General features: G+C 44.8%; 1 protein-coding gene across 1 annotated transcript; it reads left to right on the forward strand.

The window, feature by feature from the left end:
* Positions 1-8,879: 8,879 nt before the first annotated feature.
* On the forward strand, positions 8,880-56,145 carry LOC140493619 (uncharacterized). The gene is made up of 5 exons (XM_072592256.1): positions 8,880-8,972; positions 13,247-13,280; positions 49,283-49,540; positions 53,087-53,209; positions 54,356-56,145. The coding sequence occupies exons 3-5, from the start codon at positions 49,321-49,323 to the stop codon at positions 55,687-55,689; spliced, it is 1,677 nt and encodes a 558-aa protein (XP_072448357.1). The 5' UTR covers positions 8,880-8,972; positions 13,247-13,280; positions 49,283-49,320; the 3' UTR covers positions 55,690-56,145.
* The last annotated feature ends 15,944 nt before the right edge of the window (positions 56,146-72,089 follow it).

Raw genomic sequence — 72,089 nt, forward strand, 5'->3', positions numbered from 1 at the left:
TTTGGAAGGTAAATTAATTCAAAAATATTCAACAAGGGGCCAAATAATCGTTGAATTCGGCAACTATTTTGAAAACTATAGCCTCAAAAATGAGTATTGATGAAATTATTGACTTACTGTCTAATATGTTCATGAACTTTCTTTATCCACTATTTTAGGAAAGGTGGTTATTTATGTTCAAAAGAGAAATTGTGGAGAAACATGTTTGTCTCTCTTTCTATTATGTCATTTTCTGTGTTACAACATAATATTTTTAAGGACTGGCGTGTTAAGATTTTGGCTAAAACTAACATTTTCCATTCTTCTTCTTAGTATATACATGCTGTCAGGGAGTTTCATGTGGAGTTGTTGGAGGAACTCCTTCATAATCCTGGGGCAAATAAGACAACCTGCAGATAAGACTAAATCACTTGATTTCTTTGACAGGAAGTAAGCAAATCAATTTTAAAACTATTGACTAAAGTTCAGTGGATTAAAATTGTGTGGTCACAGTGCTTGGCCATTTTCACACATAGCAGCTGGCTAATTATAACATGCAGTCACAAGAGACCACATTTGAGTCTGATGTTACACATTGATTCTAAATAAAGTGACTATGAGCAGTTTGGAGAATTGCATCCTGTTGACCTCTGCAGTGCACACAACCTGGAATAGTAATTAATTGAACTACTTTTCTTCTAGGATGAGAATTCCCTTTAAAAGTAAAAAAAAACCCACCGATAACATGGCCTGAGATCAAAATGCAATAAGTTAGATTCCTGGTCTGTGGTGAGCTGACCTTATTGCAATTGGTAGTGAAGAACTAGAATTGTACCCTGGAAGATCTCACCCATGATGTGCATATTTTCAGCAGTTGTTGTATACCTGTGTAGATATCAGCTGAAAACAGGTTGAAACTCAGTTGTGATGTTATGGGGAAGTAACTGGAGAGCAACAAATGCCAAAGTTATATTTTTCAACAATAATATGTTCTCCAGGAGAGGAAGAAGATGGAGGTGATGAGATTTACAACTCGAAATGTTAAACAAATTTGGGAAGATTGGAAGGAGGTGAATTAAACAGTAATTCTCTTTACTTTTGCAAAAAGAAGTTCTGCTGTGTTGAGAGTTGTTGGAATGAATTATTTTAATTTAGTTAATTTGACTGAAAACAAAAGATTCATTTTTGGCAAAGGAAAGGCTTTTTGGCCCCTCAAGTGCATGTTGACTTTCCATTCAGCAATTCAGTCAGTCCCAATCCCAGGTTCAGTTCCTGTAATTCTGAAATTTATTGCCTTTGGGGGCCTGCCCAGTTTCCTTTTGAAGATTTTTGACTGTTTCTGCTTCCATCACCTTCATGAGCAGTGAGTCATAGAATCATACTGATGTACAGCACAGAAACAAACCCTTTGGTCCAACCTGTCCATGCTGACCAGATATCCCAACCCAATCTAGTCCCGCCTGCCAGCATCCGTCTTATATCCCTCCAAACCCTTCCTATTCATATACCCATCCAGATGCCTTTTAAATGTTGCAATTGTACCAGCCTCCACCACTTCCTCTGGTAGCTCATTCCATACATGCACCAGCCTCTGTGTTTAAAAAGTTGCCCCTCAGGTCTCTTTTATCAGTGAATTCCAGGAGATGTCATTGAAATAATCCCATACTAACATGAATTTATATAGATGATAAACAGTGTAGCTTGCAGGAAGTTTGTTTAAATTATGATTTATGAAAATGGTATTAAAAATTTTCCTCATCATTGAAAATACAAATTTGTGCTCAGCACTTGGGACCTTATACTTTGGCTTTGTGTCTGGTATTCTGAGAAACTGTAACTAAATTTTAAAAATGTTCTCTAATTAACTATTCAGCATTTCAGACAACAATTTTTATGCAGAAAACAGGGTATCATTGCAAGATGTGATCACACCTGAGTGATATAAAACTTTGAGGTTGCACAATGATAATAACCACCCTCCTTTAAAGGTTTAAGATCCTTCAAAATGCCAATTTAAATGTTTTCTGAAATTTCCTTTGTCTTGTTCTCCTGAGCTGAATAGTTTGAGGATGGACATTTTTGTCAGTGAGAACTGATACCAAATCTAATGTGTCCAATGTACAATTTCAGCTGCAAACTACCAGAGCAGAAAATGTGAACTCAATCAATCAAAATGAGAAAGAAGCACAAAGATTCCAGGTCCCATTTGCTTCAATAGATTGATCTTTCACTTTTGTTTCGTTGAAACTAAATTTGTACATCTTTTAAAATAAATTTTATTTCCATAGTTATTTTTAACATGCTTTGAGTATTTAACTTCTGTCTGAGCTCCATAAAACCTTGATTCAAATCCATTTTCAAGGCTGTAATATCTTTGGATTCAAAGTTAACATTAATAAATTACACCTTAATCAAACTAACACAGGTAATCACAAATGTTCTGTTGCAAAACAAAAGATGCTTTTACAATGATCTCTGCCCAAACCCTCACCAACTTAAAGCACCAGTTTCCTCTGCTAACAACCTCAATGGTTATGCTATAACTAGCAGTTGTTAAGTGTGGGTCAAATTGACTGCCCACGTTTCAATTATCGCAGTTTTCAACCAAAATTGGCTTTTGTCATTTGGTAAATAGCCACTACTGACCTAACTCTGGCCACTTTTTACTATTTTTGAAAAACACATTTTCCTTGCCAGAGAGGATATATTGGATATATGTTGCCTTACTGTCACCAATGCTGCTGGATGAACAGCGTAATTACAAACCTAAATAGGACTGCTTTCCTTTGCAACATCTCTATCCACCAGGACTTCCAGGTCCCTGTTTGATAATGTGCCCCTTCTCAAGCATTTTCATAAAACAACATTAACCAAGATGGGTACCTTTTGGAATATGGGTGCCCACATGGGTGCACAGTGGCCTTTTAAATAGGGCACAGGCCATTGTCTTTCAGCAGATATCCCACTCAGTGGCAAGTTCTGGGAACTGCATCTTGTAAGATGGGGATGGAAATTAGATGAGGGATACCATGGGGTGGTATAGGTAATTAATGAGGTTTGCTATAATACGATGAGAATAATTACTGGACTTGTGGTGAGAATTTCTCCAAATAACTCAATAAACTCACACTTAAGTGAAAAAAAACATAAGATGGCAACAATGTTAATAGGGCTGGACTATGACACATTGTTTTGGATATAATGCGTCATAAGTTCTTGAGTTTTTTTTCCAACATTCACAATCAGATTTTTGAGAAAATAATTGCTGAAGATATACATGTCAAACATGTACTTGGACTAACAGCAGGGGTTATTTTGAAGCTTTCAGTCAATCAAATAAGAGTTAAATGACATTCCAGAGCAATGCAAAAAGTAGTTGTTTGTTCACCCACTGTTACAGTACATGCTCTTTTAATCACCAGTTCATGTGGTGCTAGGCTGTGAAAGTCTGATGAAAGCTTCATCTATTTGTCATGCTGCAATTAATCTGACTAGCACTTTGTACAACGCAGAGGCTGTAATTTCATCATCTTTTAGTCTAAAACAGGGTATAGATAGGCTAGTTCTTTTAACTGTGAACACAAACTGAAAGCACCCATTCTGTGCACAGTCAGGGTTATCAGAAGCTTGCGTGCCTATGACACTGTAAGCATTGTTCCACTGGGTGTGTAATTAGTGCTGTATGTTCTTGCCAACAGTCAACAAAAATCAATATCTCTGGGTCCTGCTGAACCAATATCTTAAGACTGAACTGTTATGAGCAAATTCTGGCTTGTATCATGAACAAAAATATTTATCATCCTGTCATAGTGCATTGATTTATAATCCTGCACAAGGCTTAAAAATAAAAATCCACAAACTCTCAATTATATTCTTAAAGCACACACGTGTTTTACCTGTACAGTTTATTTCAATTGCTTGTAAATGATTGTTTAATAACCTGAAGATTCACCACTGACTGGGTGCAAATGAGTACTGAAATTGCTTGTTTGTAGTTTTCATTCCCCCATGACATTTTGCAGGTTAGATTCTACATTGGTTACTGTCAAACTGTCATTGGGGCCTTGCTTGGATGAGAGTTCTTTACAGTGGGACTCAATGATTAGTTAGAATGCTGTTTTCTTCTAGGATTAGGATTGTTGTAATTTGGTTCACCATGACAGCTCTTTGTAGTGAAATAAATGCAGAAAGTGACAGAATGGTTGGCATTTTGATGGGAGCAATGAAATCATGATATTAGGCTAGTATGCCACACGGGCAGAGGTTAGAAGGCAGAGAGCAATCTTACAGTATCTTTGGGGATGATTAAATGAACAGTTTGCAGATATGATAGTCAGTCACTTAAAAGATGAGGCTGGACAGAGGTTCTTGTCAGACGAAGCTGGCACCTTATTTTACAGGTAACCATTAATACTTTCCAAGGTAGCAGCTTGGATTACTGTGGGAGTCCTGGAAGTCAGAGCAATGACATAGGACAAAGCAAGTTTGGTGCCCATTTTCACTGAAGGTGCTCCACCAAGGGAAGTCCTTTTCCCTTAGAAGAAGGGAATAGGGAGAAAACAGAGGAGTTGAGTATAATATGGCTGTAGTGTTGAACAATGTGTTCTGCCAAGGTGGGTCAAATGCATAATACTAAGCTTGTAGCCTTAAATATCATTAAAGACAAGTGTGAAATTAGGAAACAGTTGCCCAACCATTTGGCAGAAATATCTAGGCTACCCTTGGCTGTCACATGCAACAGTGTCTTTTATCTGTAGAATACCAATCATTTGGAGTAAGCTGAATGGCGTATGCAGGAGGGATCTCTGTGGTACCACAACGGACACTTAGAATGGCCTACATATAGATAAAGCAAGTGTCTTTTAGCTGTGTAATGATCTACTTTGTAGAAGAGAGGGAATACAAAAGAGAGATCAAGAACTGGTGATGGCATGTCATTCATGATAATCCCCAGCTCTGGCATGTCCATGATGGCATTGTCTGTTGAAAGTGTGCAGACCCACATAGCGTCTGGATATCAAAGCTACAGCTCAGCGAGCAAACCTACACCCTAAACCCACATAGCGTCGTAGAGTCATGGTGACATACTGCATGGAAACAGACCCTTTGGTCCAACTTGTCTGTGCTGACCAGATATCCTAAATTAATCTAGTTCCACTTGCCAGCATTTGGCCCATATCCCCCTAAACCCGCCCTATTCATATACCCATCCAGATTCCTTTTAAATGTTGTATTTGTACCAGCCTTCATCATTTCCTCTGGCAGCTTATTCCACATACACATTCACCCTCTGCGTGAAAACGTTGCCCCTTAGATCTCTTCTCGCCCTAAGTCTATGCCCTCTAGTTCTGGACTCTCCCACCCCAGGAACATACCTTGTCTATTTACCCTATCCATGCTCCAAATGATTTTATAAACCTCTATAACGTCACCCCTGAGCCTCCGATGCTCCGAGGAAAACCACCCCAGCATGTTCAGCCTCTCCCTATAGCTCAAGAAGAACCTTGTCCAGCAAGCTGGCAGTGGATGCTGGAGATGTGCACCGACCTGTATTCATCACTTCCTCCATGAGCCTGTGAAGCATTGTCTGGGAGAAAGGGATACAAACCACTATTTGATGCTTAATCTCCCAAAGCATGCAGGGAGGGACAAGTATGCTCATAAAGGAAAGAAGGGAAGATGCCTGAAATATCTGTGGCTACGATACAGGTACTGCTGGTCTGGGCAGTAGGTTCCTATATCGATGGATGGTGAAATGAGAACTTCAAAAGCCACAATTGCAGAGAAGGCTCCTGCAGTTATGCAGAAGACCAGCAATATGCCATGGTGCTCATGACCTTGGGCAACTGGAGGATGACTGCTATAATCATTATTAGCCAAAGAACAGAAAGATTAGCAGCCTGTGTTCACCCCAGCTGACAACAGAGTAGCACCATGTAGGAGCACTCACAGGCACATGGGGAAATTCCATCTGGTTGCTGTTCGGTTTCACAGGTTGGTATTGTATGTCAGGGCTGTTCATTTATCTTCAATGAATTCTGATGTGCTGCACCACAAATAAAAACATTTATGTATACATAAGCTTTTAGGTTATTTACAGATTAATAGATATTGCCAGGTATTTAGGAGGTACCACAGCAAATGAGGTAATTTCTTTCCTTACGTATGTTTGTCATGAGATGGCAGCTCCAAAGAAATTGTGAGGTATTCAAGGAAAGCAATTTAGATGATTTATTTGATTTATTGAATGGGAAAGCTCATAATGAATACATCTAGATAAGTGAGCTATGAATCTTTCTGTGCCCCACATCTTGTTGTTTCTTGCCTAAAATCCCCAGAGCTGTCTTCATATTGTGTCTGATCACCATCGCTCTTATATTCTAAATCCTCATTGTTCAAAATATCTCTCCTCAGCAGTAGCAGATTGTTCATAGTGTGATGAAAGATGTCTGATTAATATCTGTAAGCAAAAATATTAATTTGGGGGTTTGGAATTTCAAAGTACTTACAAATGAGTTTTTGTTAAAGGGTTTTAAAAATAAGTAAGTCTGACAGTCTTTTTGGACATGACCCAATCCAGTATGTGTCAGAGCAGGGATCCCTGTAGCGTAAATGGAAAAATATTTTTTATTGACATGTGATACAACAGATGGGATAAACATCAAAGGCCATGAGTTTAGTTTTGATTCACAATAATCAAGGATTGAGTTTAGTTTAGAAAAGCCAGAGATCAAAGGCTTTAAGTGCAGTTTGTTTTGCCTGAAGTTCCAAGATTCTTTCCAACTGTGTTCTAGATAGCTTTATTTTGTTTGATTTTTGTTTTTCCTTTTCTCTTTTGTGTAATAACCTTCTGTTCTGTTGTTAAAGAAAATCTGCAGCCTTGTGTAAATATGCTTCATTAAATGATCACCATGTTAACTAAAATCTGAAAAGTCATCTGTCCAAATTTATTCCTGGGATTTGGCTTGTCCAATAGTAATAACAGCTGGGATCATAACAACAGCACATCATGTCACCATGATATGAGACCCTTGCTAGCACTTTATGAAGGGCTACACTGGATCTGTCCAATCTTGATGTCACACATGTTCTTCCAAACCAGCTATCGTATCTCTCCTCTGCATGTGTGTTTCAGATTTGCACAGGCATAAGTACCAACTTTTCAGTGGCTAACCCTTGTCACTAACTATCTGTGTTTGAAGGCATGCAGCTGCTGGAGTGGACCCTGGGAAGGTCTTAGACTGCCTTGCCATGTAGCATTTTTGACAGGTTCCTGGAAATTGTCTTTCTCAGGAGGTCTTTGCAATAGTGGCAGACCTGTTATACATGTAAGCAAGTGAAATCCATTCTCATTGACAAAATTTGTGGCCTACCTTGTGGGAAACTTGATGACCACATGTGCAGTTGATGATATCTTGAAGAGCATCCTACCCAGACTCACCCAGTCATTCTCGTAACTCTGCATTTATCAAGACCAATCACCTAGCCTGCACATAAAAGGACATTAAAAAAAAATCACCTGACCGATTCCTGACATGGACCTTAAGGAGCTTTGGTCCATGTTCTCCAAAGTTTAGAAGAAAGAGCTTAACAGGGCAGGAAATATGTTTCTTTAGTTGGGGAGCCCAGAACTAGGAGTAGGGAATGCTGTGATTAGAACTAAGTGGAGAAGAAATTTCTTTGACCAAAAAGTTACAGATCTTTAGAATTCTGTATGACTGAAAACTGTGTTTGCTCAATCACTTGGTACATTTGAGATAAAGATTGGTGGTTTTCTGGATACTAGGGCAATCGCGATATGGATATAGTGCATGAAGGTAGAGCTGAGATATAAAATCATGAATGATCTTATGAATGAACTATGAATCAAGCCAAAAGGACCATCTGTGCTTTTGTATTCTTTTTACTTAATTTATATATAATGTTTCCAATATACTTCTGAAAATCTTAAACCCTTAAGAATAGGAAACCTGAATTCAATCCACTGCAAATGTGCCTACTGACTATGGGTAGGATCAGAGGGACTGAGTGGGTTACCTACCTGAGAAGTGGGTTAGTAATTTTAATGTTAATGAGGCTTCATACCACTGATTTAGTCAGCTACCTTGATTTAATAGCTGCAGGTAGGGATTATCACAACTTGAGAAATACAGAAACTAAAGAAAGAAGCAATAATAAGTGGTTTTCTACCACTGTCTAAAGACCAAAAGTGTTCCCAAAAACATGGTCAACTTGACACCATCTCCCAAAGTCAATGCATTGTGAATTATCTCTCTTCTCCTGCATGCTGAGCACCCTTTTCATATCATTGGATGTGCACCCACCACCACTTTTGTGGTCTGGCAACAAATCCAGCTGCTCTTACAAAGCCCTACAGCAGCCAGGTTCTTATATCCCACTGCAGTCCCTTTCTCTCCTTTGGGAGCTTTTGACTCTAGGTCTTCCAACCAACCAACCTCCAACCAACCAATCACCAACCAGACTGGTAAATTGCTGGTTAAAATTCAGAGGAAATAAATTCAAATTTAGCAAGGATCTCCACAATAACCACATTTCCAGTTTTTTTTTAACCCTACAAAATTATCATTCCAGCTTCCTCACAAATATCAGGGTCAGAGATTTTCCTTTTGGTTCTGGGCAGAAAAATGAACTGCAAAAATCAAGCCTGTGATATCTATTTTCCAGAAGTGGGGATGACCATTTAAAATGGCCAGTTTATTGCTGTATCAGAAATTACCTCTCTAAGTGAAATTGGTCCTTGAAGCATTAACATTTAAAACGTGTCCCATTGCAAACTTTAAAAGGAGCTGGTTATTTCAAGTTAAACACCTGTAAAAATTTTAACTTCCTGACTGTTTCAAGGAATCCATTTGATCGTCAGAGGAAACTAGACTTTGAGACTGAGCAAACTGTATGACAGAGGATTTTGCCTGAGGAATTCAGTTCCACGCCTCCGCTGCGTGATTCCACATTCAGGTATAAGATGCTCTGTGGTATGTATTGTCCAAATAAAGTTTCAATTCAAACCTTGCTGGAATGAATTCCAAGGTTTGCTTTGTGTTTGTTGTGTAGTTCTGTTCCTCTGTAAAAAATAAATTCTGTTTATGAATAAATTCAAGTATGTGTCTTAGACTGAACAATGTGTTGTGGTGAGTGGCGTATTTTGCTTTTCACACAGATAGAAGAATAGTAGGAAGTACACAAATATATTGAGTCACACCACTATGAAAGGACCATTGTTAGTCCCTTGGGATTCTGTCTGATAGCATTAAATCCTAAGTTTATGGAAACTGCCTTTTAGCAGTGTAATTAATTCAAATTGATAAATACATTTTAATTCAAGATTATTGTTAAATTTGATCTAAACTGAATGTTCCAGATCCCTTCAAAACAATTGATATGTGTCTATATGTGTCCTATTCACCTCAAACTTGAAAGGTGCATATGTTAACTTCATTTATACTGGGGACCCATAACTTGACTCCAAAAGAGGTGGTGTTTTACAACTTTAATCATCTGCTTAAAGAAGTCACCAAGGTGAGGGAAGGTCACTAGACAATTGCTTATATACTATGTTAACCATTTTCTGAAAAAGTAAGCAGAGACATCTAATACAAGATCAAATCATCTGGAATATTGGTAATATATATTAAAAAAAAGCTTCAGATATGGAGAGAATTTGTGCTATGTTTCATTTGTAGTACAATTACGATAAGACCCAGTGTACTGTGCTATTTTGCCCTTTTTTAAATGATCTTGGTCAGGCCTTAATTAGAATGCAATTTCCAGTTTTGACCTTTACACATGATAGGTTATGGTTAGAAGACTTGGAAAAGGTGTACAGGTGGGGCCACTAGACTAATTGTCCATTTAAAGCATTTTGGTAATCAAATAGATCAGAGCTGATATTCTGTCATTTTAGAGGAGCATGGAGTAGTGTCTGAGTTGATCACATTTATAAGATAATAAAGAGATCAAAGTGATGTGTAACCATTTTTCAATTGGTGGAACAAAGCAGTAAAGATCATTTTTGATGGAATTATGAGACATAAAAGGGGTCCAGGAACTGAAAGGAAATATGGTGCCACTGTTTAAGAAGGGCGGTAAAGACAAGCCAGGGAACTATAGACCGGTGAGCCTGACCTCGGTGGTGGGCAGGTTGTTGGAGGGAATCCTGAGGGACAGGATGTATATGTATTTGGAAAGGCAAGGACTGATTCGGGATAGTCAGCATGGCTTAGTGTATGGGAAATCATGTCTCACAAACTTGATTGAGTTTTTCGAAGAAGTAACAAAGAAGACTGATGTGGACAGAGCAGTAGATGTGATCTACGTGGACTTCAGTAAGGCGTTCGACAAGGTTCCCCGTGGGAGACTGATTAGCAAGCTTAGATCTTATGGAATACAGGGAGAACTAGCCATTTAGATACAGAACTGGCTCAAAGGTAGAAGACAGAGGGTGGTGGTAGAGGGTTGATTTTCAAACTGGAGGCCTGTGACCAGTGGAGTGCCACAATAATCAGTGCTGGGCCCTTTCTTTTTGTCATTTACATAAATAATTTGATGCGAGCAAAAGAGGTAGAGTTAGTAAGTTTGCAGATGACACCAAAATTGGAGGTGTGGTGGACAGCGAAGAGGGTTACCTCAGATTATAACAGGATCTGGACCAGATGGGCCAAGAAGTGGCAGATGGAGTTTAATTCAGATAAATGCGAGGTGCTGCATTTTGGGAAAGCAAATCTTAGCAGGACTGATACACTTAATGGTAAGGTCCTATGGAGTGTTTCTGAACAAAGAGACCTTGGGGTGCAGGTTCATAGCTCCTTGAAAGTGGAGTCGCAGGTAGATAGGATAGTGAAGAAGACGTTTGATATGCTTTCCTTTGTGGTCAGAGTATTGAGTACAGGGGTTGGGAGGTCATGTTGCGGCTGTGTGGGACATTGGTTAGGCCACTGTTGGAATATTGCGTGCAATTTTGTTTTCCTTCCTATTAGAAAGATGTTGTGAAACTTGAAAGGGTTCAGAAAAGATTGACAAGGACGTTGCCAGGGTTGGAGGGTCTGAGCTACAGAGAGAGGCTGAACAGGCTAGCGCTGTTTTCCCTGGAGCGTCGGAGGTTGAGGGGTGACCTTATAGAGGTTTACAAAGTTATGAGGGGCATGGATAGGATAAATAGACAAAGTCTTTTCCCTGGGGTTGGGGAGTCCAGAACTAGAGGGCATAGGTCTAGGGTGAGAGGGGAAAGATATAAAAGAGACCTAAGGGGCAACTTTTTCATGCAGAGGGTAGTACATGTATGGAATGAGCTGCCAGAGGATGTGGTGGAGGCTGATGCAATTGCAATATTTAAGAGGCATTTGGATGAGTATATGAATAGGAAGTCATGATTTGGAGATGCCAGTATTGGACTGGGGTGCACAAAGTTAAAAATCACACAACACCAGGTTATAGTCCAACAGGTTTAATTGGAAGCACACTAGCTTTCGGAGGGCTCGATCTTAACACAGAATTTATAGCAAAAATTTGCAGTGTGATATAACTGAAATTATACATTGAAAAATTGATTGTCTGTTAAGCCTTTCACCTGTTAGAATACAGTGATAGTTTCACTTCTTTCATGTGTAAATCACAAAACCCTTTTTTTTTGAAAAGTTGCATTCTCGGGTTAGCTGTTAACAATGGTAATAGCTAGACAATATGTTGAAGGTGTTAGCCCCCTGTGTTCTCTGTCTATGCCATGATTTTTAGATTGATTGTAATCTAAAAAGTGAGATAACAGAGTTTTACATAAATTCATGCAGTTTTTGAGCTCAGAGTTCTACATGAATGTATGCAGTTTTTGAGCAAAGTGCAACGTAACTCTGTAAGTACAAATTCACCCCACAACATATATATGTGCATGTGGGTCTTTGTCTGTCTGTGTGTGTCTGTCTGTCTGGGGTGGGGGTTGAGTGTGAGAAAGTGTGTGTGTGTGTGGTGAGTGTCTTAAGTCTATAAGGGGGTGCATGTGTGAGTGTGGGAGTGTGTGTGTCTATAAGGGTGTGTGTGGGTGTCTGTATGTACGTGAGAGTGCGTGTGTGTAGGAATATCTGTGTGTGTGTATAGTGCAATGGTGTCACCTGAAATGTGACATGAACCCAAGGTCCCAGTTGAGGCCCTCCCTATGGGTACCGAAGTTAGCTATCAGCCTCAGCTCAGCCACTTTCCTCTGCTGCCTATCCCGAAGTCCACCTTGGAGGATAGTCACCCGAAGGTCCGAGGCTGAATGTCCTGGACCACTGAAGTGTTCCCCAACTGGGAGGGAACCCTCCTGTATAACCTGGTGTTGTGTGATTTTTAACTATGAATAGGAAGGGTTTGGAGGGATATGGGCCAGGTGCTGGCAGGTGGGACTAGATTGGGTTGGGATATCTGGTCGGCATGGACGGGTTGGACCGAAGGGCCTGTTTCCATGCTGTACATCTCTATGACTCTAAAAAAATACTTTACACACAGGGAACCAGGAAAGAAGAAATGAAGTATAAATCGCCAATCAAAATCAACTATTTCCATTGTAATCCAGATAGAGCAGAACAATAATCGGAACTCCATGTGTTGTCGCAGACTTACATATGTCATTGCATTGTTTAAATCACTTTATTTTTAAAAGCAAGTTATCTTAAGTGACCAATTGTTCAAAAATGATCCCCTATTTTGAACATGGTTTTAAAGTTTGAGATAAATAAAAGACATCTAAGAATCGATAAAGAGAGAGGTCTGATAATTAACCACTCCAGTTTACTCAAACCTCATTGGAAAGGACCCTTTAAAGAAAGGGATTTATCAACAGATTTTAAATTAAACGGATTTAAAAAATTTTTTTTGTGAAATTATTTTGCAGGAGGAGACCATGCAGTGGTAGCTTGACCCACTTAATGAAATTGCTACAGATTGTGTTGATTTGTTCCAATGGAATTAGTCAGGAAGACCATTAATTACAATTGTAAGTTGTTTAAGATGTAGGCTAGATGTCAGGAAGTAGTTCTTTCCTCATAGAGTAGGGTAGATCTGGAAAAGATTGTCGGCTCATACAGCAGTCACAATTCACTCAATTCCATCAAGCAAGAGCTGGATTTGTTTCTAGAGCGGGATAGGGATCTCCTAATAAAAAGGGTAGGTACTGAATAAAATTGTCAGCTCTTGAGTGATTTGCCAGATATTTCAATTGCCTAAAATTTTCCAGAATACTTTTCCTCAAAAATTGACTCACGTTTTTATCTTCTCCCAGGAGATTTCACATTGTTCCAGGTGGAGAAGAGGGGGTGAGTAATGTATAACAAATATATGGGTCAGGTTAGATGGACCAGAGAATCTTATTCTGCCCATCACTGTTTCTGTAATGGAATTTGTTACATTGGTATCTGTGTTTTAGTTCTGGTTAACCATCACATGATTGGCACTCTGCTTCCCAAATCACAGAACTTCCCTTACAATTGGATCCAGATCAGTTTGGTTCCAGTGCACATCCAGAAGCAGCTAAAAGAGTTGAAACTTTTCAATGGAGTCTGTAATCTTTTATTTATTTAACTACATGCCATGACACAATGATAACATCATGAGCATGTATCTTCAAAGTATGCTGGCATACTGCTCTTAAAGGAATACTGATAGAATGACTGTGAGACTTAGCACAGCAAATGGGTCCCTTGCCTCATATTGTGATGAGCTATTATTTCAGGATCTCTGGGATATCTATGACATGGAAAATGCTGAGTTTTAGATATTAAAAATGAATCCGTCATTTGTAGTTTAATTGGTCAAGATTAATTTTTACCATTCTTCAAAGTTATTCTGGGTCAGATTGTGTGTTACATAGAACATAGAAGGGCCTGTACAGCACAGTACAGGCCCATTGGCCCAAGGTGTTGTGCCAAGGATAATCCTAATCTAAAATAAAATAACCTAACCTACACTCCCCGCAATTCACTGCTGTCCATGTGCATGTCCAGCAGTTGCGTAAATGTCCCTAATGACTCTGCTTTCACCACTACAGCTGGCAACGCATTCCATGCATTCACAACTCTCTGCATAAAGAACCTACCTCTGATGTCTCCTCTATACCTTGCTCCTAACACCTTAAAGCTATGACCCCTCGTGGCAATCAGTCCTGCCCTGGGGAAAGATCTCTGGCTATCGACTTTATACATGCCTCTCATTGCCTTGTCCACCTCAATCATGTCACCTCTCTTCCTCCTTCTCTCCAGAGAGAAAAGTCCGAGCTCAGTCAATCTCTCCTCGTAAGACAAGCCCTCCAATCCAGGCAGCATCCTGGTAAACCTTCTTTGCACCCTCTCCAAAGCCTCAGTATCTTTCCTATAATAGGGCAACCAGAACTAGATGCAATATTCCAAGTGTGGTCTCAGCAGGGTTTTGTAGAGCTGTAGCAAAACCTCATGGCTCTTAAACTTGATCCCCCTGTTGATGAAAGCCAGAGCACCATATGCTTTCTTAACAACCCTATCCACTTTGGTGGCAACTTTGAGGGATCTGTGCACTTGAACACCAAGATCACGCTGTTCCTCCACAGTAACAAGAACCCTGTCTTTAATCCTATATTCAGCATTCGAGTTCGACCTTCTGAAATGCATCACTTCGCATTTATCCAGGTTGAACTCCATCTGCCATTTCTCAGCTCAGCTCAGCTCTGCATCCTGTCTATGTCGCGCTGCAGCCTGCAATAGCTCTTGGTACTATCAACGGCACCTTCAACCTTTGTGTCATCGGCAAACTTACTAAACCACCCCTCAACCTCCTAGTCCAAGTTATTTATAAAAACCACAAAGAGCAGAAGCCCAAGAACAGAGTCCTGCAAGACGCCAATTACCACTGATCTCTAGGCAGAATACTTCCCATCTACAACCACTCTCTGCCTTCTGTCAGCCAACCAATTCTGAATCCAGACAGCTAAATCTCCCTGTATCCCATACTTCCTGACTTCATGAATGAGCCTACCATGGGGAACCTTATCAAATGCTTTGCTGAAGTCCATATGTATCACGTCCACTGCTCGACCTTCGTCACCCTTTCTCGTCACCTCCTCAAAGAACTCAACACGTTTTGTGAGACATGACCTGCCTCTCATATAGCCATGCTGACTGCTCTTAATCTGGCTATGCTTTTACAAATAGTCATAAATCACATCCCTTAGATATCTTTCCAAAACCTTGCTGACCACAGACATAAGACTGACTGGTCTGTAATTGCCAACGATTTCCCTACTGCCCTTCTTGACAAGAGGAACACCATTCACCTCCCTTCAATCCTCCGGTACGACTCCCGTGGAGAGTGAGGAAGCAAAGAACTTCGTCAGGGCTTAGCAACCTTCTTTCTCACTTCCTGGAACAACCGAGGATAAATCTGGTCTGGCCCTGGGGTCTTATCAATCTTAACATTTGCCAAAACTTGCTGCATATAACTTCATCAATCTCGTTCTGTTCAAGCCTGTTTCCCCACTCCACAAAGTTCTCACTCACAACATGATTCCTTTCCTTTGTGAAAACTGAAACAAAAGACTCATTTATGGATTCCCATATCTGCTCAGACTCTATGCACAAGTTCGCTACGCTATCTCTGATCAGCCCTACCTTCTCCCTGATCATTCTCTTATTCCTTACTTATGAGTATAATGCCTTTGGGTTCTTCTTTATCCTTCCTGCCAAGCCTTTTTTGTGCCCCCTTCTGGCTCCCCTTAGTCTATTTTTGAGCTCCTTCCTAGAAAGCCTGTAATCCTCTAAAGCTGTGCTAGACCGTTGCTTCCTCTACCTTATGTAAGCTGCCTTTTTCCTTTTGACGAGAAGCTCCTCTGTTCTTGTCTTCCAAGGGTCCTTAATCTTACCCCTTCTTGCCTGTCTCAGAGGAACAAATTTATGCATCACATGCAACAACTACCCCTTCAATAGTCTCCATATGTCCGTTGTGCCCTTTCTGTGGAACAATTGCTCCTAATCTGTACTTCCCAACTCCTACCTGATAACATCATAATTTCCTTTTCCCCAATTAACTATTTTCCCATGGTAACTGTTCCTTTCCCTCTCCAAGGCTATGGTAAATGTGAGGCAGTTGTGATCACTGTCACCAACGTATTCTCCCATCGCAAGATCTGATACCTGTCCTGGCTAATTGCCGAGCACCAAAGCCAAATGGACTCTCCCCTCTTCGGCTTGTCTACATACTGAGTAAGGAAACCCTCCTGAACACACCTGACAAAAACGGCTCCATCCAAACCATCTGCACTAAGGAGGTTCCAGTCGATATTGGGAAGGTTGAAATCACCCATAACAACAACCCTGCTACATCTGCACTTTTCCAAAATCTGCCGGCCTATGAGTTCTTCGATCTCTCTACTGCTATTAGGGGGTCTGTAGAAAACCCCCAATGCGGTGGCTGCTCCCTTGCTGTTCCTGACTTCCACCCATACTGACTCAGTAGACAAACCCTCCTTGACAGCCTTCATTCCTGTAGTTGTGATGCACTCTCTGATAAGCAATGCTATGCCCCCCTTCTCTTTTTCTCCGCTCCCTGTTCTTTTTAAATGCTCTAAACCCTGGGACATCTAGCAACCATTCCTGCCGCTGTGAAACCCACGTCTCCGTTATGGCCACAACAAAATACATTAGTTTAGTTTTTTAAAACGTCAATAGGAATGTGTTCTTCTTGATTTCTGTGACAGGTGAATTCACCCATCACTATGTGTTCCTCATATGACCTATTTGTGCAAAATGTCATCCATTTCACTTTCTATTTAATTTAATCCTAAATGACAAATAATTGAGGGTCAGACATACAAAAGATAATCTTTCAATATTTTCGTTAGTCGCCTTCATCAAATAGCATGATTTGATAATTTCATAAGAGATGGGCGTTGTCAGCAAGACCAGCATTTATTGCCTGGTCTTAATTACCCTTGAGAAGATCGGTAGTGAGCAAGCTCCTTGAATACAACTGAATGGCTTGTTTTTGACCATTTTTAAGGGCAGCTAAGAGTGAATATAAAGGCCAGAACAGGTGAGAACAGTACATTTGCTTTCCTTAGCTCAGTAGTGAACCAAAGCTTTTTGTATGGCAATCCAGTAACTCATGGTCACCATTACTGCTACCTTTTACTGTGCTTTATTTGATGAATTGGAACTAAATTCCTCAGCTGACATGGTGGCATTTGAACTCAAGGTACAGATTATCAGCCCAGGCCGCTGAATGAATTCAGTTGCATTACCGTTATATCAGCATACCCCTATGAGATGGAATTTTATTTTTTCCTGTATGTTTTAGAGATACTTGTCATTATGCTTATGCCATAATAAATGTAACATTGGACTAGTTGCTCTGATTTCAACACACACTGATGGGTATGGTCTGCAAAACTAATAACTCAGAGGATCTAAATTTTAAAATTGTCTAACAGCAGTTACCTTCCATTTGACAATTCTTTTGAAGTAGGTTAGCTGACCTGCTGGTATACTTTATTTATCTTTTCCATCTCTCTTCTTTCTATTTCCCACTACTCCCTTGTTACCCGCTAATGAAGAGTTGGATAAACCTGACTAGAGATTGCTGTTTTCACTGATTGAGAGGATCCAATGTCACTAAAATAGACCACTATAGAGCTGGAGATGCCTACTCCTAATTGGTTTTGAAGTGAAAGGCTTGAGAGCTTGGGACCATCTGGCTAGAGGCAGGCATTCATTAATCAATGTTGCACACAAAGCTATTTGTTTGAAAAAATATGAATTATCTAACTATTATTTATATGAAACTGCATATTTTATTATGTTTTGTGCCTTTCTAACTTTGCAAGCTTGGAGGAAAAGGTTTAATTAAATTTAACCTTTTTAAGAAAATGAAATCCCATCATTTTCAAATTTCTGTAATTATCCTTCAAGGTGTTATGTTACACAGAATTCAATCTGAAACACAAAGTTGCACTTAAAACCTGCAATTTCTTGATAAAAATAAGCTGCATTACATTTAAGGTTGATCTTGACATGAGCCTTTATCCTTTATATCCTGTCTTAAAAACAGTAAATGTGTTGTTGTGCTTATACTTAGGTTTTTGGTACAATTGGGAAGGGGGAGAACAGGAGAGTAATTAGTGCAAGGAAATTCAATCGTGAAAGGAAAAGACAGCAGATTCTGTGGTCACGAGCAAGACTCCTGGATGGTACGTTGCCTCCCGGGTGCCAGGATCAGGGATGTCTTGGATCAGGCTTGCAGGATTCTTAAGGGGGTGGGTGAGCAGCGGGAAGTCGTGGTACACATCGGTACCAATGACTTAGGTAGGGAAAGGGATGAGGACCTGAAAAGAGAACATAGGGATTTTGGTTGGAAGCTAAAAGGCAGGATGAGCAGAGTAGTAGTCTCAGTATTGCTACCAGTGCCACGTGGTAGTGAGGCTAGTAATAGAGAGCAAGTGTAGATGAACATGTGGCTGCAGGGCTGGTGTAGGAGGAAGGGATTCAGATATATGGATCATTGGGATACCTTCTGGGGAAGGTGCAACCTGTACAAGAAGGATGGGTTGCACCTGAACTGGAGGGCACCAATATCTTGGGTGGGAGGTTTGCTAGATCTCTTCGGGAGGGTTTAAACGAGATTGACAGGGGTTGGGAACCGGAGCTATGAATCAGGTGATTGAGTAGCTAGTGAACAGCCAGATACAGCACATAGAAAGTCTGTGAGGAGGGATAGGGCAAAGTTGCAGTCAGTGTGATGAGTTGAAGTGTGTTTATTTTAGTGCAAGAAGTATCAGGAATCAGGGTAATGAGCTTAGAGTATGGATCAGTACTTGGAACAATGATATTGTGGCCATTACAGAGAGTTGGGTCTCACAGGGGAAGGAATGGTTGTTGGATGTTCCAGGGTTTAGATGTTTCAAAAAGAATAGGGAGGGGGGGGGTAAAAGAGGTGGAGGAGTGGCATTGCTAATCAGGGATAGTATCACAGCTGCAGAAAGGGAGCACGTCAAAGAGAGTTGTTTACAGAGTCAGTATGGAGTCAGAGACAGGAAAGCAGCAGTGACTTTATTGGAGTTTTCTCCAGACCACCCTCAGCACTTGCAACAGAGATACGGAGGAGCAAATTGGGCGGCAGGTTTTGGAAAGATGCAGAAGTAACAGGGTTGTTGACATGGGTGACTTTAACTTCCCTAATATTGATTGGAACCTCATGAGTTCAAATAGTTTGGATGGAGCAGTTTTTGTCAGGTATGCCCAGGAAAGGCTCCTTATTCAATATGTAGATAGGCCAACTAGAAGGGAGGCCATATTGGATTTGGTGTTTGGAAACGGACTACACCAGGTATCAGATCTCTCAGTGGGAGAACATTTCAGTGATAGTAATCACAATTCCCTGACCTTTACTATAACCATGGAGAGGGATAGGAGCAAATGGTATGGGAAAGTATTTAATTGGGGAAGGGGGAATTACAATGCTGTTAGGCAGGAAATTAAATTGCTAATAGATGTTCTCAGGGAAATGCATGACAGAAATGTGGAGATTGTTTTGGAAGCACCTGCTGATAGTGCTGAATAGGTTTGTCCCACTGAGGCAAGGAAGGGTGAGTAGGGTGAAGGAACCTTGGGTGACAAGGGATGTGGAACATCTAGTCAAGAGGAAGAAGGAAGACTACTTAAGGTTGAGGAGGAAAGGATCAGACAGGGCTTTAGAGGGTTACAAGGCAGCCAGGAAGGAGCTGAAGAATGGACTTAGGAGAGCTAGAAGGGGGACATGAAAAAGCTTCAGCGGGTAGGATTAATGAAAACCCTAAGGCATTCTACACTTATGTAAGGAACAAGAAGATGGCCAGAGTGAGAGTAGGGCTGATCAGGGATAGTAGAGTCTGGAGTTGGAAGAGGTTGGGGACATCCTTAATGAATATTTTGCTTTAGTATTCACTACTGAGAGGGACCTTGACATTTCTGACGACAGTGTGAAACAGACTGATATGCTTGTACAGGTGGATGCTGAAAAATTTGAAAATCATAAGGATAAATAAATCCCCCGGGCCAGACATATGTACCCTAGGTTACGACCGGAAGCGAGTCAAGAGATTGCTGCACCTTTGGCGATGATCTTTGCATCCTTACTGTCTGCTGGAGTAGTACCAGATGATTGGAAGGTGGCAAATGTTATTCCCTTATTCAAAAAAGGGATAGGGATAACCCTGGGAATTACAGATCAGTCAGTCTCATGTCTATGGTCGGTGAAGTATTGGAGAGGATTCTGAGAGACAGGATTAATGATTACTTGGAAAACCATAGTTTAATTAGAGAAAGTAAGTGTGGCTTAGTGAGGGACAGGTCATGGCTCACAAACCTTATTGAACTCTTTGAGGATGTGACAAAATACATCGTTGAAGGTAGAGCTGTGGATGTGGTGTACATGGATTTTAGCAAGCGTTTGATAAGGTTCCCCATGGTAGGCTCATTCAGAAAGTAAGAAGGTATGGGATACAGGGAACTCTGGCTGTCTGGATCCAGAATTTGCTGCCCATAGAAGAGTGGTTAGTGGTTGATGGCAAGTATTCAGCCTGGAGCTCGGTGACCAGTGGTGTTCCACAGGGATTGGTTCTGGGACCTCTGCTCTTTGTGATTTTTATAAATGACTTGGATAAGGAGGTGGAAGGGTGGGTCAGTAAGTTTGCCAATGACACAAAGGTTGGTGGAGTTGTGGATAGTGTGGAGGGCTGTTGTAGGTTGCAACAGGACATTAACAGGATGCAGAACTGGGCTGATAAGTGGTAGATGGAGTTCAACCTGGAAAAGTGTGAAGTGATTCACTTTGGAAGGTGGAATTTGAATGCAGAATTACAGGATTAAAGGCAGGATTTTTAGCAGTGTGGAGGAACAGAGGGATTCTGCAGTTCATGTCCATAGATCCCTCAAAGTTGGCACCCAAGTTGACCAGGTTGACAAGGCGTATAGTGTGTTGGCTTTCATTAGCAGTGGGATTAAAGTTTAAGAGCTGTGAAGTTATGCTACAGCTCTCAGAGACCTGGTTAGACCACACTTGGGATATTGTGTTCAGTTCTGGTTGCATCATCATAGGAAGCTTTAGAGACAGTGCAGAGGAGATTTACCAGGATGCTGGCTGGACTGGCGGGCATGTCTTATGAAGAAAGGTTGAGAGCTAGGGCTTTTCTCATTGGAGCGAAGAAGGATGAGAGGTGACTTGATAGAGGTGTAGAAGATGTTGAGAGGCAGAGATAGAGTGGATAGGCAGAGACTTTTTCCCATGGTGGAAATGTCTATCATTGGGCAGCATGGTGGCACAGTGGTTAGCACTTCTGCCTCACAGCGCCAGAGACCGGAGTTCAATTCCCACCTCAGGTGACTGACTGTGTGGAGTTTGCACGTTCTCCCTGTGTCTTCGTGGGTTTCCTCCGGGTGCTCCGGTTTCCTCCCACAGTCCAAAGATGTGCCGGTCAGGTGAATTGGCCATGCTAAATTGCCCATAGTGTTAGGTAAGGGGTAAATTTAGGGGTATGGGTGGGTTGCGCTTCGGCAAGGCGGTGTGGACTTGTTGGGCCGAAGGGCCTGTTTCCACACTGTAATGTAATCTAATCTAATCTAATCTAATCACGAGGGGGCATAAGTTTAAGGCAATTGGAATAATATTTAGGGGAGATGTCAGAGGTCAGTTCTTTACACAGAGTACTTGGTGCGTGGAATGCATTGCCAGCAGTGGTAGCAGACACAAATATGTTAGGGACATTTAAGTGACACTCGGATAGGCACATGGAATTTAGTACAATGAAGGGTATGTAGGTTAGTCTGATCTGAGAGTAGGATAGACGGTCAACACAACATCAAGGGCCTGTACTATGCTGTCCTGTTCTATGTTATATGTAATCGTATATCTGAAAGCAATAGTTGTATGTCGAACAGCGTTCTTTGCCTGCAAACAGCAGTAGCCATACATATGCCTCCAAGGACGCTTAATTCATTTCATTTTAACTGACTTTTTTTACCCAAATTGAATTGATCCTTTTTGTTCCACGTGTTCAGACAAATTTCCACAGAACAAACTAGACTGTTGGACTTTTAGTCACAGCATTTAATTAAAGTATCTCACTTCGTACATGGGTCAAAACAAATTTATTCCCAAGAGTGGAGTATCTTTTGCTGCTTTGTGGTGTCTGCAAACATTCAGTCACTCATTAATGTGCACTCTGGCCTGTATCAATAACACCGTATTTCCTTCAAAATACTTATACTTATTGTGTGGTCAGAATAAATTCTTGTAGTTTTGTGAGTAAGATGAATTTTCCTTCCTGATATTTTTGAAATAAATAGTTGCCTGATCAAAATGTTAGCACATACTGTTCTTAAATATGAACAACTTTGAACTACATGTCGTCATTCTATTATGAAAGGAATAGGCGTTTCTTAATTGATTGTATTTTTTTTCTCACCATTCCCTGGGGGGTACACTACTTACAGCTGAAAGGGTAATTAGGAGATGTGCTCTGACTTTTCCCATTTCAGCTCCAGCTTCGAATATGCGAACGTTACCCATATTTACTGTTCTTTCTGTTTGTGGTTTTTGGAGCAGACGTAATATTCCTATCTTCTGCATCACTTTTCAATACAGCAATATATCTTTCTCACCAACTCAACAACGTTGAGGTTTGTAAGTGCAGAGGGCAGCAACCTTGTCAAGATGTTTCCAGTGGGGTGTGTGTGTGTGTGTGTGTAGTAGTGTAAATAATTGATTCCAGTGGCTGTTACAGCAACCTGGAGAGAGGCAAAACGCTCAACCCTACTGGAGTCAAGTTGACTATGTAGTCAATCACAACTTTCCCAATAAGGATTCATCTCAAGTTTGTTAGCAGTGAATTGTCTTTTAATACACTATGATATATAAGAACAAATTGTGAGGGGTGGGGGGGGGGGGGGGGGGGGGGCGTAGGGGGGATGGGAGTTGGGTTGCAGTTTGGTGGGAGTTTGGTGGGGTGGGAGTTGGGGTGAGGGGTTTAGGTGGGGGGTGTGGGGTGGGAGTTGGGAGGGAGGGGGTTGGTTGGGGGTGTGGGGTGGGAGTTGGGGGGAGGGGGTTGGTTAGGGGGGTGTGGGGTGGGAGTTGGGGGGGAGGGGGTTGGTTGGGGGGTGTGGGGTGGGAGTTGGGGGGGAGGGGGTTGGTTGGGGGGTGTGGGGTGGGAGTTGGGGGGGAGGGGGTTGGTTGGGGGGTGTGGGGTGGGAGTTGGGGGGGAGGGGGTTGGTTGGGGGGTGTGGGGTGGGAGTTGGGGGGGAGGGGGTTGGTTGGGGGGTGTGGGGTGGGAGTTGGGGGGGAGGGGGTTGGTTGGGGGGTGGGGGTTGGGGGGGAGGGGGCTGGGTGTGGGGGGGGAGTTGGAGGGGAGGGGGCTGGGTGTGGGGGGGGGAATTGGGGGGGAGTGGGCTGGGTGTGGGGGGGGAGTTGGGGGGGAGTGGGCTGGGTGTGGGGGGGGAGTTGGGGGGGAGGGGGCTGGGTGTGGGGGGGGAGTTGGGGGGGAGGGGGCTGGGTGTGGGGGGGGAGTTGGGGGGGAGGGGGCTGGGTGTGGGGGGGGAGTTGGGGGGGAGGGGGCTGGGTGTGGGGGGGGAGTTGGGGGGGAGTTGGGGGGGAGGGGGCTGGGTGTGGGGGGGGAGTTGGGGGGGAGTTGGGGGGGAGGGGGCTGGGTGTGGGGGGGGAGTTGGGGGGGAGTTGGGGGGGAGGGGGCTGGGTGTGGGGGGGGAGTTGGGGGGGGGGGGAGTTGGGGGGGAGGGGGCTGGGTGTGGGGGGGGAGTTGGGGGGGAGGGGGCTGGGTGTGGGGGGGGGAGTTGGGGGGGGGGGGCTGGGTGTGGGGGGGGAGTTGCGGGGGAGGGGGCTGGGTGTGGGGGGGGAGTTGGGGGGGAGGGGGCTGGGTGTGGGGGGGGAGTTGGGGGGGAGGGGGCTGGGTGTGGGGGGGGAGTTGGGGGGGAGGGGGCTGGGTGTGGGGGGGGAGTTGGGGGGGAGTTGGGGGGGAGGGGGCTGGGTGTGGGGGGGGAGTTGGGGGGGAGTTGGGGGGGAGGGGGCTGGGTGTGGGGGGGGAGTTGGGGGGGAGTTGGGGGGGAGGGGGCTGGGTGTGGGGGGGGAGTTGGGGGGGGGGAGTTGGGGGGGGAGGGGGCTGGGTGTGGGGGGGGAGTTGGGGGGGAGGGGGCTGGGTGTGGGGGGGGAGTTGGGGGGGAGTTGGGGGGGAGGGGGCTGGGTGTGGGGGGGGAGTTGGGGGGGAGGGGGCTGGGTGTGGGGGGGGAGTTGGGGGGGAGTTGGGGGGGAGGGGGCTGGGTGTGGGGGGGGAGTTGGGGGGGGGGGAGTTGGGGGGGAGGGGGCTGGGTGTGGGGGGGGAGTTGGGGGGGAGGGGGCTGGGTGTGGGGGGGGAGTTGGGGGGGGGGGAGTTGGGGGGGAGGGGGCTGGGTGTGGGGGGGGAGTTGGGGGGGAGGGGGCTGGGTGTGGGGGGGGAGTTGGGGGGGAGGGGGCTGGGTGTGGGGGGGGAGTTGGGGGGGAGGGGGCTGGGTGTGGGGGGGGAGTTGGGGGGGAGGGGGCTGGGTGTGGGGGGGGAGTTGGGCGGGAGGGGGCTGGGTGTGGGGGGGGAGTTGGGGGGGAGGGGGCTGGGTGTGGGGGGGGGAGTTGGGGGGGAGGGGGCTGGGTGTGGGGGGGGAGTTGGGGGGGAGGGGGCTGGGTGTGGGGGGGGAGTTGGGGGGGAGGGGGCTGGGTGTGGGGGGGGAGTTGGGGGGGAGGGGGCTGGGTGTGGGGGGGGAGTTGGGGGGGAGGGGGCTGGGTGTGGGGGGGGAGTTGGGGGGGAGGGGGCTGGGTGTGGGGGGGGAGTTGGGGGGGAGGGGGCTGGGTGTGGGGGGGGAGTTGGGGGGGAGGGGGCTGGGTGTGGGGGGGGAGTTGGGGGGGAGGGGGCTGGGTGTGGGGGGGGGAGTTGGGGGGGAGGGGGCTGGGTGTGGGGGGGGGAGTTGGGGGGGAGGGGGCTGGGTGTGGGGGGGGAGTTGGGGGGGAGGGGGCTGGGTGTGGGGGGGGAGTTGGGGGGGAGGGGGCTGGGTGTGGGGGGGGAGTTGGGGGGGAGGGGGCTGGGTGTGGGGGGGGAGTTGGGGGGGAGGGGGCTGGGTGTGGGGGGGGAGTTGGGGGGGAGGGGGCTGGGTGTGGGGGGGGAGTTGGGGGGGAGGGGGCTGGGTGTGGGGGGGGGAGTTGGGGGGGGAGTTGGGGGGGAGTTGGGGGGGAGGGGGCTGGGTGTGGGGGGGGAGTTGGGGGGGAGGGGGCTGGGTGTGGGGGGGGAGGTGGGGGGGAGGGGGCTGGGTGTGGGGGGGGGAGGTGGGGGGGAGGGGGCTGGGTGTGGGGGGGGAGTTGGGGGGGGAGGGGGCTGGGTGTGGGGGGGGAGTTGGGGGGGAGGGGGCTGGGTGTGGGGGGGGAGTTGGGGGGGGAGTTGGGGGGGAGGGGGCTGGGTGTGGGGGGGGAGGTGGGGGGGAGGGGGCTGGGTGTGGGGGGGGAGGTGGGGGGGAGGGGGCTGGGTGTGGGGGGGGAGGTGGGGGGGAGGGGGCTGGGTGTGGGGGGGGAGGTGGGGGGGAGGGGGCTGGGTGTGGGGGGGGAGGTGGGGGGGAGGGGGCTGGGTGTGGGGGGGGAGGTGGGGGGGAGGGGGCTGGGTGTGGGGGGGGAGGTGGGGGGGGAGGGGGCTGGGTGTGGGGGGGGAGGTGGGGGGGAGGGGGCTGGGTGTGGGGGGGGAGTTGGGGGGGAGGGGGCTGGGTGTGGGGGGGAGTTGGGGGGGAGGGGGCTGGGTGTGGGGGGGGAGTTGGGGGGGGAGTTGGGGGGGAGGGGGCTGGGTGTGGGGGGGGAGTTGGGGGGGAGGGGGCTGGGTGTGGGGGGGGAGTTGGGGGGGAGGGGGCTGGGTGTGGGGGGGGAGTTGGGGGGGAGGGGGCTGGGTGTGGGGGGGGAGTTGGGGGGGAGGGGGCTGGGTGTGGGGGGGGAGTTGGGGGGGAGGGGCTGGGTGTGGGGGGGGAGTTGGGGGGGAGGGGGCTGGGTGTGGGGGGGGAGTTGGGGGGGAGGGGGCTGGGTGTGGGGGGGGAGTTGGGGGGGAGGGGGCTGGGTGTGGGGGGGGAGTTGGGGGGGAGGGGGCTGGGTGTGGGGGGGGAGGTGGGGGGGAGGGGGCTGGGTGTGGGGGGGGAGGTGGGGGGGGAGTTGGGGGGGAGGGGGCTGGGTGTGGGGGGGGAGTTGGGGGGGAGGGGGCTGGGTGTGGGGGGGGAGTTGGGGGGGGAGTTGGGGGGGAGGGGGCTGGGTGTGGGGGGGGAGTTGGGGGGGAGGGGGCTGGGTGTGGGGGGGGAGTTGGGGGGGGGAGTTGGGGGGGAGGGGGCTGGGTGTGGGGGGGGAGTTGGGGGGGAGGGGGCTGGGTGTTGGGGGGGGAGTTGGGGGGGGAGTTGGGGGGAGGGGGCTGGGTGTGGGGGGGGGAGTTGGGGGGGAGGGGGCTGGGTGTGGGGGGGGAGTTGGGGGGGAGGGGGCTGGGTGTTGGGGGGGGAGTTGGGGGGGAGGGGGCTGGGTGTGGGGGGGGAGTTGGGGGGGAGGGGGCTGGGTGTGGGGGGGAGTTGGGGGGAGGGGGCTGGGTGTGGGGGGGGAGTTGGGGGGGAGGGGGCTGGGTGTGGGGGGGGAGTTGGGGGGGAGGGGGCTGGGTGTGGGGGGGGAGTTGGGCGGGAGGGGGCTGGGTGTGGGGGGGGAGGTGGGGGGGGAGTTGGGGGGGGAGTTGGGGGGGAGGGGGCTGGGTGTGGGGGGGAGTTGGGGGGAGGGGGCTGGGTGTGGGGGGGGGAGTTGGGGGGAGGGGGCTGGGTGTGGGGGGGGAGTTGGGGGGGAGGGGGCTGGGTGTGGGGGGGGAGTTGGGGGGGAGGGGGCTGGGTGTGGGGGGGGAGGGGGCTGGGTGTGGGGGGGGAGTTGGGGGGGAGGGGGCTGGGTGTGGGGGGGGAGGGGGCTGGGTGTGGGGGGGGAGTTGGGGGGGAGGGGGCTGGGTGTGGGGGGGGAGTTGGGGGGGAGGGGGCTGGGTGTGGGGGGGGAGTTGGGGGGGAGGGGGCTGGGTGTGGGGGGGGAGTTGGGGGGGAGGGGGCTGGGTGTGGGGGGGGAGTTGGGGGGGAGGGGGCTGGGTGTGGGGGGGGAGTTGGGGGGGAGGGGGCTGGGTGTGGGGGGGGAGTTGGGGGGAGGGGGCTGGGTGTGGGGGGGGAGTTGGGGGGGAGGGGGCTGGGTGTGGGGGGGGGAGTTGGGGGGGAGGGGGCTGGGTGTGGGGGGGGAGTTGGGGGGGAGGGGGCTGGGTGTGGGGGGGGAGTTGGGGGGGAGGGGGCTGGGTGTGGGGGGGGAGTTGGGGGGGAGGGGGCTGGGTGTGGGGGGGGAGTTGGGGGGGAGGGGGCTGGGTGTGGGGGGGAGTTGGGGGGAGGGGGCTGGGTGTGGGGGGGGAGTTGGGGGGGAGGGTGCTGGGTGTGGGGGGGGAGTTGGGGGGGAGGGGGGTGGGAGTTGGGGGGGAGGGGGGTGGGAGTTGGGGGGGAGGGGGCTGGGTGGGTGGGGGTGTGGGGGTTGGGGGGGAGGGGGCTGGGTGGGTGGGGGTGTGGGGTGGGAGTTGGGGGGAGGGGGCTGGGTGTGGGGTGGGAGTTGGGGGGGAGGGGGCTGGGTGTGGGGTGGGAGTTGGGGGGAGGGGGCTGGGTGTGGGGTGGGGTGGGAGTTGGGGTGGAGGGGGCGGCGTGGGTGGGGGAGTGGGGTGGGAGTTGGGTGGAGGGGGCTGTGTGGGTGGGGGAGTGGGGTGGGAGTTGGGTGGAGGGGGCTGTGTGGGTGGGGGAGTGGGGTGGGAGTTGGGTGGAGGGGGCTGGGTGGATGGGGGTGTGGGGTGGGAGTTGGGGTGGAGGGGGCTGGGTGGGTGGGGGAGTGGGGTGGGAGTTGGGGTGGAGGGGGCTGGGTGGGTGGGGGAGTGGGGTGGGAGTTGGGGTGGAGGGGGCGGCGTGCGTGGGGGAGTGGGGTGGGAGTTGGGGTGGAGGGGGCTGGGTGGGTGGGTGGGTGGGGGTGTGGGGTGGGAGTTGGGGTGGAGGGGGCTGGGTGGGTGGGGGTGTGGGGTGGGAGTTGGGGTGCAGGGGGCTGGGTGGGTGGGGGTGTGGGGTGGGAGTTGGGGTGGAGGGGGCTGGGTGGGTGGGAGTTGGGGTGGAGGGGGCTGGGTGGGTGGGGGTGTGGGGTGGGAGTTGGGGTGGAGGGGGCTGGGTGGGTGGGGGTGTGGGGTGGGAGTTGGGGAGGGGGCTGGGTGGGGGGGTGGGTTGGGAGTTGGGGGGGAGGGGGCTGGGTGGGGGGGTGGGTTGGGAGTTGGGGGGGAGGGGGCTGGGAGTTGGGGGGGAGGGGGCTGGGTGGGGGTGGGAGTTGGGGGGGAGGGTGCTGGGTGGGGGTGGGAGTTGGGGGGGAGGGTGCTGGGTGGGGGTGGGAGTTGGGGGGGAGGGTGCTGGGTGGGGGTGGGAGTTGGGGGGGAGGGTGCTGGGTGGGGGTGGGAGTTGGGGAGGGTGCTGGCTGGGGGTGGGAGTTGGGGGGAGGGTGCTGGGTGGGGGTGGGAGTTGGGGGGAGGGGGCTGAGTGGGGCTGAGTGGGGCTGGGAGTTGGGGGGGAGGGTGTTGGGTGGGAGTTGGGGGGGAGGGGGTTGGGTGGGAGCCGGGGGGGAGGGGGTTGGGTGGGAGCCGGGGGGGAGGGGGTTGGGTGGGAGTCGGGGGGGAGGGGGTTGGGTGGGGTTGTGGGGGAGGGAGTTGGGTGGGTTGTGGGGGAGGAGTTGGGGGGGTGGTTGGGAGGGAGAGGGAGCTGGGGTGGGGGGAATGGGGGAAGGGAGTTGGGTGGGGGTGTTGGCGGGGAAGGAGTTGGGGGGTGTAGGGTGTGCGGGGGAGGGAGGTGGGTTGGGTGGTTGGGGTGTGGGGGGTTGGTGGGGGAGGGAGTTAGATGGGGTGGTTGGGGCTTGGGCGGGGTGGAGTTGGGGTGGTTGGGGTGTGGGCGGGGAGGGGGTGTGGAGTGGGCAGGGAGGGTGTGGGGTGTTGGGGTGTGGGCGGAGAGGGAGTTGGGGTAGGGGGGTTGGCGGGGAGGGAGTGGGGTAGGGGGGTTGGCGGGGAGGGAGTGGGATGGCGGTGTTGGCGGGGAGGGAGTGGGGTGGCGGTGTTGGCGGGGAGGGAGTTGGGGTGGGGGGGTTGGTGGGCGAGGGAGTTGGGGTGGGGGGTTTGGTGGGCGAGGGAGTTGGGGTGGGGGGTTTGGTGGGCGAGGGAGTTGGGGTGGGGGGGTTGGTGGGCGAGGAAGTGGGGTGGGGGGGTTGGCGGGGGGAGTGGGTTGGGGGGGTTGGTGGGGAGGGTGTGGGGTGGGGGGTTGGCGGGGAGGGGGCTGGGTGGGGGTTGGGGAGGGGGCTGGGTGGGGCGTTGGGGTGTGGGGGGGAGGGAGTTGGGATGGGGAAGGTTGGCGGGGAGGGAGTTGGGTGGGTTGTGGGGGACGAATTGAGTGGGGGGGTTGGGAGGGAGTTGGGTTGGGGGGTTGGTGGGCGTGGGAGTTGGGGTGGGGGGTTGGTGGGCGAGGGAGTTGGGGTGGGGGGGGTTGGTGGGCGAGGGAGTTGGGGTGGGGGGGTTGGTGGGCGAGGGAGTTGGGGTGGGGGGGTTGGTGGGCGAGGGAGTTGGGGTGGGGGGGTTGGTGGGCGAGGGAGTTGGGGTGGGGGGGTTGGTGGGCGAGGGAGTTGGGGTGGGGGGGTTGGTGGGCGAGGGAGTTGGGGTGGGGGGGTTGGTGGGCGAGGGAGTTGGGGTGGGGGGGTTGGTGGGCGAGGGAGTTGGGGTGGGGGGGTTGGTGGGCGAGGGAGTTGGGGTGGGGGGGTTGGTGGGCGAGGGAGTGGGGTAGGGGGGTTGGCGGGGGGAGTGGGTTGGGGGGGTTGGTGGGGAGGGTGTGGGGTGGGGGGTTGGCGGGGAGGGGGCTGGGTGGGGGCTGGGTGGGGCGTTGGGGTGTGGGGGGGAGGGAGTTGGGATGGGGAAGGTTGGCGGGGAGGGAGTTGGGTGGGTTGTGGGGGAGGAGTTGAGTGGGGGGGTTGGGAGGGAGAGGGAGTTGGGTTGGGGGGTTGGTGGGCGTGGGAGTTGGGGTGGGGGGTTGGTGGGCGAGGGAGTTGGGGTGGGGGGGTTGGTGGGCGAGGGAGTTGGGGTGGGGGGGTTGGTGGGCGAGGGAGTTGGGGTGGGGGGGTTGATGGGCGAGGGAGTTGGGGTGGGGGGGTTGGTGGGCGAGGGAGTTGGGGTGGGGGGGTTGGCGGGCGAGGGAGTTGGGGTGGGGGGGTTGGCGGGCGAGGGAGTTGGGGTGGGGGGGGTTGGCGGGCGAGGGAGTGGGGTGGGGGGGTTGGCGGGCGAGGAAGTGGGGTGGGGGGGTTGGCGGGCGAGGGAGTGGGGTGGGGGGGTTGGCGGGCGAGGAAGTGGGGTGGGGGGGTTGGCGGGGGGAGTGGGTTGGGGGGGTTGGTGGGGAGGGTGTGGGGAGGGAGTTGAGGGGTTTAGGGTGTGCGGAGGGAGGGAGTTGGGTGGGGCGTTGGTGGGGGAGGGAGTTGGGTTGGGTGGTTGGGGTGTGGGGGGTTGGTAGGGGAGAGAGTTAGATGGGGTGGTTGGGGCTTGGGCAGGGTGGAGTTGGGATGGTTGGGGAGTGGGCAGGGAGGTGGTGGGGGTGTTGGGGTGTGGGCAGAGAGGGATTTGGGGTAGCGGGGTTGGCGAGGAGGGAGTTGGGGTGGCGTTGTTCGCGGGGAGGGAGTTGGGATGGGTGTGTTGGCGGGGAGGGAGGGGCTGGGTGGGGTTGGGGGTGGGGTGGGAGTTGGGGGGGAGGGGGCTGGGTGGGGGTGGGAGTTGGGGGGAGGGGGTTGGGTGGGAGTTGGGGGCAGGGGGTTGGGGGGAGGGGGCTGGGGGGGAGGGGGTTGGGTGGGAGTTGGGGGGAGGGGGCTGGGGGGGAGGGGGTTGGGTGGGAGTTGGGGGGAGGGGGCTGGGTGTGGGTGGGAGTTGGGTGGGAGGGGGTTTGGGGGAGGGGGTTGGGTGGGGGTTGGGGAGGGGGTTGGGTGGGGGTTGGGGAGGGGGCTGGGTGGGGCGTTGGGGTGTGGGGGGGAGGGAGTTGGGATGGGGAAGGTTAGCGGGGAGGGAGTTGGGTGGGTTGTGGGGGAGGAGTTGGGTGGGGGGGTTGGGAGGGAGAGGGAGTTGGGTTGGGGGGTTGGTGGGCGTGGGAGTTGGGGTGGGGGGTTGGTGGGCGAGGGAGTTGGGGTGGGGGGGTTGGTGGGCGAGGGAGTTGGGGTGGGGGGGTTGGTGGGCGAGGGAGTTGGGGTGGGGGAGTTGGGGTGGGGGGGTTGGTGGGCGAGGGAGTTGGGGTGGGGGGGGTTGGCGGCGAGGGAGTTGGGGTGAGGGGGTTTGGTGGGCAAGGGAGTGGGGTGGGGGGGTTGGCGGGGAGTGAGTGGGGTGGGTGGGTTGGCGGGGATTTGGGTGGGAGGTGTTGGGGGGAGGGAGTTCGCTTGGGGCCGGGCGGGGGGGTGGGGGGGAAGTTGGGTGGATGGGGGGGTGGGGGGGAGGTGTTGGCAGAGTCTACTTGCTTCTAGCAAAAAGGAGCTGACCAAACCTCCAGGGCCAAACCACTGGAGCACTGAGCAGTGCCCACCCACTCCAACTGCAGAACCAGGAACTATACTCAGACATAGTTGAAGGAAGAGGGACAACAAAACTAATTGAGCACTTGGAATTGGAAACCTTTGTACATGTATGTGTTTTAACCGTACATCTGGTTGTTAGTGACTGTGTGTCAGCCTGAAAGGCTTTACTGCACAATCTGACATCACATCATGGCCACAGACTGCATTCCATGAATGGAGGTCGGCTTTGAGCAATGCATCAAGGAACAATGAGCGTACACACTGTGCTGATATCTTAGGCCCCCTTCGTGCAACTTCACTACTGTTTTGCAGCCTCTTGTGTCTAAATGCATGGTCTCTCAGCAGTATCTATGGTGGGGAGGCGCAACACAGATGGGGCAATGCTTCAGCATGGCCAGGGAATAGGGACCTCTCAGATCTGTGTCACGTCCAGTGTGTGGCCTTGTGTGCAATGTTCTTTTCTTTTAAAAGTCCTTTTGGTGGGTACTGAGGAGGGATCTTATAGAAACATATAAAATTATGAAGGGAATAGATAAGATAGAAGTAGAGAGAATGTTTCCACTGGCAGGTGAAACTAGGCCAAGAGAGCATCGCCTCAAGATTAAGGGGAGCAGATTTAGGACTGAATTCCCTGCCCCAGTGAAGTGGTTAAGGCTTCCTCAGTAAATGTTTTTTAAGCTAACATAGATAATCTTTCCAGTAAAGGAATTAAGGGTTCTGGTGAGAAGGCAGGTCAGTGGAGCTGAGGCCACAAAAAAAAAATCAGCCATGATCTCATTCAATGGCGGAGTAGGCTTGAAGGGCCAGATGGCCTACTCTTGCTCCTAGTTCTTATTTTCTTATGTCCTGTGAACCGGTCCAACAAACTGACTGACCTTGACTCTCCCCACCAGTGACCTGAGCAATTAGTCCCAGACAAGAAGTGCCCAGACCCCTGACTGGGGGCTGTAAACCTTCTACCTACCCACATTAGCCTGAGCTCACCTGAACTGGCTGCTATGGAGCCACAGGATTGATTATGAGCCACTCGCCAGATTACAGAGGCACAGATTCCCTGACTGGAATCCCTCTGATCCAACACATGGTCGTAGCCAATCACCTGAACTGCTATCGGAGACTGCCCTTGCCTTCCTGTGCTGGGCCCTCTCACTGATCGATGAAGACAACCCCCCCCCCCTCCCCCTCAAACCCCCTCAAAACTTTGAGGTACAACTGCTTACTGCACATGCTGTGTGTTTGCTGTGTAAGCTGTTGCTGGCACACGGTGCAGGTGTGAGGTTCACTAGGCACACTACCATACACTCCCTTGAATGAAAACTTGAGTAACAAGGCAAGCTGTCTGGTCGTGCAATTTTCACAGCAAGGCAAGGTGTGGATGCTTCGAGCATACAGATAGATACTAAGAGAGAAAGTGAGCAGCCCTGGGATGCAGCCTGGACTAGTTTGAGAGTTGGATGCCTGACCTTGCACTCAGTGTCTCTGTTCAACCTTTCAGTATTAGCTGCCATTGCAGTGTGATGATGATGATGATTGTGAGGGGTTGGCAAGATGCTTTGCCAGGGTATGTGGACAATGGGTTGTGTGACTGGTGCGCATGAATCATGCCCTGTGCTGCAGTTTGGTCATAGGCAGTATGGAGGTAACTTGGAGCAAGCTGAATGCACCAGGTTTCATGTTAACATCGAGCTTGTTGGTGGGTTTGGTAAGATAGAAAGCTGAATATTAATGAGACAAAGGTGTGTAACAATCTAAAGTCCCCCTCTTAATTGGCAACTCACCACTGCCTAATGAGAAGCTAGCATAAAAGATGGAGTAGTTTCTCCCAAGGTGGACTTCATTGGGTTCTTGTCCAATTCTGCCACCCACTTCACCATTGCCCACATTGCTCAGACTCCTGTTAGGTTCCACCCAATGTGTATTCCAATCTTTGTCTTGCTAGTTTCTCCACATTCCAATTTGAGAGCTAAGGGTTGGAATTCATGTGTCTGACCATTATGTTGCTCCAATTATAATTTAATGTAAGCAATGTTAAAACTATAAAAATTGTGAAATAAAAGGAAAACTAAAATCCAGGTAAAATGGTGATTGTGAAGCAAATTCAATGATTGATTTGCATCTGATGCTATTGTATGGCAATTTATTTAAATTTTCAATAATTACACTTCCATTTAGATGATAAACCTCACAGCCACATGCCAGTCACTTTCACCTTTGTGGTGGGAAAGGTTTAGAAACAATAATCCAGGATAAAAGTAACATCACTTGGAAAAATATAGCAGAATCTGGGTAAATCAACTGAGGTTTGTTAAAAGTTAAAAAGTGTTTAAAAAGAAGCAAGTTTGATCTAAGAGAGGTTTGAGGCTATTGAAGTTAATGTGGTGTACATTGACTTCCAAAAGGCAGTTGATAAGCTGCTACAAAACAGGCTTGTCAGCAAGGTTGAAGCCCATGGAATAAAAGCAACTTTGATAGCATGGATAAGAAGTTGATTGAGTGACAAGTTGATTGTAGTAATTGATAGTATTATTTAGACTGGAGGAAGGTTTACATTGGGGTTCCCAGAGATCAGTTTTGGGATCACTGGTTTTCTTAATCTGATTTAAAATTTCTGATGTTGTGATCACTGTTCTCCAAATGCTCCCCGACTGGGCATAAACTTGGCAGATGGAATATAATGGAATATAATATGGGTAAATGGGTACTTTGGCAAGCTAAATAGAGGAGCTACATCGAAGAATATTTCGTACCTAGTCAAGCCTTTCATTTAATTCCAATCTCCATTAATTGACCTTAGAAACTGCTCAAGAGTACTGGGCTGTATTTTACTTCAGGCTGTACAAATCCACAAAAATGACAACATAATCTTAAGGATTAAGCCTACTTCATCAATGCACTACTGCAATATACTTTGTAGGGATTGAAGCATTTTATTATAAAAATGTCACTACTTCCCTAATCTGTAAATATTCTGATGAAAATCTAGTAAGCATTCCTTAATTTTAGGAAAAAGTAACCACAAATTTGAAACCAAAACTGGATAATCCCCTTCACCAATATAACCTGTTGTTATTTTTTTGTTGCCTTTCCTTGCCAAGTACCTTCAAGTTCCTCAAGCAAATGATCATTCTCCACAGTTATTAAGCTGGTAATTTGCACAAGGCAATATAATTGAACCTAAAAACAAGTGCTGGAGGTCACAGTGGGTCAGGCAGCGTCCATGGAGATAAAGGAGCTGAAGTGAAATGTGGAGGGGTAGCATTTATACAATAACACTGTAAGTAATCTAATCTAATCTAATCTAATAGTGGGGAGGGGAGGTACTGGAGTGCTGGGGGGTGGGGGGGTTGGTGGGGGGGAAAGGGTGTTGACAGTTGATCACTTAATCCTTGCTTTCTCTCCATGGATGCTGCCTGATCCACTGTAATCTGCAGCCTTTTTTGTTTTCAGTTCAGATTCCATCATCTGCAATAATTTGCCCCTACAATTGAACCTAATCCTGTTTGAGCTGATATCCATCTAAGGAAACTTACAGTAGGTATGTGATAATTCTCTCTCTCTCCTTTATTTGGTTCCACCCCCAACCACACATCAGGGTGCTACTGAGGCTAGTTTAAACATTACCTTGCCTGTGCAATGACTGAAGTTAGTAATACTGTATTTAAAAGAGGATAATTTTCAAGATGGGTATTCAGTCTGGTTCTCTGGTTTTCTTAAATTAACTTGTAATGTTGTTGCAAAATGTATAAGTGATAAAATGAATAAGTCTATTCCTACACGTCTATCCCTATTTATCTGGTAGCCGAGTACATTAGGTACTCCCAAAACTAAACTCCTGTTTTTCTTCTCCCTCAGCTGCTAAAGCAACTGCTGCAGTTATCCTGTGCTCTACAGTAGACGCCAAGCAGTTTCTGAAAATGAATCTGTATTCTGCTACTTTGTAACAGCATGATTATTGTTTCTTCAAATCCTGTTACTGTGCAAACTGTAAAGCGTTAAATAAATGAAAGGAATTAGATTAATACATTCCCAAGACATCAAATGAGAATGTTCTGTTTGGTGACCATGTAATTCTTAAATTCATTGCTTGAAACTGAACTATTTTCTATTGCCGATTTTAATGACCGTCAAGTAATAGCCCTTTCTTCACTCTGGAGAACTGATTGTTGACCTACTCTGTGTTAGTCAGTTAAAGATGTGTATCAGGGAAGAAATGTGTGTAGGTATTGAAATCTAAGCCAGCTCAGGTGAATCCTTCAAGTTTTGATGAAAGGCCATCAACCTGGCACATTTACTCTGATTTTCTCTCCACTGATGCTGTATGACCTGCTGTGTATTTACAGCTTTTTTCTGTTCTTATTTCAAAATACCAACATTTGGCAATGCTTTGCTTTTACTATCCGGTTTAATTGAGTCTCAATGATAGAGAAAGTAAATTTAAAAATCAAGTAATTAACAGATTATCTCGATGATTTGTTATGCATTTCAGTTAGGCTACATAATTGTTAAGAACCAAATACACTTTTTTTAAAATGAAATTTGATCTTGCATCAAAAATCAATATGCTAAGTGAACAGGGTCTTCTATTATCTGAATACAAATGCAGTATGTTCTCACTGTGATGCTCTTTATAGTATAGTTTTGTAGTTCTTATGATTTAGAATCAAGTTACATAGCTGCTGCTCTTGTTCTCTAGGGTATGCACTATAGAGGCCACATTCACGTCACAAAAGATTATTGTTTGCACTCTTCTGCACTATTGCTATGACTACAAGGATGTTTGTTCTGTGCAAATACATAGCTTGGATTTATCGGTATAACAGTATAGGTGACAAAAAATGGAAAGGGTAGTATCAAACTGCAAATAAATATAGTGCCAAGATTAGATATCAGGTGATAAAATCAAAATTGGTACCATTTGCTTTGGTTTTTGATCTCCTTTTTGATTTTGGTGCTGTTGTGGCATAGCAGTAATGTTACTGTACTAGTAATCCACAGTGCCAAGCCAATACTATATTCTGATACACATGGGTTTGAATTCTATTGTGATAGTCAGTAGAATTTTAATTCAATAAAATATGGAATTTAAAAAGCTCTACTGAAGAGCATGGGCAGAAAATTCCCAAAGTTTGGCTAAATGTCAATTTAGAGGGGTTTCATGTGAGTTTCTGTGAGTTTCAGCAGGTTTTCTCACATAATTTTAAGCTGCTTCCCTCATAAGGTATGTTTCATGCCTCTAGCATACTAACCTGCGCTCACCAATGTTGAGAGGGTCTCTCAGGAATCCTGCTGCCGGGGCTATATTTAAAGCCACATTCTACACCAGTTCAAAATCTGCAAGCCAGCAATCTGACTTGATGGTTTCAGCAAATTAAGAATGACTCCCGAGCGCTAATTAGAGACAGGTTGTGCCTCCCACAATCAAGCGTTGCTGACACTGATCTAGATGCCGTGGTGGAGTGGAATGCCATCCACTTTCCTCGGAATAACGTTAGATGCTCTGAAGGCTTCCAGGAGTTTGTAATATTAACTTCTATAAAATAACAGGAAAAGTGAGGAAAGAACAAACTAATTAACTGTAGTTTAGATAATACAAGGAATGCTGGCATCAGCACATTTTCAGTCAAAGAACAATGAGTTCATCCAACTCACTTCATTTGATAGTGGTTGCAAAATAAATCTGGTAAAGGTGGTCGTGGCCATTGTTAATGTGCTGAAGGATAGTGAAGGTGATGAACCTTCTGATCAATGCTGTCAGTTTCTTAATCAGTGGAATGCTGTGACTCTCTCAGACCCTCATTGACCATCAGTTACTACCCTCATTGCCTGCTCCAGTTTTCCAGAGCAAAGGATTATACAACACACTATGTCTGTATGAGCATGGGAACCTCATCTTAAGGAGACATCCCATGGCCTTCAGTGGCCAAGGTAGAGGAGACTGTTATATTGCTTTTGTGCTGGGCTTCATACTGTAGTTCTCTCACCACAAGCTGTTCACAATCTCTAGTGCCCTGTATGTTGCATCTGGAAATTGTGAGCAGATGACACTGGTGTCCTGAGACATCGTTATTCGGTTGAGTCCCATAGGACATTTCATCAAAGGGTAAACACTATGGGCAGTGTTCCCCCTAAGCTGCATGACCACTCTGAGGTTCCACACACAGACTGACTGGCTTGCTTTTACATTGACTTCCAGTTTCAGAAATCACTGTCATGTGACCTTGGATGTCCGCACTGCAAAAGAAGGGTTATAGGGACTTTTGATTGTGGTCCTCCTGCATTTTCTAGTCATTGTGAAGAGACTTCTTACTGGAAAATCTGCATATGAAGGCTGCTCCCCATTGGCTGCAAGTTACTGTTGCTCCTGGGGGCTTCCACATGTATTCCTCATCATTCACTGTTGACGCTTGTAATGCAGTGACTACAGAGACAACAACTGGTTTCTCTGCCTGGTTCTATTACTGTGAGCCTATGTGGGGAATATCAGACACTAAGCTGCTCCTCAATAGTGTGATCACTTAGTAATCATAACACACCCAGATGATAGCAAACGATCAGTCTTCAAAACTCGGAACATGGAGGCCTCCAACAAGAAAGGCAGTGGGACGCCTCTTGGAGGGCCTTTTGTAAAGGAAACCTGATTCAGATGTATGCTGTATAAGCATGTGGCGTGGATACAGTGCAGGTTGTAAATATTTTAGAAACAAAGACATCTTCACCTTCACACGCACGCCTGCACATTATCAGTGATAGATAGCATTGCATGTAAGAGTGTGTTGTGAAGTACTTACAGTTCAGTGTGGGAGAAAGACAGCCCTAGCCCCTGTGCAGCCAGAGTGCCTTGATAGATCCCCATCCTTCACAAGGCGAGCTCAGTCCCAGAGACAAATTAAAAACACTCCACCCACTCCTACTCTAGTGGCAGCTACTTTATTAGTTTCTCTCTCATGCTCTCTCTCTCTGTCTCGATTTGTCTGTCTTTCTCTCTCTCTCTGTGAAGCATTTGCATTGACCATGCAAAGATCCAGCAGATGACCCATCTCAGCCTCCTCCTATGATCATCCACGTGATGTCAAGGCACTGGATACTGCATAAGCTATGGTCCTGAAAAACTTAGTCAATGGAATGGAAGACTCACCTGGACCAAGGAAGATGGGTGTGGTTGTTGGAGATCAATCATCTCAGTCCAGGGACATCACTGTGGTAGTTCCTCAGGGAAGTGTCCTCGTCCCGACCATCTTCAGCTGCTCTATCAATGACCTTCCCTCCATCCTAAGGTCAGAAGTGGAATATTTGCTAATTTTGCAATGTTCAGCATTATTCATGACTCCTCAGATACTGAAGTAACTGCAGTAACTCATTTGGCACCTTTGACAGCAACTTCCAAACCTATGGGCTACACAGCCCAGAAGCACAAGGCCAGCAGATGCATGCGAACACCACCACAACCTGCATATTCCCCTCCACGCCACATACCATTCGGACTTAGAACATTCTGACTTACCTTTCCTTCTCTGAATCAATATCCTGGCACTTCCTTCCTAACAGTACTCTGGAGGCCTATACACCACAAGGATCTCAGTGGTTCAGGAAGGCAACTAACCACAACCTTTTCTAGGGCCATTGGATGTGGCATAATTGACATATATTATCCTTTTCTTATTTGGCATAGGGCTGTGTTCTTGAAGCATTGGATAGCTTAGTAGAACACAGGACAGTTTAGAGTCAAACACACTGAGCAGCAGTGGATTGGGAGGTGGATGGGACATTTAGGATAGAAACGTTTGAGGTGGAGCGTCCAGCACTGTCTTGACCTAAACTGTCTCCCCCCCACACTCCCTTAATTGCTGGCTGGGAAGAGCCAAGGTCAAATTTCATGTCAGCAGACAATTAAAACCTCTAAGGGACTAGTTGAGAGCCTCAGTCCACCAATCCTCATCTTTAACCAGTAATGGGAAGCGGAGGTCAGATCCTAGCTCACATCAAGGCCTGCCTAACTCACTGACAAAACTGACCAACTTCACTCTGTTCTGAAGTTCAAGGAATGATACCTCTGCCAGGCCTACTGCAGGACCACTTCTTCCAAGGGCATTGAGAAGCTGTTAGCTGTTTGCTAATTGTGTTAGCCATAGTTTAATTGGTAGCACTGTCATCTGAGTTAAAAGTTTGTTTCTTCAAGTTACACACCAAGACTTAAATGCAAAACATTAATGCTGCCGTACTGAGGGACTGCTACACTATTGAACCTGCCGTCAGGTGAGATGTTGAACTAAGGTCCTCCTCTGCATTCTCTCACAGGTACGTGTAATAGATCTTTTGAAGGGAGTTGTCCCACGTGTCGCGGCCAGCATTTATTCTGCAATTAATATCACCAAAATCTATTTGGTTAATGTCACATGGCTGTTTGTGGGAGCTTGCTGTTCACAAATTTTCTGCTGTTTACAACAATACCTGTACTTCAAAACTTCATTATCCCCAACACATGTCGATGTATCCAGTGATTTAGGAAGATGCTAATGTGAATATCTAATTCACAGACCCTGCATTCCAGTTAGAATGTAATTTTTAAAATTTTAGGAATTCAAGTATAATTGTAGAAAATGGGATAAATAGAATTAGACTACAAGGAGCCCTATGGAAGCGTAAGATCAGAAACAACAAGTGGGCTTGCTGAGCTGGAGACGTGATGTCTATGCTGATCATAGAAACAATAGAATAGTAATTTATTATCACTTGTATTTTTTTATACCAAATATACAGTGAAAAGTGTTTAACTTGCCCTCTGGCATAGTCTGGAGAAATTTCATTGTTTTGAGTGTTCAAGCTGAATTTGTTAAAAGCATTCATTTAATTTTGGAAGTCTGTAAAGCCCACTGTTTCGCCAGATCAAAAAAAATTGTAAGCAAGGAATATTTAACCTAAAGTCAGATGAAGAGTATTTTAGAGCAGACTACGTTATTATGGGATGGGTAGAACTTAAGAAAATTTTCTATTTTCTGTTTATCTCTGTTTGCCAGGACAAGAGTTAGAAAATAGTGCTTCACACAGCAGAAATGCTTCTACAGTGTAACGCAACGCTTATTGGGTTCAATTCCTACATCAACTGAGGTTACCTGAAGGATTCTCTTTCACAAACTCTTCCCTTGCCTGAGATATGGTGACTCACAAGTAAAGCGACCACCAGCTGTCTGCCTGAAGAGAGTAGCCCTGTCATCTAGTAAGGCTATGGTGATGTTACCTTTTACCTTTATTCATGGACTCCAGCCAGTTTAGGGTCAGGAAATCTCCACTGTGTGGTGACCTGTATTGTGGAACATGGTTAAGGCTAAAAGTTATCCCTGTGAGCCATTTCAGTAAAGCTGAGAATGTGGTGGAGTAAGCCCACAAGTTGTATTTACTTGATGCAGCTGAAAGAGAATAGAACTGTGACAAATTCAGCAGCTGCTAGGTAAAACTAGCTGTTTGATAAAAGCTGAAATTGTGTCCTGAAGAAGGGCTTATGCTCGAAACGTCGATTCTCCTGTTCCTTGGATGCTGCCTGACCTGCTGCGCTTTTCCAGCAACACATTTTCAGCTTTAACATTAGTTATCCAGGAGAAATCCCATGAGTTCTGGGGAAGGCTGTCTTGGGAAAAACTAAATTACAAGATGCAGATATTCATTGAGACAATCTGAGTTGAGGTTTTTCCAAAATTAGATCATTAAGTGAAGAGCTATAAGCCCTTGTAAGGGAGACAAGAGTGCTAATGAGATTTGGTGACCTGCAGTGCCACCAGCATGTGGGTGGGTTCTATCTAGACGACATTGGTCATTTCATGTGCAGTCTCTTGGGATTTTTGACCACATTTTTAATGTTAACTCATATTTACGACATGTTAATCCTGAATGTTACCATCTAGGTTTTATATAAAGTGTGCATGGTTTAAAACGACTGTCTTACTATTGCTTAAGTTTGTTTTCTTTGAGTTTGTACAGCATTTTTGCTGTTTAAATTCACTGCTGGACTTTTGCCACTAAAATGTTCTAACCTTTGGGTTCATCCACATGTTCTATGTTTTTAAAAGGTTATGGCTTATTAAGCCAAGTTAGAATAAAGCTTCAGCTTGTCCAGTATTCCTCGTAATTGGGCATAACAGTATATAGATGTACATTTTCAAAGCAAGTTAATGAGTGGCTGCCCAATAGATTCATGGTCATTTTTACTGAATAAAGTTTTTATTTCCAGATTTTTAAACCTAAGTTAAATTTCTCAAACTTATTGGAATTCATTTTATCCTCTATGGTACTAATTCAGTAACACAACTTCCAAAATATCATATCCAGACTAAAGATATTGCCTCCACAGCAATGAGATAATGTCTGCAAGATTAACATTCAGTTTGAACTTCAGTACTACTGTCTGCAAGTCCGGAAGACTCCCTAACCACCATTCTGATCTGTAAATTGTATGTATGTGTTTTACAGTGTTTGATCTATAAAGCAGTGATTTAGAGTTTTGAGGTTGCTTGAAACTCAAACCTGACGACCTACTGCTTTTAATAGTTGTGTCAATCCTCAATCAACCTGCCTCAGTACACTACATCAAAGAAATGGCTGTTTACCTCCTGCAGAATGGGTAACACTAATTTAATTGACTGATTTTATTTCATGGCATTGTCTCTCTTCTGCTAAAGATTACTCCTGGACTTGCAGATCATCTGCTAAAGCTATACATGTACAATAACCGGGCATATTGAGGTTGTTGGGAGTGGTGAAGTAATGAAGACTTTTTGTTTTGATACTACAACTGGAAAATAGTTTAAATCACCTCATGCTATTAATATAGCAGCATTTTCTTTGTGTTAAGCTGCTAATGGCATCTTAAGTACTCCAGAATCTCCTGACATGTTTGTGCTGTCTCTAGCAGCCGCTTTCTAGTTTAATAGCATTGAACGGACATACTGATGATAGATGATCACAATGCCATGAAGTGAAAGCTGGTTTAAGAGATTTTATTATGTTAGTTAGGTCAGTAACTTATTTTCATAATCAGCAACAAATTGCAATTGTGGCCAGTGTTTTGGAAGAGTTCTCACTGGAAGCCCAGTAAGATTGACCAAACTTGGCTGATGAAGCATCTACTCCCCACCGCCCACCACCAACCACCCCCTCCCCCCGAGCACCCACCTTTCCCACCCATCTACCCTGTGGCATCCCTTTTGTCTGGTTCTGTCCTTGTTTTAGAACATAGAACAATACAGCGCAGAACAGGCCCTTGATGTTGCGCCGACCCGTGAACTATTCTCAGCTCATCCCCCTACACTATCCCAAAATCATCCATGTGCTTATCTAAGGATTATTTAAATCTCCCTGATGTGGCTGAGTTGACTACATTAGCAGGTAGCATTCCACGCCCTGACCACTCTCTGCATAAAGAACCTGCCTCTGACATCTGTCTTAAATCTATCACCCCTCAATTTGTAGTTATGCCCTCTCGTATAAGCTGACGTCATCATCCTAGGAAAAAGTCTTTCACTGTCTACCCAATCTAATCCTCTGATCATCTTGTATGTCTCTATCAAATCCCCCCTTCGCCGCCATCTTTCCAATAAGAACAGACCCAAGTCTCTCAGCCTTTCCTCATAAGACCTTCCCTCCAGACCAGGCAACATCCTGGTAAATTTCCTCTGCACCTTTTCCAATGCTTCCACATCCTTCCTGTAATGGGGCGACCAGAACTGTACACAATATTCCAAGCACCAGCATTTTGTACAGCTGCAGCATGATATTGCGGTTCTGGAGCTTAATCCCTCTACCAATGAAACCTAACACACTGTATGCCTTCTTAACAGTAGTATCCACCTGGGTGGCAACTTTCAGGGATCTATATACATGAACTCCAAGATCCATCTGCACATCCACACTACCAAAAATCTTTCCATTGACCCAGTGCTCTGCCTTCCTGTTATTCTTCCCAAAGTGAATCATCTCACATTTAGCTGCATTGAACTCCCATTTGCCACCTCTCAGCCCAATTCTGCAGTTTACCCAAGTGCCCCTGCAACCTGTAACATTCTTCCAAACTGTCCACTACTCCACCGACTTTAGTGTCATCTGCAAATTTACTAATCTATGCCTGTGTCTAAGTCATTTATAAAACTGACAAACAGCAGTGGTCCCAAAACAGATCCTTGTGGCACACCACTGATAACTGGACTCCAGACTGAATATTTTCCATCAACCACCACTCGCTGCCTTCTTTCAGAAAGCCAGTTTCTAATCCAAACTGCTAAATCACCCTCAATTCCTTGCCTCTGCATTTTCGCCATCAGCCTACCATGTGGAACCTTATCAAAGGCTTTACTGAAGTCCATGTATACAACGTCAACTGCCCTACCCTCATCTACCAAAGGTTCTGCTATCTCCTCCCTGGCTTCCCAGAGAATCCTCAGATAAATCCCAACCAGCCCAGGGGACTTGTCTACTTTCACTCCTTCCAGAATTGATAACACCTGTGGCCCGTGACCTTCTCATAACAACTCAGCAGATAGCAGAAATGCATTAAAAGACCAGCATCCCTCGTGCCCATACATTTTTTACGAGGCTTTTGTGCACCCAGACAAGAACTGGCATTCCAAAGCTGCCCTTCTCAATGATGGACGTTCAGAGCGAAGATGTCAGAGCAGGGGAAGATGGTGCCACAATTTTCCTGCAAGACCTGGAAGTCCTGGTGGAGGGGCTGGTACAGTGGAGGACCATCCTCTTCCCACCATAGGAATGCACCAGAGGTTGTCATTGCAGAGAAGCTTCCGTTAGTGTTGCAGGAAGGTCACTGAACTTTAGAGTTCTGCCAGGACAAATGTCACTGTCTTTCTCTGCTCCCTCACACTCATTCAATCTCTACTACTGCACCTACCTCCCACCAAGGCTCATGTTCTATCACTCCCATGATTGTCTGTAAACCTTCCCTTTCTTGCTGTCACCCATCCCTTCTCCAAACATCACATACCACTAACCTGGCATGGCCTCTGTCCTCCTGGCTCGGTCCCTCAATGCATCACTACCTTTCACTCACCTGCAACAGTATTAATAGCTCTGCCACCCATTTGAAGCTAGGGTGCTCCTGACTGTAGACAAACCCCACTCCTACATTGCACCATTCCCATCCGTGCTGTACTATTCCGTCCCCCTTCCAAATTATGTTGAGTCCCATCACAATTGTGTAATCTGTGAGTTGAGTGCCTGTCTCTGCCTCTCCCTTCCAATGCTAGTTGCCAGTGCATCCTGTGTGTGGACTGATATGGTGCTATGAAGATTGTGAGGAATTGACAAACCTCGGATGCCAATGTCCATGGATGAGGGCTGCATTCAACTGGTACCTACAGCTGTGCCCTGAGATGCTGTTCACTACTGAGTAACATGGAGGCTCCTCACTGCCAGCAGTGAGCTGAAGTCTTCTGGAACCCGCTCTGACTTCCATATTGGCAATTCTCAATAGCTCCCTTGTTGCTGAGTTTGTCAAGTTGGAAACTGATCATTAATCAGGTGAGTTGTGCTTTAATAAGGCGGTTACCAAACAATAATTCCCCTTGATTGACAACTAGCTGCTGTCTAGTGAGAAAACTTTCCTCGCCGTCCAGCATGTGTATCAAAGATCGAGACCAAGCTATTCCCAATGTTGAAATAAGCTTTGGTGGGCTTCTGACACAAGACTGCCACAAACCTCACCATTACCCACACCGGTCAGAATCCTGTAAGATTCCACCCATAATCAAACATTGAGCCAGAAGGGGCAATATTTGGACAGATGAACAAAAGTTGAGAGAGGTAGGTTTTAACGAACATCTTAAAGGAGAAAAGGGAGGCAGAGATTTAGGGAAGAAATTTCTGAGCTTATGGCAACAAACACACGGTGATGGATAAATAGGACTTGATATGAGTTAGCAAATGGGAAAGCAATGTTTTGGATGGGCTGAAGTTTATGGAGGATGGAAGGTTGGCCACTGATCTGTGGGATCAGTCTAGATGTAACAGTGGCTGGGACGGATATAGAAGTATCGATGTTTTGTCATGGTTGTATAAAGCATTAGTTTGGCCATATCTGGAGGACCAGGTACAGTTTTGGTCTCCTTGTTTACGAAAGAATATAAATGCAGTAGAGACAGCTCAGAGAATATTCACTTAACTGATTCTTCATAAACCTGGGAGTAAATAGTTTTCAGGAATAGGTGAGAATGTAGAGTTGAAGCCACAATCACATCAGCCATAATCTTTTTGGATGGCAGAGCTGACTGAAGGGGCTAATAGACCTATTCTTAATTCAGATATTCATAGGTAATAGTTCAGAAGCAGTGGAACAGAGGTGGGGCAGAGATAGACATTGTTACGAAGGTCAAAGTACGCTGCCTTGGTGATGGACAAGATATTGAGTCAATTATTCTGAACCATACGGGATCCTGAGATTGCAAGTCTTAGTTTAGTGTCAGACCCCAGACCGAGGGACCATTGGAGATACTGATTGGGGAACAGAGTTTATAGTGGAGACTGAACAGTGGTTTTATTCTTCTCCATAATTTCTGTGGGTCACTTACTGAATCTCAGGCAAGCAGTGTGACAAATCGCACATGATCGATGCAGAATTCTGCATCATCTTGCTTTAGAAGAATATTTGAACCAAGAAAAGGGAGAATGAAGAATTACTTTCCTGTGTGGAGGACAAACACTTTGGTGAGAAACAATGAATCTTCTGACATGGCATAAAAATGGGAAGCTGACTTTAGTAAAGATTGTGATCAGAGCTGATGTCTTCCAGGTGGGGGCACTCTTGAGTCATAAACAGATGAAGTGTTTCATATAAGTAGCAAGTGCTGAATTAAAATATGTTGATTGTGCTCATATGGCCATTTTACCTATTCTTCAAAAAGTAAAGACCAAGCTATTACTTAATACTCAAAACAGTATTGAACCTCAAACAAACCTGATCGGAAACTCCATTGTTATTGTACCCCAACCCTTTTCTTTCTGCCCCTGCTAGATTAGGCAGGTTCATTCATATTCTGTCCTTATAACCAGCAGCTGGAAGGTGTGCCAAAGAGCTTGGGGTGACTCACCTGTTGACTAAATTGTATTTACTTTTTTTACAGGGAAGCATTAAACCACATTCATGTCCCAGTTCAGCAACATTGCCAAGATTAGTAAAACTTGAGTGAGGTTTCTGGTTTACCCTGTGGCACAATCCATTGGGGATTTTGCCCTTCATCACACTTTTATATAATGTACAAAGAAATTCAATTTATACTTGGGCAAATATATTTCATAAAAGTCAAACTCAGGCCGGTTTAACTTAGATCTTGAAGTTTTAAGTCATTTTTTACCTAGTGTGTGTATGAAACACAACTTCAAATATTACATTAAGCCACTGGCTATATTGTATACAGCAATCGGTATAGTTGGTAGAGAGCTCAATTTCATGATCTTTTTTAACTTACAAATTTTCTATATACTGGGAGAGTTGAGTTAATGTAGCTCTTGATTATTTCTCAACTAAAGCTCCTCACTCTCAGCATTTGACAAAATGTCCAATAATAATACAGCAATGGAAGTATAGTTTGCTGTAACTATACCTCAAATATTTTTACAAGTATAAAGTATGTAACATATAGGAGTAGACTACACAGCAGCTCAAACCAGTTCCACTATTCCAGAAGATCATGGTTGATCTTCCAGCACAACTCTGCTTTCCTGTTCTAATTACCATATTTTGAAATAAGATTGTTCTTGATCATTTTTATTTAGTATTGTAGTTTTTGAAGTTGGTTCTTGGATGATTAACACAAGATGAACTTATGTAATGTTGTCCTGGTTGAAGCATCATAATGCAGCCGTAACTAATGCGGCTAATATTGCTTTTAGTACACAAGCTTTTCTTTCTGCTTAATGCCCTGCATATTCTTGTCATGTTACTAACTTGACTACTTTTGGATAGAGACCCAGTATGTTAAGGAAGCCACTGTGTCGATTTAGATATTCAACTGCTCAGCTGTCTTTTGCTCCGCAGATGTTGATTACTCAGCTGTTCATTTCCTCCAGCTTTTTTTTGTAGTTTTTTTAAAAATGTTGTCATCTCCATCATTGTGAACACAGTGGATTCAGCTCAGAGATCAGCTGATCTATAGAAAGTGTTTTTTTCTATTCGATACATTCACTTACATTTTCCAGACTTAGTTGCACTTGGAAAAGTACATTTTACATAACAACATCGACATTGCTGCCAAATTGTTTGCTTTGTACAGTACCAAATCTATTCCAAATCCAGAGGTGAGGTCCAAGGAATCTAATCTCATTCGTCAGAGGGAAATGGGTCTGGGTGGGTTACTGTTTGGAAGGTTGGTGTGGACTTGTTGGGCCGAAGGGCCTGTTTCCACACTGTAGGGAATCTAATCTAAAAGCTAATACAATTGTCCAGAGGTGGGGTTGAATACTGATGCAGGTTAATAGACTGGAAAGAAAGGGTTAATGCATAGTACTCAAAATAATGGTATGTGCTTGGGTCAATTTAATTCCTGGTTTTTATTGAACTGTCAACATCAAAATTTACTCATGTTATAAATGTAAGGTGGGGTAAGCAAATGCTGAGGGTTAAAGCAGAAGACTTCAGGAGATCATACACAGGTCAGCAGTATGGCAACAGTGGAGAAACCATCCTTTGATAGCGTTCTCCTGCTCTATTAAGAACCTTATAGACACTTTTAAACTTATCCTGCCATGGACCTGATATATTTTAATTTAAATTAATCAATTTGCAATTGAAAACAACTGTCAGTAACAGCAACCATGAAACTATGATTAATTCTTATGAAAACCCATCTAGTTCCTAAATGTTCTTTGGGAAGCAAGTCTTTACCTTGTGTGGCCTACATGTGACTCCAGCCCCACAGCAATATGATTTATTCTTCACTGGCCTCTGGAATAATCTAATAAATTATTCTGTTTAAGAGAATTGGAAATAGGTAACAAGGATAAGCCATGGCACCAGCGTCCACATCTCCTGAAAGAATAAATAAAACTAAACTTAGCTAAAATCAATATAAAAGTTTTAACTGTAAGAAGGAAAACTGCTGCCCATACTGACTAAAGATTAATGTGTTTCTGTGGATCCTCTGCTGAAGTTATAATGGACAATTGGGAATCCCTGCTCCCAAATTTTACTGGTTGTCTTGGTATGTATAATATAGAAATGCAGCATCTATCTGTGTTGTACCTCTTTTTGTATCAAAGCAAGGCAGCATGTTGTCCAGAAAAGTAATTTCAAAGCAATACCATGACATGACATGTCCTGTGTAAAAATGGATCCTTGCAATTTGAGGACCAGATCTTTCTTGGCAGCCATCAGTGTCATTCCATACCACTTGACAAAAGGTGTGATTTTCTGAGTGAAATTGATTTTTGTATTCCCTTCTACAATAAAGGTAAGTAGGTGTTAGGAGGCACTTTATTTACAAACGACTTAGCTGAGAACTGAAAAACATCCCAATGGAAGCATAACAATCAAATATGCTGAGATTTGAACTCAGCAGCACAGTCTGACATCCATGTATGAATCCATGTCAGGCCTTCTCATCAGAAATTAATTTCAAACAATTCTGTAACTGTGTTTTGATTTTTTTTTTAATTTCTCTTTCAGATTTGGCAAAGAACAATCAGAATTGGATCAGTCTTTCCATGAATCTGTTATACTGCAGTTCTGGCCAAACACAGATTCCCTTCAGATTTTCCTCAAAAATGTGGACTCCTCTTGGTCTGTTTCTTTACATCTCTATTTCCTCTTTGACTGCGAGCTCAGTGTACAATTTACAAAGTAATGGAGTCAAAGTGCTGAAGTCCCTTCACGTCAGTAGTGCAAAGGAATGTAACCAAACTTGTGGCAGTGTAGCAGACCACGGTAAGGTATGCACTATGTCAATGTGCACAAAAGAATTCTACCAGAGAATGCTTCAATCGCTACTGATATTCTGCTGACCTGCGTATGACTTCCTAAAATCATTTGCAGTACTCTTCAGCATTTGCTAAGCTAATTTGCATTTGTGCATTGTTGTGAAATTTTGATATTGATAGTTCAACTGCAAATCAGGAATAGCATACACCACCATTTTGAAGAGCATACATTAACTCTAAATCTTCTTTTCCTCTGTATTAACTAATTACTTAGGCTACTAATTTTATTTTTGCTTGCACCGTATAGCTAATCTGTTGTAGCAAGTATCTTATGAGGCACCGAATTGAACATCTTAGGAAACTATAAAACATCATAATAAAGCAGCTCTTAATCACAAATATGTCCCCATGTAGAAGTCTCATGCAAAGAATGCAATTCAATTATAATTCATTTTTATGGAGATATTTAATTTTGAAATTTTACACTGCTCGCCCTTTAAACTTTAATCCTTTTCTCCTAAATGATACTTAACATCAGAAAATGCTCTTTGATGAAAAAGACTGCTTGAACAGATATAAATATTAATTTATTTTCTGAATGTAAAAACATTGCAAAGGAGACAGTGATCTTCCCAAAAACAAGATGACACCAGAATTAGCAGTGCGGGGAGGAAAACTTTAGGCTACAGAATTATAAAAATGAACTGGTCACTTGGGCAGAAAGGTGGAGGATTGAAAAGTGTGAAATGATGCATTTTAGGTTGACTAACAAGTGAGGAGAGTATACAATGAATGTTAAGTCCCTGGGTAGTACTGAAGATCTTGGTGTACATGGACGTCAATCCTTGAAGGCAACAGGACAGGTGGATAGGGTAGTTAAGAATGCATATGGGATACTTGCCTTTATTAGTTGAGGCACTGAGTACCAGAGGTGGGAGGTTACGACGTGGCTAGAAAGGACTGTAAAACTGGAGTACTGCGTGCAGTTTGGACACCACCCAATAGGAAGGATGTGATTTCACTGGAAAGGGTACAGAGGAGATTTACAAGGATATTGCTTAGTCTACAGCATTTCAATGATGAAGAGAGACAACATCGCCAGGGTTATTTTTCTTGGAGCAGAGAAGGCTGAAGGAGGATCAGATTGAGGATGTTCAAGATTTTGACGGGCAAAGATGGGGTCAATCGAAATAATAATTTCCCTTCAGTACAGAGGTCAGTTGCTCGGAGGCATAGACTTAAAGGAAGGGGTAGGAGGTTTAGAATGGAGTTAAGGAAAATTCTTTTCACCCAGATGACGTGGTTAACTGGAACTCGCTATCTGCAAAGATTGTAGAGACAGAAATCATTACAAAATTGAAAAAGCATTCAGATGAAAACTTGAAATGCCTTGGCACATAAAGGTACAGGCCAATGGTTGGGAAATGGGATCAGAGAAGATAAGTCCCTGATGACCAGTGTGGACGTGATGGGCTGAAGGAATTCATTTTGTGCTGTAATAGTTAATTGCTCAGTTGACATTTGGGGATAAGGAACAGATGAGGCAGAAGAGTTGTATGCAGTGTATAGCAAATTGATGAACGTGAACTGAATATGACAAAGCTGCTCAGGTTTGGATTTGGCCACACTGGGAAGGCAGGATGGACTCAGTCAAGGAGAGATATTTCCCAAAGCATTTTTACAACATCAATACAGAGAAAGCTGCATTATTTAAAATCAATACAGCTAAATTTGATTTTTTTTTCTTAAGTAATCAATCTCATTCATTTGGTCTCCTCATCATTTCAACTGGGCAGCTCCAGTAAGGAATGAAGCTCAGGTTAGATTTTATGTTGGGACATGATTCTGGTCATGGTATTGAGCATATTGCAATGTGAAGGTGGTAGTGGCAGGACAGGGGTTTGGTGAGGGAGTTCTGACCATGAGAGGGGTGGGCAGCAACTGCAAGCATCAAATGACAGGCATGATTTTTAGCTGTTTCAAAACAAGGGCCACTGTGCACAACAATCCCTAATTTTCCTGGGAGATACGTTAAAATAAAATAGTGTCACCTCTCCTAAAGGTCAAGCTTGGAGGACTTAAGTATTAAGTAAAATTAATACTTCAACTACAGCCCCTATTCCTCTGTCACTTACTCTTCTGACCTCCCTATGATCATGCAGCAACACTATCTCTTGCAAATCCAGGAACTCCACAATACTTGCAAAAATCAGTCCTGAGTTACTTTTAGACACTTTGCAGTGGCAGAATTTTTTATTATTATTTTGTAATGAGATTTGGGTGATGCTGACTGAGCCAGCATTTATTGCACATTCCTAATTATTCTTCAGAAGGTGATGGTGAGCAGGCTGAATGGCTTGCTAGGCCAGCTTAAGGGCTTTAAAGAGTCAATCATATTGCTATAGAGCTGGAGTTGTCTGCAACATTCCTTGTAATTCTCTTCCCACTGTGGCTCTCCAAGTTTCCTGTGTAGTAGTGGCTTCACAAGCCAATGCATGGCATACAATCAGTGTGCTGGAACAGAGAATGTTACACGTAGACCAGACCGGACAAAGAAGGCATATTTCATTCCCTAATTGAGATTTGTGAATCAGATGGGCTTTCATGACAATCATTGTGTTTTATGGCACCATAATTGCAATTTCAATTTCAAATATTTTCTTTATTAACAGAATTTAAATTTCACCATGCCACCATCCCTCTGGCTAATCAACATTATCTTACTAAGCTTCAAGTTGGATATTTGGCCCTTATGATAGTCCTTGGCAATGTTTCCTCTAAGGGTGCACACATGCCCAGTTGGTGTGCCAGTGCCATTCCTGGCATTGCTTTCTGGTTTCAAAAGTCACTGGCATGCACAGAATCAGAAGGAATGAAAGGAAACATAGGTCCTGGTCAGTCCTGCAGCAAAACACTTGATTTTTGGTGACTAGCATGCAGGTTTGTTATATGTACCTGCATGATGTAATTTTGGAAAAGTAGTGTGAAGTAACAACACAAGAAGCCAAGTGACACTGATTTTGTTTTTAACCACTTTGTGCAATATAAACATTGCTCTCAGCATTTGTTGCTCATCAAATTTTGGCCATGATGCTGTAATGCTGACAGTGATGCCAGTGATGCTGACATTCCATGAAATAAAAATAAAGGCAATTGAACTTGTCTTATTGTGCTTTGACAGAATTCTGGAACTCACAAGTGTCTATGAAGTACCACACAGGCCAAGCTGAAAGTGGCTAGTGGAGCAGTGTGCATCTACAAGAGGGATATTTATATTGAGACCATAACACTTCTTGTGGCATACCTTGCAGCTCTTCAGAGCTAGATTCCAGGAATTGACCTGTCAGGCTACTGACTTCTAGTCCCTTTGAAAGACCATCTGAACCCTTTTGGAATCATGGTCTCTTTCCTTCCATCTGTAACTGTCACACCCAAACTCACCCAACATTACAGATCAATTTTCAGTCCTAAAGTTATTATCATTAAATGTGTGTTAATAGATTAAAAAGTATTACAGATGATAAGTAAGATTTTCTTTTAATTTGTGTTGCAGATGGCTTGGAGTGTAATTGGGTTGTAATTGAAGAAAAACAAAATCTTTGTTTTTATTTGCACTGTCTTAATATTCCGGTCTGTAAAAGAGTAACTGTGGAAGATGCTAAAGCTTTGCAAATAGGTATGAGAAGAATCAGTTTACTTTTCAAGGACTCAGCGCATTAAATTGCCACTTATTAATTACCAATGTCAGTTCTGTGTTAACTATTTGTGCCATTTCTGACTTAAAATCCAGAATCCTTTGATAAACGTATTGTTTTTGTTCTCTTTAACTGTACACAGGTTACATCAGTAATGGAGCATCCAGATTTATTTGCAATTGAAGCCTTTCCTTAAATTTTTATGTTTTACTGTTCTGATTTTGAGGACAGGATATTGTTTCCCCATTGAAAGAATAAGTAAGCCTCTGCCGGTTTTAAACAGTAGAAGATAATCAGAGTAGTTCATTGTTATCTGGAAACAGCCCCAGTTGTTTTACAATGGTGCAATACTGTATTAGGGCTCTCAGACAGTAAGTCAGTATGCCTTTAAGAGACATGGTCATGATATAACAACTGCATCATTACATGTGACCTGAGAAAATAAAGATCTCCGAGTCTGTCTTAACTGGGGCTATTTGAAGCATGGCACACTGCTGCTCTTTATACCTGAATAGCTTAATGTCAGCTCAAGCACTAAATTGCCTTTGAATGCAAAAAAACCAAAGAACTATGGATGCTGGAAATCAAAAACAAAAACAGAAATTGCTGGAAAAGCTCAGCAGTTCTGACAACATTCTGGAGGAAAGCAGATTTAACGTTCGAGGTCCAGTGATCATCATCAAAATGTTCTGGATAAAGGTCACTGGACCCAAAACGTTAACTCGGCTTTCTCTCCAGAAATGCTGTTAGACCTATAGAGCTTTTCCAGCAATTTCTGATTTTGTTTTAGCCTTTCAATGCAATTTTTATATATGTTAGTGAGCATTAGTAAATGGGATCTTTCAATACCATATTACCCACATCGAGATCTTGTTTTACGAGAGAACATAAGCATTATGGTATTTTGTACAAGTCCCCTGCTGGAGACAAATCACACATTTGTGTGCAGTGTTGAGAATTAAACTGGCTTAAATTACTGCTCATTTGAGTCAAGTAGAAAATTCTTGAACATCCTTTTGTGCCATTCTATGAATATTCTGAGAACCATTTAAGAATAATGTGTCTACGGTGAATGTACATAGCATTGTTAAATATTTTTAACTACGTTTTTCTTTCTTGTTTTATAGGGCAAGGTTTACCAAGCAAGATTTTTTTAAGTCGTATACGTAGGGATAAAAGAGGTAATAAAAGGAGTAATAGTAGTAATTCCACTATTTTAAATGAATCATCTTCAGTATCAGCACGAGCCACCATTACATCTGCTATCACCATGAGTCCTACCACAAGGACAACTACAACCGTCCCCACCAAGACTGTATCACCAACTGTCCCCACTATAACCACAGCCACTACCACAACATCATCAACCATCCCCACCACAACCACCATATCGTCAACCGTCCCCACTACAACCACAGCCACGACCACGGTATCATCAACTGTCCCCACCACAACCAAAACCACCACCACAGTATCAACTGTCCCCACCACAATCGCCACGACGGTATCATCAACTGTCCCCACCACAACCAAAACCACCACCACAGTTTCATCAACCATCCCAACCACAACCACCGTATCATCAACCATACCCACCACAACCACAGCCACAGCCACAACCACCATATCATCAACTGTCCCCACCACAACCACAGCCACCACCACAGTTTCATCAACCGTCCCAACCACAGCCACGACCACCATATTAACTGTCCCCACCACAACCACAGCAACCACCATAGTGTCATCGACTGTCCCCACCACAACCACAGCTACCACCACAGTGTCATCAACTGTCCCCACCACAACCACAACCACAATTTCTCAAGAAGTCACAAATACAACTTCAACTCTTCCATCAGTACCTATTTCAGGTTCTCAAACACCTCCAATGATGACAATAGTGCCCACTACAATTAATTCAACAATAAATGTCAATGAGCCAACTTCAAAACATGAACAACCCATACAACTCTCCACTACTAGTTTAGCAAAAACTACTAAGCTACTAACATCAACTGCTCCACAGATGACATTGGCTCCAACAATTGTTCGTCAAACCACAATGGCAAATGCATTATCTACAAAAGCCATGAGTACTTCAAATGCACCTATGACTTCACCTCAAACTACAACAAAGAAAATAAACAGTTCAGCTTCTGCAACTATGACCATGTCCACAATGCCTGGAGGAACATCAAATTCACCAAAAGAAGCATCAAGAACTACACTTGCGTTCAACGATACGAAGTATTACAAGTTTCCTTCAGTTCCTGCTGGATCTCTAATCAAGCATTTAGCTGATACCAGTTCATTAATAGCCATATTAATATTTGGGCTGCTGTTTTTCTTAGTGAGTATAATATTGTTTGCTCAAAAAGCTTTTGAAAGCTATAAAAGGAAAGACTATGTTCAAGTGGACTATTTAATAAATGGAATGTATGCAGACTCGGATATGTAAGACCAAGAAAAATGAAAATATAGGAATTATAATACTTCTCCATTATGGTAATGACAGTGTTTCTTCATCAAACTAAGCACATTGGGAGAAGGTCTGGTGTGGATCAGCAGTAACTTGTGTTGTAAGCCAAACAGAACTGTCTCATTTTGGAACTTGTGGGGACCTTTCAGAGGATCAGTTGCCTGAGAATTAATTATGAATTTTAGAGTATAACCATGATGAAAAGAGATACTATGATTCTAATTTGGGTTATCCTGAAAGTGATTGTACTCCTGTTTGTTAATATTGATTTTAATATTTTGGGGGATTTGCATCCTTGATTCTGGTGGGATTGCAACAAAACAAAATGCTTCAGTCACTGTCTCATACAAAAAAAATCTGGTGTATTTTTTAATTAAAAGGGACTTTTGCAATAAAATAAGTTTTTAATGAAAACAATGCAGTAACCTAACACAACCTTCTCAGCAAGTCATTTGCAAAAAACTGTGTTACTGACCATTGAGCTAAAATGTGCAATTGTAAAGCACCACTATGGAGCTTTCCTGCCTTAACATTTTTAATTTTTTTTAATGCTACATTTCTGAAATGTGTCTCTCTTCTCAGAGATGCTTGTATAATTTTGAGATTCCTATACATTAATTCATTATAAACCTATTAAAGTAACTCTTGTGCACTAATAGCTGAGATACTATTGTATCTTGCTGCCACGAATGCTGTGCTTGTCTGAACTACTGTATTGTCCTCATGGAAGACCGAGTCTAATGCACATAAGAGTACAAAGTTCACATAATTTTATTTGTAATAATTTAGTGTATGTCTTTTACATGGTATGTCTTAACATTAACATGGCCAGTATACAGTAAAGCCCAAGAGCTACCTCTTCCTTTACTGCTCACTTGTGTTGTGAAGTGTACTAGACACTGTATTGCTAAAGTAGTTGGCATGTATACATACCTGAGCTATGCTGTAAGCATGCAGAGTGGACAGACCATGAGACACTGACCAAGAGCCAATGTTGCCACTTCGGAACTCCATTATCTAGCCTTCTACTCTTATTAGCCTTCCGAACCTACTGACACGAGGGGCCTCACCGCCACCTCCCCCTCCCCTTCCTTCCAGCTCAATACCACCACTATCACAATGCAACAATACAATTTAAGAGACATTAAATCCATGCTGGTCACTGGATTATTTCTTCTGACTGTTACAATTCTACATATTATGTTTTGGGGAGGAGGGGGTTTCAATATTTATTGAAAATTTCAGTTTTATGGACCATAAACTGTAGGAGCAGACCACCATCACCACCACATTGTGTGTCTATTTAATGGGACTGTTGCTGATCTGATAATCCTCAACTCCATTTTTCTGCCTTTTACGCATAATGCTTTGTTCCTTCCTTGATTAAAAATCTCTCAGCCTTGAATATACTGAACAACTTAGTCTTGATAACCCTATGTGATAAAGAATTCCACAGATTCACTCCTTCTGAGAGAAGAAATTCCTCCTCATCCGTCTAAAATGGGTGACCCCCTTACTCTGAGATTATGACTCCTGGACTTTCTCTCAAGGGAAATTATCTCTCTGCATCTACTTTTCAAGCCTCCTATGAATCTTACATGTTTCAGTAACGTTACCTCATTCTTCTAAACTCCAATGAGTACAAACCCAACCTTTTTTCAAAATAAAATCCTTTCATACCCTGCATCGTCCTGGAGAACATACTCTGGACCAACTCCAATATATTTCCTCAGAAAGGAGGCCCAAAATTCTTCAGAATATCATAGGTGTGGTCTGACTGGTGCCTTGTATAGATTTAGCAGGAGGCCCTATTTTGTATTCTCTTTTTACCTTTGAAATAAAGGCCAACATTCCATTTGGTTTCCCTATTACCCACTGAACATGTATGCTGGCATTTTGTGATATATGCAGGAGGACCACCATATTCCTCCATGCTGCAGTTTTCTGCTTTCCCCATTTAAATAATCTTCACCACTTCTTTTCTCTCTGCCAGTGCACTAACCTGACATTTTTCCACATTCTATTGCCATGATTGGAACAAAGTCAGCCAGGTTGATCTCAGGTGAGTTCCCTGATTAGGGCTGGTAACCTGGTCCAATCAGGAAGCCCTAGCTGACAGATTATAAACAGAAGTGGGGTTTTAAAAAAGAAAAAAATAAGTAGGGGATTCCAGCATTGCCCTTTTAAAAAAAAATAAACAGTATCTAAGTACTACCGCAGTTAGGTGGTAGTGTGGGGGTTTAAAAATTTTTTTAAATATATAAACAGAAGTGTCAGGGGTTCCCTTCACTCCAGGAGTCCTATACTGTGCATGTATAAATAAAAGGTATCTTGGTGATAGGATACCAGCCTTTGTAGAGTTATTTCAATATTCCACCCGCCAAGGTTTTTGCCCACTCACTTAACCTGTCTGTTCTGCTCTGTAGATTCATTGTAGAGGACAATAGCTGCTCAGATTCGGATGGATGATACTGAAGTACTTACTTAATGACTGAAAATTGTGTATACAAACCAATCGCTAACATTAATGATGGCTTAATAGAGATTCCTCATGGCATTTAGTATAATGACTGGAAGAATGAACAGAAATCGTACAGAGCCGGAATAATTATTGGAAGAGGGAATAGGTGGGGAAGAACTCTTAGCAGCAGGGCATTTTTACAGAAGGTCTTTAGGAAGTAAATTTGTTGAAAAACAGATGTATGTGTACTGAGGGGCTTTTTTGCAAAATGGTATCCAAAGCCATGAAGACAGATGTCTGAGTTTCTATACCAACACTGTGTCACTCACTTTGCTTGGGATGCTGAAGTACCAGTTAGCAGTCTCTACAGCACAGTTGGATCCATGTGTGTTGATGGAGGCAGCTACCTATTCAGTTTTGAAAAAGAAGACTTTCCATGTGTATAAAGCTCAGTGGATACTTGGTGCTGTCTATCCTCCTCAACGTTAAAGACTTTCCAATGAATGATTAACTCTCTCCCCCAGCCTGTTCCCATTGCACTCATCATCTGAGGTTTCCTGCTGCAGAACTAATCCGTGACATTGAGTGAACTGATACCTGTATTGTCTATGTCTCTTAACTAGACTCTATTTCTGCCTCGTGTCTCACACAAATGAAGAGCCTTTCTGTAACCTATCCTCTGAAATTATAGTGTCATTATCAGTGCTGCTGGCCGCTCATGTGAAAACATGCATCTTTATTTTCACAGTTTATCTGCACTTCCTCAACTGCCTGAGTAAGTTGCAATTCTTTAGGAGTTGAAAGGGAAAATGTTCGTTCGTGGTGATGGGAAAGTAGAATGTCAGATGAGCATGCTAACACCATCAGCTTCTCGGTCAGAACACTTTGCGATGAGGGTGTTATGAGATGGGACTGGATGGATTGGGTAATAGATGTGGCCATGTTTAATAGTTCCAGCTGCACTATTGGACGCAGGCTCACTAATGGCCCGTCCCATAATGGTCAGCACTATCTCTGCTCAAAGGGCCAAGTCCTGCAGGCACGCTTCTCCCCCATTTGTAACTTATTGCTCTTGATTTCAGTTGGGTGCCATGTTCTCCTGTGAGAGAGAGGGAAGTGTATTCAAGTTTGTTTCGATTTTGGCCTTGTTATAGTGAAATCACTTGCACCATGCAAGTTGTGAGAAGTAGCGGGATGATTATAAAATGCTAAGTGGTTAAATCTCAGAGGGTGAAGTTAATAAATAACTACTAGGGATAAGCATTGATTTTGAGAGATCATTGGTACATGAGTGATTGGTGTGTGGGGCATTGGGCAGTGGTAGATGGCGATAGTACAGTTGGGAGGGTGTATGAGACCATTAAAAAACTGTCAGCACTACGCCCAGGTTAGTGGTGTAACACTGCCAGCTACCCATTCCCATTCCCTTATTATGCTGTGTGTGGAGCATCTCTTACACCATGAGGATATTGGACACCACTTTACTGAGACCTCCAAAACGCAATCGTAAAGTACCCTTACAGAATGGCTCCCAACACCTTCCATGGCTACAATTTAACTTCCTTAATGTATTGCAGGCTAGCTTGAAAAAGTGTAAATGAATAACACAATTGTTGTTGATGTATACAACCACTAGAGAGTATGGTTGTCACTGGATATATGTAACTAACAGGCAGCACAAAGTTAGTGGGCTTTCTGCATTCCAACCAAAGGGCGCATTGCATTCCATTTCCCGCTATCTTTCTCTTTCACCCACAAAATGAATGCCAACAGCTGAATTAGAATAATTTAAATTTAGCTTTACTACAATCTGCAAACTCTGCTGAGTTGGCTGCTCATAGTATGGTTGATGTAGAAGAAGTATAAAGATAACTTAGTGTCCCTGGACTAAAGTAGCAAAATATCAGCCTTGCTGCTCCAGACCACCGTCTGGTCACTCCTTTGGAAAATGCAATTTGGAACTTGAAAGCAAATAAGGCTTCCCTCTCACCCACTTTACCTGTAGGATCCAGGACTGAAAAAGTTGGTGCTTTTTTGCGTCTACAATTGAATCCCAACATTCTGTGTCAGACAACAATGTGAACTCATTAACAAGAAACAAGGAACTGTGAAAATTCACGTCAACCATTTCTTTTATTTTAGACTTCCGATGCACAGGCATTTCCTTATTTTTTCATATAACTACTCTACAGAGCTATGTACATGTCTCATTGTGTACATTTTATTCACCTGTAATTCTCTCAATGTTACTACGCATTTTACAAGCTGCATGGAGAATGTTTCACTAGGAAATAATGATCATAATATAATTGGATTTAATTATGAAAAAAAACCAAAACAAATGTCATCAATTTTTATGATATGAGAAGAGATCCAGCATAGGTGAGCTTGAAACAAAAGAGTGGAATTTAATCCCCTCCCCATGATAAGTTTGGTGCTGGGCATTTAATCAGGTGGGAGTATAACAGGTGGACACTTTTCCACCTTCCTGCCCATGCCCCAATTAAGTTTATGGTAGAAAAACCAATTAAGGTCATTTCCCTGCCATCAGTTGAGGCCCTTAAGTGGGCAGAGGAGTTGCCACACAAGAAGTCCAAAAGATTTGTAGACTTCTCGGGAGTCCCTTACTCAAAAGTGCTCAGTGTCTGATCAAGGAATCTTGCCTCAAGAAAGGGAAACTTATTGAAAGCCTTTTGTCTGCTCTGATTGCATAGCTATCCTTTAGTCTGTTTTAATTGATTCTTAGCTCCTGAGGGTTACTTCCATACCTTTCCTGTTAATCTTTAACCCACGGTCAGTCTTTCATGGTAAGGGGTTTTCCTCGAGCACAAACTAGGCAAATTTTCCAGCTTTGTTTCAAATTCTCGTGATTTTGTTCTTTATGGCCTGAGTGCAAGGTCCTACCGCACTCTACCTTCATGCTGCACCACAAGGACTTTGGTACCTCTTTCTCAGGTACCAGCAGATTGCCTGTGTCTGAATATTAGGGACAATTTAAAAACCCTTTTCTTCTCAATGCCAATATCCATGCCAACATGCATCAAATAAGCCTCATTTCCATGTAGAAATACTGATTAGGCATCCCTGAGATCCCAATTCTCATACTGTTTTTGAAAGAAATCAACAGTTTAAAGCATACAATCCAAAATTCTCTTCACTTTCCTTAATGCTATAGGTAGACAACCCTTTATCCAAAATCCCGAAATCCAAAGAGCTCCAAAATCCGAATGTTTTTGTGTGAAGTTTTTATCTCATTAACAAGGTTGTTTGGCATGCAGTGAAACTAACTCCACACCCACTCGACACGTCACTCAGATGTGACATGGGTGGGCATGGCCCAGCACTAGCAGACCTCAATTCTGTCTCAGGGTCCATAGTACTCACAATGAGTCTGCTAATCAGTAGGAATTTTTTTTTAATTTCACTGTGGAACTGTCACTTATTCCAAAATTCAAAAAATTCCAAAAGCCATCCTGTCCCAAACATTTCGGATAAAGGATTGTGCACCTGTACTGTCAACATCTCCAACTGTGAAGAACAATAACATCCTTCAGAAACAAACCCAGACCTCAATTTAACCTTTAACAGTAATGTCACTCAGGCTTGTTGTTCAGAGCAGGTCACATGACTTCTTCATTTTATCCTAAATTAAAGATGCAGTCTCAAATACTGTAACCTTATATTTGTAACAGAAATTCAAAGGAAAGTATGAGAAAAGTTCAATTTCAGTCAATAATGCTAAAAGGAACCACAAAATCTTTTCTAAACATATAAAAAGAGGATAGACCTGATTGGAGACGGGAGCAGAGGTTGAAGGAGAGAGCAGGAGTAGGATACTGATCTGATTACAGCCAGTAGCAGTAGCAGTAGCAGTGGAAGAGAGGTGGAAAAGGAGGCACCATTGGGCCAGGGCAAGCTTGAGTTTGTAAAAATGAGAGAAAAGAATTGAAGAGACTTAAACTAAATAGGTGGGGGTATAGGAGCCAAGTGATAATATTCGAGAGGAATACCAAGGTGCAGAGAATACTAGGAGAAATGCCTAGCACGAGAATAGTAACTTACTTAGTAGAGTCAGAGAAAATGATAAAAATAATAAAATTTAAATCAGGTTTACTGTGCTTCTGTGTAAATGCACAGGCTGGGTAAATGTGGGCGGTGAATTGCAAGTGCAGATTGCCATTTAGAAATTTGATGTGGCTCTATGGGTCTGGGTGGGTTGCTCTTCGGAGGGTCAGTGTGGACTTTTTGGGCTGAAGGGCCTGTATCCACACTGTAAATAATCTAATCTAGTCTAATCTAACACAGACTTGGTTCAAATTAAAGCACCACTAAGTGTGAAATATTCCTGGATATAAGGTGTTCAGGAAATGAAGAAAAGGGTTGCTGTTGATGAAGGAGGACATTGCTCGGCATAGTCTATAGACCACCAACTGTTGGGAAGGATGTCGAGAAACAAATCTTCAAGGAAATTATTTGGAGATGTAAACATTATAGAATAAGGGAATGTGATTATTTAAATACAGTCTGGGAAAATGGTACGGTAAGGGGAAGAGTATGAAGAGTTCCTGGAGTGTGTTCAGGAAAATGTTCTGAAGCTGATTGTTTCCAGACCAACAAGAAAGGAAGCTTTGCCATACCTAGTCCTTGGGAATGAGCATGCTGGGGCACTTCAGACAAATAACTTACACAATCTTTATTGAGCAGAGCACTTGAAGCTGCTTAAATACTTGCAAACATTTGCTATATCATAAAATCTGCATTGTAAATTGGACACATTTAACATTAATGCTTCATATTTGTTTAAAATGCTTAAATACGTTTTAGCTGATTAATATCTTGTGGTTCCATTTATGTGTGTATAGGACATTTGTTACAAATGACTGCAAGTTACAAGCAGAACCAGATCTTATGGCAGCTGTTACAATCAAGATTCATTTGGCAAAAATTTCAGTGACCACAAATAATTGACAAAGAAATAAAGGGGAAATGAGAAAAGAATTATTGAAGTAGAAGTACTTCACTACACGTACTTGTACAAGAATAATTAACATTGCTTGCAGAAATAACAGACTGTGGGACTCCATTGGACTGGTCCTTCTTGGAATAAAATGGACCCAATAGGCTGCATGGCTTCTACTCTGTTACAATTTTCCGCTATGGTTCTAACAGAGGCCTGGCCTAATGATCTGGAGATATGAGTTCAAACCACACAAAAGCAGTAAATTTAAATTCAATTAATTTTAATAATAGATTTTTATTCCAAATTTTTCAGTAATGTTAACCTTTAAATTACTGGTAGCCGTGGAGGTGTTGCTATTGGTTTGGGGTGGATAAAGTTAAAATTTACACAACACCAAGTTATAGACCAAATGGTTTATTTGGAAGTACAAGCTTTCGGAGCACTGCTCCTTTGTCAGGTAGCTACAAAAGCTTGGACTTCCAAATAAACTGGTTGGACTATAACCTGGTGTTATGTGATTTTTAACTTTGAACTTAGTGAATCATCCCAAAAAGCTAAATGATTCACTAATATTCTTTAGGGGAGGACAAATGCTGAGTGAACCTATAGGTGAATCCATATCCATTCATACATTGTGTATGATAATTAACTGCTCTCTCCCAACAAATCCCTCAGTTGTAGTAAATCCAATACAATGGTTGAATAAGGTGGCCCACTGCCACTATCTCAAGGGCAATAATAATGGTTTGACTGTGATGCATGTATCTCATGCAAAAATAATTCATTTAAGAAGTCTTCTGGCACAGGTTCTCACAGTGCTTAGCTTTAGTGCATTTGGAACCGATCAGACTATGACTACTTTTCTATTGATTTACATCCAAAACAGCTTTGGTTCAAGACTAATGTGTCACAAAGTACCTGCAATTTAAACATTACTGATTTTACTCTGGAGCAGAACTAAATATAATTGTTTTGTAGCTGTGTTTTTGTACAAGCGCAGTTTTGTTTGGCATGATTGGAAATTAATATCCAGTTCATTCCACTTCAGTGTTTAATGTGTAAGTGGACTTGATGATTGAAAAGGCATCTGAACATATCACAAAAAGACCACAAAATTAAAGCAAAGCTCAAATGTCACAACTCACTGCAGTAAAGCACTAGAAGTTAAGCCACACTATTGGAAGGAGTCATCGCATATGTGAAAAGATTTATTCCAGCTACACAAAGAAATTTCCTGACTGATATACCCATGTTGAAATAAAATATTTATCAGGTTTCTGTGCTTAACAAAAACCGTAGATATTTATTGCAAATGGATTGTTTATAACCAATGACTGAAAAGGAACATAAATTACTTATAACTTTCTGACTTAATCTCTACCTGCAAACAGAAAAACAGGGACACAAATACATGGACGGGAAAGAACAAAAATAAATGTCAGTGAAACACCATTCAGGTACCAGTCTGGATCACAGGTGCCAATGAAATATTTTCCTTTGGTTCCCTTCTAGTCCTTTTTGACTCATTGAGTTAAACATAGGCTTGAGGACACACCAATTCTCAACCATTCACCTGTCGTAGATTTGTCCTTCCAGTTTCTCTGAAGGTAGCTTTTCCCTTTTCCATTCAAGAAGGGAATTTGCAGAGAGAGCATAGACAGCAGTTTGGAATGTTTTACTTCTCCACCCATGGGAGGGAGAGCGAGAGAGTTTTTCTACATCATAGGCTGGATATTTCTGCATTGGCTACAATATAGTGTTTCGACATTCATCCAGGAACCAATCAGGAAGTTGTTACTATGCCAAGTGCTCCTCTATACTGGCATAATTGATTCTGGTTCAAGAACCAATCAAAAGACTGTCACTGGGCAAAACCACCCTTGGGGACAAACCCTCAGCTTTCCAAAATCCTCCTCTACTGCTTGAATAAGGCCCTCTTGTAGTTACAGCTCGCGATGAGCTTCAATGAATCACTTTTGTAAAAAAACTACAACATATCTTTCGATAATCCCTTATTTAAAGCAGTATGTTTTCCCATTTTTTTTTAAAGTCCACTGTCCAACCAATAAAAATGGTTTGTATACAAGTATGTTTAAGCTGCAGTTCACCGCACAGTGAAAACTAAATTCTGACAAAGATGATTGAACATTCCAAGATGATTGGCTGCACCCAGCTCCCATCTACTGGAACTGGTGTCAGTTAGGTTCTGTCTGACTTAGGGCCTGCTGTAGCTGACCATTGTCATGCACAAGGACAACTTCCTTCTCCCCAGTGTCCTCCTGGGAAGACAGCTCCTGTTTCCCCCAGTTCTGCAGATCACCTCATTGTCTGTTCCAAATGTGCAGAGCACAACACATTAGGAAGAGATGGTACAATCTGTCCAGACCATTCGGGAGGATGTCCAAGCAGTGCAGCCACATCTTCAGTAGCCTTATTGTCTGCTGCACCATGGTACAGGTAGCAGCCTATGCACCAACTTGATGAAGATGCTGCATTTGCTGAGTGAGCAAAACATTATATCAGAAAGGAAGTGGCTGCTGTGCTCCAACCCCATTCCAATCTCCAGACCTACATCAAAGGTATTACAATCAATCTCTCCAGAGATACTGTTACACACCTCTGCAGCACACAGGATTAAACACAAGTGTCCTCGCTCAGGGATAGGAACACACAATACACTATAACAGCCCCAATAACCAATAATTCCTTACTCCTTTCTCTCAGTCAATTTCATATTCTAAGTGCTGCTGACCCTTTTAGGTTTTTTTTCTAATCAGCCAGCTCAGAGATGTTATCACACACCTCGGGTGCAATTAAGAACATTCAAGACCTTTAGAGAGGAAAGGGAGTTTGGAGATAAGGCTCAAGGGTGGGTTTTATTCAGAGGTGATTATGACAGAGTTGAAGGGGGAAATAGCGGAGAGTGAACCAGTAAAAATATCAGTCAATGTGGGATAGATTTAGATACTCAGCATTTTGAAGGGATTGGGGGTCAATGGAATGTAAGGTGGGTCTCGTGAACAAAATGAGCCTGGAGGAGATATAAAGTCAATTATTCTTGGTACGATACAATTCAGCAAATTAAGTATCCTTCCCACAGTTCCTCTGTGATTAATGGATGAACTTATTTTGTGGAACAAGGGATGTTATTCTGGAGGTAAAATTAAAGTACATAATTAAGGATGTTTTTCATTTCTTATTGTGCTGCATTTGATGTGAAATGGTAAAAACCGATGGAGGAGGTATTGCAAGTAGGATGCTGTCCCTCAGTTGATACATTAAACTGAATTCCCTTCTGCACGTGCAGTTGGATGGAAATGATCCCTTGGTACTATTCAAAGAGAAGCAGCAAATTCTTTCAGAAGCCTCACAAACATTTCTGCATCAACTACAAAAAAAGAATTTCAATTGTTTGTTTCATTTGCTATTTCCACAACATTTTAATTTTATCCAAGTAACTATGGTGACTGCACTTCAAAATAATTATCTTTGTGTGATCTTGAACTATTCTAGAACTAAGCACCACCCTTTGTACAACCAAGTGAATTTCATTCCATCAATTTCCACTCTGCTAGGTTACTGTCCAGACAGTGAGGATACAAACTTAATTAATTATGTCAATATAAGTTCTTTATGTGTAGCTGAAGAAACTGTGGGCCAAGTTGCCTTATCTGGTCCAGCCCTGCCAAAGTGTACTATTTATAACACATTGTGAATGTCTTAGCCCTGTCCCTTTCCTGCAGTCAAAGTAAGATCATTTTCAGATGTACACACAAAATCAGATGTTGCAATCATTGTTCAATAATTTAAAGGACTGCTGTTTAATTTCTGTGGTACTTCTCCCTCATGATATTTGTTTTTTGTCACCAAACGTGAGGGTGAACAGGACAAAAAAAGTACTGTCAGCCCAGCTCCTCCAACATAAGATCAGCCTGATCCAAGATTGACAGGTGTGTCTTGGGACGGTCTTCTCCTAGCTGGTTTTTAACGTCATACACACTTGGTAGCAGAAGGCTAAGCCATGTTGCAGATTTGAGGCCTACATTGTAGCAATTAAGCAGGACAAGTAAACCCATATTGTCAAATGATGATTTTGTGTCAATCTTCTGACTCAAGTAATTTGACGTCCAGTCACATTCTGATCAGTGTATTATTTAAATTTCGCCAGGCTTCGCCAGTTTTTTGTGAAAGCCAGCCTGAAATGTTTTTTGCACAGAAATGTTTTTCTCATCTTTTGTTAGATTCCTTATGAGAATAATGTCCTCTTCTGTATTTCTATAGCACCACATAGTGGTGAAACATATTTACATGATTAGAAATATTTTAGTTTTGTATAGCACTGACAAAAGCACAGCTATTTGCAATATGACAAAAGGAATATGAGATAAAACCTGTTCTTACCTTTTTTAACTACTTCATTACATCACACTGCTGCTAAATTGCACTGGGAAGCAGGAACTGATATCAAGATAAGATAGAACCAATCACACACACCCAAAACATATACAAATACCAACTTCAATCACAGCCCACTACAGACACAAACATACTCCAAACACCCATAGCACATTACACATGCATAGTCCAGTACAGTCACACTTCAATATATCTACACCCCAATGCATACACTCCAGCAAGCACCCACCATCCAATAATCCAATAAACGCATTGTGCATTACACACACACTTGAGTATAGTCACACCACATTTTGGATTAGGAATTGGCTGGCTGGAAGAAGACAGAGGGTAGTAGTTGATGGCAAAGGTTCATCTTGGAGTGCCGTCACTAGCGGTGTTCTGCAAGGATCTGTTTTGGGACCATTGCTGTTTGTCATTTTTATAAATGACCTGGAGGAAGGGTTAGAAGGTTGGGTGAGCAAGTTTGCGGATGATACGAAAGTCGGAGGAGTTGTAGACAGTGAGGAAGGATGTGGCAGGTTACAGCGGGATATAGAGAAGCTGCAGAGCTGGGCAGAAAGGTGGCAAATGGAGTTCAATGTATGTAAGTGTGTGGTGATTCACTTTGGTAAGAGTAACAAAAAGATGGGGTACTGGGCTAATGGTCGGATCTCTGAAAGTTGCCACCCAGGTAAATAGTGCAGTGAGGAAGGCATATGGCGTACTGGCTTTTATTGGTAGAGGAATTGAGTTCCGGAGTCCTGAGGTCATGCTGCAGTTGTATAAGACTCTGGTGCGGCCGCATCTGGAATATTGTGTGCAGTTTTGGTCGCCATACTATAGGAAGGATGTGGAGGCACTGGAACGGGTGCAGAGGAAGTTTACCAGGATGTTGCCTGGTATGGTAGGAAGATCCTATGAGGAAAGGCTGAGGCACTTGGGGTTGTTTTCATTGGAGAAAAGAAGGTTTAGGGGTGACTTGATAGAGGTGTACAAGATGATTAGGGGGTTAGATAGGGTTGACAGTGAGAACCTTTTTCCACGTATGGAGTCAGCTATTACAAGGGGGCATAGCTTTAAATTAAGGGGTGGTAGATATAGGACTGATGTTAGGGGTAGGTTCTTCACTCAGCGAGTCATAAGTTCATTGAATGCCCTGCCAGTAGCAGTGGTGGACTCTCCCTCTTTATGGGTATTTAAGCGGGCATTTGACCAGCATATGGAGGTTATTGGGCTAGTGTAGGTTAGGTGGGCTTTGATCGGCGCAACATCGAGGGCCGAAGGGCCTGTACTGCGCTGTATTCTTCTATGTTCTATGTTCTATGTTCTATATTACACACACTAATGCTCCCAAATTCCATCATGCACACATTCCAATACACCCACAATCCATTACACACACACACACATACACACACACACCTCTCTGTCTACTCTCTCTTTCCTCCCCCCACACCCCCTTTCTCTCTCTCTCCTCCCCCACACCCCCTTTCTTTCTCTATCTCTCTCTGTCTCTCCTTCCCCATGTGCTCTCTTTTTCCTCCCTCTCTTTTTCTCTCTTCTTTTCTCTTTCACCCCACTGACTCTCCAAAATGCCCAAACCTCGTAACAAACACACACACTCCAATATACCCATATGCCATTATGTACATACATATTTCATTAAACCCACATCTCATTACAGGAGAAAATGAGGACTGCAGATGCTGGAGATCAGAGTCGAGAGTGGCACTGGAAAAGCACAGTAGGTCAGGCAGCAGGTTAATCTGAGGAGCAGGAGAATCTATGTTTCGGACAAAAGCCCTTCATCAGGAATCTTCACTCACGACCCCACATCCCATTACACACACACACACTCCAATACATCTACAGTCCATTACATATGTACATACTCCAATACACCCTCATTCCATTACATACTCAATCCAATACATCTACAGCCCATTATACCCACATACTCCAATACACACATGCTCCATTACTCACACACAGTCTATACTCACACAACAAACACTCACAATGCACATGTACACAGACATATACACATGAACACACAATTATCTTTCTTCATTGTTCACTATGCTGTTTGGCAACATCTGTGAAAAGAGAAACCCAGTTAACATTTCTCATCTGTATCTTTCATCAGTATCAGAAACTTATGGATTTTCAATAAGAAAAAATCATTTTTATCTGCTAACATTTATATTTTCTTTTTTGCTTTATCTACTCAGATTAATAAAAATAAGTGACTGAGAGTGACCCTGAGTTTCCAGCAATGGTGATTTGCCAATAAAAAGGAGAAGTGAACGATTATGATCCCCAATCCAGCAGTGTAAAATTTATATCAAAACGTGCTCACAGGTATAACAGGCTGTACTGAGAATAGCAACAAATCAGTAGCAATCACGCCAATAGTCAGTTGATCAGCCTTCTGTCTTTGCAAGTTATATCAGTATTTCTGTGCAGCACCAAATGTAACTGTTGCATTTATTTATCATGAAGTCAAACAGCATTATAGGAAGTCAGTGGCCCATTGTGCCTATATTGGCTATTTTGAAAGTATTGTTCATTAGTTCCACGCCTTACATTATTTTTCTAACTTCAGCATTTTCACTTCCAAAGGACTTACTCATAGTACTTTGGCAGGTAATATTTCTGTCATTGTTAATTTTGTCTAAATGTTAAGGAAGAACATTAAAGACAGGCAGATTGTTGGCATGCACTGAAGTTGTAACAAAGGGTTCAGAATCTCCACCTTGTTCTGCAATTAAGTTAGGTTAATCTGGAGCAGAGGACAAGTATCATTTTATAGGGGCCTGAATGATGTGGCTCTGGTGAGAAATGGGGCAGAATTGTGCAAAAGGCCCTTTCTCAATGTTGGGAACAATTCACTGCATCTTTTAGCCAAGTTCCAGGAATCAGCAGTGGCAGTTTGTCTATCTTTGAAGGAGGATTGTCACATGATAACGACCTTATTAACTGCATATCTTGCCTCACTAGCATGCAGCTTCCTATTCCATCATTCGCTGCAAGCAAACTGGGCTTCAAGAAATCCTGACACAGAAGTGAGAGCAGGGACCTGGTGACTTCAGCTTGACTGCAAACAGCCTCCATTTTGGAGATCATGCACCAACATCTCAGGACTTGTTCCAACCGTACATGCTTCTTGTCCACAGATAGCCTCGAGGAACCCTCATGGCTGATGTTCCCTCTAAGCTGATTGGCTACACAGCTGCTGCAAGTCCATGCCAGCCCATCAGTGTGCAGACACACTGACCTCAGGTTCCAGAAGCCACTGCCACATACTGACCCTGGAGGTTCATGTAGTGGCAGGGAATATTCTAGAGATCATAACTCATGTCACCTCTCTGATTCACTGATAGTATACTTCTGCACTCAATACTGCACCTCAGGGCACAAAACCAATCATTGTAATGCTGCAGCAAGGACACTGCACTCAGGGACATATACCCACCTCGTGGACTGGACCAAGTTGTACCTCTGGACTTCTGTTGTTGGCTGTTTTGGTACTAGTTCACTTTGAGATGCCTGAAAGTGCACAGCATTCCCTGCCTTGCCTTGCTTTGCACTTTTGTACCTTGCCTCTCACCAAGAGATGCAATCACAATACTATATTGTTTAGCACAGACACATTGGCAAGAAACTTTTCATGGTTGTCAGCATCTCTCGGTCCAGTAATAGGAGGCAACCTTCAATCGGGGGTCCCGGTACAGTAAATGAAGGGCAGCCTCTGTAACCAGTCCAGAGGCTTGGACACAGCCATTCAGCTGTTTGGGTTATGGAGTTGGCAACCCACCATCCACTTTGACTCTTTCAGCCCTACTGTGGGCTCCTTTCCCCTGAAATGAGACAAAGGCTGGCATTTAGGAAGATGAAAGAGGGTAACACAGCTGTTATTTTGGTTATTGAAGAAGAGGTGTCTCAAGTGAGTCAACGATGTAGAAGGTGTGCAGGGTTTGTGCTGTCGGGTGAATAAGCGTAAGTGAAGGAAGATATTGCTGGCAATAATGAGAATGAAAGCCTTGGTGGGTGGTGGATTCAATTGCAGAGATAGAGTGAATGTGAGGCAAAGTGGAGAGGTTGTTTCCCATACTGACCATGAAAGGTAGGAGCAAAAATAGGCCATTCGGCCCATCAAGTCTATTCTACCATTCAATGAGATCATGGCTCACTTTCCGACCTTCTTTCAATAAACCTTGACTCTCTTACTGATTAAAAATCTATTTATCTTGGCCATCACAGCCCTCTACAGTAAAGAAATTCTCAGATTCACTATCCTCTGAGAGAAAAGAAATCCTCCTCATTTCTATCTGAAATGGGTGACCCCTGAAATTTTATCCTCTTGTCCTAAATTCTCCCACAAGGGAAAACAAACTTCCTGTACCTACTCTGCCAAGTCCCCTTGAATCTTTCAGTAAGGTCATCTCTCATTTTTCTAAATTCCAATGGTTAGAAGTCCAACCTACTTAACCTCTCCTCAGAAGACAGTCTCTCCATATCTGGTGTCAGTCTAGTGAATTTTCTCTGGACTGTCTCTAA

The sequence above is a fragment of the Chiloscyllium punctatum genome, chromosome 22, assembly GCF_047496795.1.
Source record: "Chiloscyllium punctatum isolate Juve2018m chromosome 22, sChiPun1.3, whole genome shotgun sequence".
NCBI classification, from domain to species: domain Eukaryota; kingdom Metazoa; phylum Chordata; class Chondrichthyes; order Orectolobiformes; family Hemiscylliidae; genus Chiloscyllium; species Chiloscyllium punctatum.

What these genes read in the sequence shown, in the direction of transcription:
- LOC140493619 (XM_072592256.1), top strand. Translation starts at nt 49,321, where the DNA reads ATGAATCTGTTATACTGCAGTTCTGGCCAAACACAGATTCCCTTCAGA. An exon ending in TGGCAGTGTAGCAGACCACG is followed by an intron (nt 49,541 to 53,086) that starts GTAAGGTATGCA and finishes TTTGTGTTGCAG; the next exon opens with ATGGCTTGGAGTGTAATTGG. An exon ending in TGCTAAAGCTTTGCAAATAG is followed by an intron (nt 53,210 to 54,355) that starts GTATGAGAAGAA and finishes CTTGTTTTATAG; the next exon opens with GGCAAGGTTTACCAAGCAAG.